The 72,089-nt window shown below is 45.5% G+C and overlaps 1 protein-coding gene and 1 long non-coding RNA gene across 2 annotated transcripts; one reads left to right on the plus strand and one right to left on the minus strand.

Annotated features, from left to right (window-relative positions):
* Positions 1-18,213: 18,213 nt before the first annotated feature.
* On the minus strand, positions 18,214-22,855 carry LOC115125584 (uncharacterized). Its single transcript, XR_003863000.2, has 3 exons — positions 22,761-22,855; positions 22,503-22,611; positions 18,214-21,012 (listed from the first exon to the last, which is right to left on the minus strand). It is a non-coding gene; the product is annotated as an uncharacterized LOC115125584 (long non-coding RNA).
* A 12,807-nt stretch (positions 22,856-35,662) lies between these two features.
* Positions 35,663-46,233, plus strand: LOC115125583 (zinc finger protein 501-like). Its single transcript, XM_029655099.2, has 2 exons — positions 35,663-36,294; positions 44,805-46,233. Exons 1-2 carry the CDS (start codon positions 35,907-35,909, stop codon positions 45,932-45,934), a joined length of 1,518 nt encoding a protein of 505 aa, XP_029510959.2. The 5' UTR covers positions 35,663-35,906; the 3' UTR covers positions 45,935-46,233.
* Positions 46,234-72,089: the final 25,856 nt, after the last annotated feature.

Below are 72,089 nucleotides of genomic sequence, written 5' to 3' on the forward strand. Positions count from 1 at the left end.
CTGTCCTCAGATAAAGAGATCTGTGAAAGCCAGTCTACATATGAAGAGGTCCCAATGAAGAGCAGTGGTTCTCAGTCCTGGGGACTCAAAGAGGGGCATATTGTTGTTTTTGCATCAGCACTGCACAGCTCATTCAAATGATCAACTCATTATCAAGCTTCAAGTGGTATTTCTGTATTCATTTGTGATGCCGTCATTGATATGATCCTGTTATTGTCACATGCTACACATGCACATACAGTGGGGCAAAACAGTATTTAGTCAGCCACCAATTGTGCAAGTTCTCCCACTTAAAAAGATGAGAGAGGCCTGTAATTCGCATCATAGATACACTTCAACTATGAGAGACAAAATGAGAAAAAAAATCCAGAAAATCACATTGTAAGATTTTTTATGAATTTATTTGCAAATTATGGTGGAAAATAAGTATTTGGTCAATAACAAAAGTTTATCTCAATACTTTGTTATATACCCTTTGTTGGCAATGACAGAGGTCAAACGTTTTCTGTAAGTCTTCACAAGGTTTTCACACACTGTTGCTGATATTTTGGCCCATTTCTCCATGCAGATCTCCTCTAGAGCAGTGATGTTTTGGGGATGTTGCTGGGCAACACAGACTTTCAACTCCCTCCAAAGATCTTCTATGGGGTTGAGATCTGGAGACTGGATAGGCCACTCCAGGACCTTGAAATGCTTCTTACGAAGCCACTCCTTCGTTGCCCGGGCGGTGAGTTTGGGATCATTGTCATGCTGAAAGACCCAGCCACGTTTCATCTTCAATACCATTGCTGATGGAAGGAGGTTTTCACTCAAAATCTCACGATACATGGACCCATTCATTCTTTCCTTTACACGGATCAGCCCCAAAGCATGATGTTTCCACCCCCATGCTTCACAGTAGGTATGGTGTTCTTTAGATGCAACTCAGCATTCTTTGTCCTCCAAACACGCTGAGTTGAGTTTTTACCAAAAAGTTATATTTTGGTTTCATCTGACCAAATTACATTCTCCCAATCTTCTTCTGGATCATCCAAATACTCTCTAGCAAACTTCAGATGGGCCTGGACATGTACTGGCTTAAGCAGGGGGACACGTCTGGCACTGCAGGATTTGAGTCCTTGGCGGTGTAGTGTGTTACTGATGGTAGGCTTTGTTACTTTGGTCCCAGCTCTCTGCAGGTCATTCACTAGGTCCCCCCATGTGGTTCTGGGATTTTTGCTCACCGTTCTTGTGATCATTTTGACCCCACGGGGTGAGATCTTGCGTGGAGCCCCAGATCAAGGGAGATTATCAGTGGTCTTGTATGTCTTCCATTTCCTAATAATTGCTCCCACAGTTGCTTTCTTCAAACCAAGCTGCTTACCTATTGCAGATTCGGTCTTCCCAGCCTGGTGCAGATCTACAATTTTGTTTCTGGTGTCCTTTGACAGCTCTTTGGTCTTGGCCATAGTGGAGTTTGTAGTGTGACTGTTTGAGGTTGTGGACAGGTGTCTTTTATACTTATAACAAGTTCAAACAGGTGCCATTAATACAGGTAACGAGTGGAGGACAGAGGAGCCTCTTAAATAAGAAGTTACAGGTCTGTGAGAGACAGAAATCTTGCTTGTTTGTAGGTGACCAAATACTTATTTTCTACCATAATTTGCAAAACAATTCATTAAAAATCCTACAATGTGATTTTCAGGATTTTTTTTTCTCATTCTCATTTTGTCTGTCACAGTTGAAGTGTACCTATGATGAAAATTACAGGCCTCTCTCATCTTTTTAAGTGGGAGAACTTGCACAATTGGTGGCTGACTAAATACTTTTTTGCCCCACTGTATGTATGCCCATGCATCTATCAATCTAATGTTATCATGATTTGCTATCAGGGATATTATACTTTAGTAATCCATAATAACCTGGTAATGTAACAGTCTAGTAATTACATTGTCTTCCATATTCCTACAGATACCTTGTAACTGGAGATTCCTACAGTTACCGTGTAGGGCACTGCAAGGTCGGGTGACCAGGGTCATCTGGGACTGCCTCCTGGAGGAATTCAGGTGTGTGAAGGCTACCGGTGTCCTGCGTAACTTCATGAAGATGGACTCGAGGACCAGGAGGGGACCTGCAGCTCACCGCCAAGTGCCAGAGAAGTCTGCTGCTCTGCAGGATTGTTCAGTCATTTTTAATCAATGTTCATAAAATTATCCAATTATCTTTATCTGGTCTTAAATAAAACAGACAGAATTCCAAGCTCACAGTTGATCAGATCCAAGTTTATTTGCGAGAGCTCTGCCGTGCATACACAAATACGTTCCTTTTATAACATTCTAACCTATGCACATACATACACACAAACATAGGGATTTTCTCACGAGTCTCACAACAGTTTATAACCACTCAGCTGACAGTTCCAGTCTCCCCCAGATACTAGAGCTCTGGAGGGGCTCTCCCTGTCCTATCTTATCTCTCCAGAGTTACAGCCAGGTCGGTTCAAACATAGGTTAATGCTCCTCTTCATTCTCTTTCTACACTCGCATATATTCCTTTCTTCCTAGATCTATGCTACATAACCCCTTCCTAATGAACAAACATTATTTAACACTACTAGAAATACAGGGTAGAATTCTGTTAGTTATAATTCTACGTTAACTGTATACATTATTTAGTCATTATTCATTAAAAACAAGGATGTTTCAAGGATGGGGATGGGGTCCATCAACGCAGCAAGAGAGGCAATCCGTGTGCAAGAGATCTTCACCTCCTACTTCTTCAAAGAGGGTGCTGTTCCCTGGCAACACCATAGACTACACTATGCACAACCAAAGTCTCTTTTAAGAGCCATTCTCATTGCAATAAGAGTATTCTCTGCAAGGTGCCCTACACGGTCATCTGGGACTGCCTCCTGGAGGATTTCAGGTGTGTGAAGGCTACCTGTGTCCTGCGTAACTTCATGAAGATGGACTTGAGGACCAGGAGGGGACCTGCAGCTCACCGCCAAGTGCCAGAGGAGAAGTCTGCTGCTCTGCAGGATTGTTCACTAATTTTGTAATCAATGTTCATAAATTCCAATTATCCTTATCTGTCTGATTGATACCCAGAGGTTGTAAAGTTCTGGTCTTAAATAAAGCAGACATAATTCCCAGCTCACAATTGATCAGATCCAAGTTTATTTGCGAGAGCTCTGCCATGCATACACAAATACGTTCCTTTTATAACATTCTAACATACGCACATACATACACACCAACATAGGGATTTTCGCATGAGTCTCACCACAGTTTATAACCACTCAGCTGACAAGTTCCAGTCTCCCCCAGATACTAGAGCTCAGGAGGGGCTCTCCCTGTCATATCTTATCTCTCCAGAGTTACAGCCAGGTCGGTTCAAACATAGGTTTTAATTTTTTACATTTTTAAATATTATGTTTATTATTTTACAATAAAAAATCCAATAAAAAAGACAGCAATACTAACAATGACATTCATTGTACTGTTGAATGGGATGGCCACTTTAGAGGACTGTAACGCGTTCTTCGTTTGTAGAAAGAGAGTCGGACCGAAATGCAGCGTGTAGGTTACTCATGACTTTAATGAAAGAATGCGTACATGAAATAACTCAATAACATACAAAGCAAAACAACAAACGGAACGTGAAACTAATTACAGCCTATCTGGTGACTACAACACAGAGACAGGACAAACACCCACGAAATACAAAGCGAAAGTCAGGCTGTCTAAATACGGTTCTCAATCAGAGACAACGACAAGCACCTGATTCTGATTGAGAACCGCCTCAGGCAGCCAAGCATAACTAGACACACCCCTAAACAGCCGCGATCCCAACTATACAAACCCCAATACGAAAACAACATATAAACCCATGTCACACCCTGGCCTACCCAAACATATAACAAAAACACAAAATACAATGACCAAGGCGTGACAGAACCCCCCCCCTAAGGTGCGGACTCCCCTCAAGAGCATAGGGAGGGTCCGGGTGGGCGTCTGTCCATGGTGGTGGTTCTGGCTCGGGACGTGGACCCCACTCCATGAATGTCCTAGTTCCTCCCCTTCGCGTCCTGGGATAATCCACCTTCTCCGCCGACCATGGCCTAATAGTCCTCACCCTGATCCCCACATAACTGAGGGGCAGCTCGGGACAGAGGGGCGGTCGGGACCTGGGGCTCGGGACAGAGGGGCGGCTCGGGACAGAGGGGCGTCTCGGGACAGAGGGGCGTCTCGGGACAGAGGGGCGTCTCGGGACAGAGGGGCATCTCGGGACTGAGGGGCAGCCCGGGACTGAGGGGCAGCCCGGGACTGAGGGGAAGCCCAGTACTGAGAGGACGCCCAGTACTGAGAGGACGCCCAGTACTGAGAGGACGCCCAGTACTGAGATGAAGCTCAGACAGGTAGTAGGCTCCGGTAACTCCTGGCTGGCTGGCGGATCTAGCTGCTCTATGCAGACTGACAGCTCTGACTGCTCCATGCAGGCTGACAGCTCTCTGCAGACTGGCACTTCTGGCGGATCCTGGCAGACTGGCACTTCTGGCGGATCCTGGCAGACTGGCGGATCCTGGCAGACTGGCAGACTGACGATGCTGGGCAGACTGGCGACGCTGGACAGACTGGCGACGCTGGACAGACTGGCGACGCTGGGCAGGCTGGCGACGCTGGGCAGACTGGCGACTCTGGGCAGACTGACAGATCTGGAAGAGACTGGTTGTCTGGCAGATCTGGAAGAGACTGGTTGTCTGGCAGATCTGGAAGAGACTGGTTGTCTGGCAGATCTGGAAGATCATGGCTGACTGGCACTTCTGGCGGATCCTGGCAGACTGGCGGCGCTGTGCAGACTGGCGACGCTGGGCAGACTGGCGACGCTGGGCAGACTGGCGACGCTGGGCAGACTGGCGACGCTGGGCATACTGGGAGCACTGGCGGCGCTGGACAGACTGGCGGTGCTGGGCAGACGGGTGACTCCGGCAGCGCAGGAGAGGAGAAAGGCTCTGGCTGCGCTAAACAGGCGGGAGACTCCGGCAGCGCAGGAGAGGAGACAGGCTCTGGCTGCGCTGAACAGGCGGGAGACTCCAACAGCGTAGGAGGGAAGGAAGGCTCTGGCTGTGCTGAACAGGCGAGGCCACTGAAGGCCTGGTGCGTGGTGCTGGAACTGGAGCTACAGGATCGAGGACACGCACAGGAAACCTGGTGCGGGGAGCTGCTACCGGATTTTTAAATAAACTAATTAAACTAAAACATAAACCACAAACAAAACCTCAGGACTGGTGTGTGGAGGTGGCTCTGGATAGACCGGACCTTGCAGGCGCACTGGAGCTCTTGAGCACCGAGCCTGCCCAAGCTTACCTGGCTCGATGCCCACTATAGCCCGGCCAATAGGAAGAGCTGGTATGTGTTGCAGCTGACTCTGCACCCGCACTGGAAACACCGTGCGCTCCATAGCATAACACGGTGCCTGCCCGGTCTCTCTAGCCCAACGGTGAGCACAGGGAGTATGCGCAGGTTTTCTACCTGGCATAACTATTCTCCCTTCTAGCCCCCCAATACATTTTGGGGTGACTTTCCCACGTTTCCAACCCCGCTGTGCTGCTTCCTCATACCTGCGCCTCTCCGCTTTAGCTGCTTCTATTTCCTCCTTGGGAAGGCGATATTCTCCCCGCTGCACCCAGGGTCCTTTACCGTCTAATTCCTCCTCCCATGTCCAAATCTCCAAATGGTGCAGTCTCTCCCACTGCAATTGTTCTTCCCGATTAACAACAGGGAGAGTAGGCTCAGGTCTGACTCTGACTCAGCCACTCTCTCTGCGCTTTCCCCGTTATTTTCCGTTTTCGCTCTGTATAGCCGTGCTTTCCTTCTCGAATCCATACGTCTATAGCCCTCCTCGCATTGCTGTAGGGAATCCCAGGCGGGCTCCTGCACTCGCTCTGGGTCGTCCGCCCACCTGTCGATTTCTTCCCATGTAGTATACTCCATACTTCTGCTGTCCATAACGTCGTCCTTTAGCTCCTGCCAGCTCACACGTTTCTGTAACGGCGTTCTTCGTTTGTAGAAAGAGAGTCGGACCGAAATGCAGCGTGTAGGTTACTCATGACTTTAATGAAAGAATGCGTACATGAAATAACTCAATAACATACAAAGCAAAACAACAAACGGAACGTGAAACTAATTACAGCCTTTTAAAAAAAAAAATTAAAAATAAAAATAGTTTATTATCTTCAATACCATTCATTCTTTACAACTCATAATTGACATACATACACAAATAATGGTATTTTAAATAAACTAATTAAACTAAAACATAAACCACAAACAAAACCTCAGGCCCCGCGCCATCTTCCGAAAAACTTGACTGAAGACTTTGCATGGTTCAGAACTGCTCCCGACGCTCGGGTGAAATCCCCAAAGATGGCAAGGGACCTTGTCAGGCACGAGTCCTTGCACAACAGCAAGGAAGTGTCGTCGGCGTACTGCGTCATCTTAACACGCAGCCCACCACTTCCAGGGATCAGCAAACCTTCCACCCCTGTGTCTGCCCTAATGGCAGCCCCCAGAGGCTCCATGTACAGAACGAAGAGGAGAGCCGAGAGTGGGCACCCCTGCCTGACCCCAGACGAGAGGTCAAAAACATCACCCAAGTGACTATTTACACTAACTCGGCACCCCGCTCCGACATATAATGTACGAATCCATCCTATAAACTTCTCCCCAAATCCTAATCGACCTAACACTCTGAATAAAAAGGATCTATTCACGCGATCGAAAGCTTTCGCCTGATCTAGCGCTGCTACCATTAAAGGCAGACCTCTATCTTCAACCCAAGCGATGGAGTCCCTGATTAACTGTAGGTTCCATCTAATAGAGCGGCCCTCTACCCCGCACGTCTGATCCTCATGAACGACGTAGGGAAGGGCTGTGCGCAACCGGTCTGCTAAAACCTTTGCAAGTAGCTTGTAATCTACACACAGCATGGTCAACGGCCGCCAGTTGCCAAGGTCTGTTACTTCCCCTTCTTATATAAAAGTGACAGCACACCAACAGCCATTGATCCCCCGGGACCCCGTCTCAAGGATGGCCTTCAAGACTTCGAGGACCACTGGTCCAAGTATACCCCAAAACTTGAGATAAAACTCAGCCGGCAGCCCATCTATCCCAGGCACCTTCCCTTTTCCCATCCTCCTAAGAGCGCTCTCAACCTCTTCTAGTGAGATCTGGGCCTCCATCACTTCTCTAATGTCCTCCGGCAACCGCCTGGACAAGTGTTCTAAAAACACATTTCCCTGCTCTACATCTATTTCCCTTTCCTTAAATAAACCTTGGAAATGATCAGTTGTCACCCTGACCATATCCTCTGGTTCTCTAACTATACTACCATTTTCTTCCCTAACACCATGCATTACCTTCCTACTCTGTCTTGCCCTAACCAACTTAAAGAACATAGCAGAACAAGTCTCATTATGTTCTAGAAAGCCACTATGCGCTCGCTCAAGGAAAGCTCGAGTCTTCCGCTCCTGCAACTCCCTGAGCTGCGCCTTTAGGGTTGCGGATCTCTCCCAGTCAAACGACCCGCCGAGGTTGCCTGCCTCGTATTCGAGTTCAATTAACCTCTGGATACGATCCACCTCCCTCCTCTCCTCCCTTTTTTTTTCCTCTTGCAATACCCTATTATAAAAGCCCTAATCCTCACCTTAACTAATTCCCACCACTCTAACACCCCCTCGCACATGGACCGGAGGCCCTCAAGCCTCCAAAAGAAACCATAAAACCCGTCAACAAAAGCCTGCTCCTCCAGCACATCCCGATCTAGCTTCCAGTACCCTCTACCAAAGAGGCAGACTGGCGACCCCACCTGCAGGAGCACCCCGTCGTGATCCGAAAAGAAAACAGGCAACAGCCGCCCAGACAACTTACCCAAAGACCTGGGTACAAAAATATAGTCGAGCCTCCGCTCAACCCCCTGGAGTTACGCCATGTAGGACCGTCCATTTTTCGGAGTAGTGTGCAGACCACCATCTACCAGACCATGGCAAGCCATTAGCCTGGCAATGGCGCCCGCACTGCTATCCCCCTCTTCCTAAATCTGTATTAAAATCCCCCTATCACTAATTTCCTATTTGTGACACACAGGGGCGTCAGACAGTCCACCATCTCCCTTCTGTCTGCCACCACCTGTGGCCCATACACCACCACTAATCTAAATTTACAATCCCTTATCGTGACATCCACCCCTATAACCCTCCCCTGCATTACCACAAAGAATCCTCCACTTTTACCTCCCTGTGCCCACACAAAATCCCTACCCCCGATGAGTGCACCCCCAACACCCCAAACCGACTCCCCTTGTCCCACTCCCTCTTAAACCTAATAACATCCCCCCATCCCTCAGGTGAACCTCCTGTAAAAAACAAAAATCAAACCCCACACCCTCCAAATAACTAAAAACCGCCCTCCTCTTAACAAAATCCCTTAAACCCCTTACATTTAAACTAACAAAAGTAAAATTAGACTCCATGAAAAATAAATACATGTAATACACTCAAATTCTAAACCCAGACAGAAAAAAACATAAAACAGGAGACTCACCCGATGCTCCCCTGCTCCATATCTACCGGTGAGAACACCATCCGTAATCCCGACATCCCCCCCTCTTCCTCCATCACACCCTCCCAGGATGCAGGAATAGTGTTTGGCTGGAGTGCCCTGCACCCTGGGTCTACCCCCACAATCCTCCCCTCCCCAGTGTTGCAGCTGGTTTGGAAAAAATTGGGGAGGCTGAGTCCCCAAACAAAAACTCCCCACCTCCTCTTGTACCCAGTCCTGAGTCTTGTTATGTGTGTCCCCACCCAACAGAAGTTGAGGGCCTGGGGAAACCAGCAGCAACCCAGAGGTTTCTCCCGCCCCCATCACTCTCTTGGCCATCCCTTCCCCCTCACTGTCGGCCAATCGCCCCTCCTCTTCATACTCTTCTTTGGTGATGGCGGCAGTGAAGAGATACCACCCTCCCCCTGCCAGCTCCTCCACCATACCCCTCATCTCTTCCACCATGGCACTTTCCCCCAGTCCACTTTCTCTTCCACCGTCTCCTTCTCCACCACTCCTCCCTCGCTTTCTTCTCTCTCATGCTCCTCCACTCGGTTGCCTTCTTCCGCCGCTTTTTCTGGTTCTCCTACTCCCGTGCCTTCCGTTTCCTTCTCTCTTCCATCCGCCGCTTCTGGCTCCTCCTCCTTCCTTGTGGCCTTCCCCTCTGGACCTGATCTCTGGTCATGAGGCGTGCTTCCTTCCCCTCCTCTTCTTCCCCATCCCCCGCTCCTGCTCCCCCAGCAGCAGACGCATTTGACCTCTGACGGGCCGGGCACCCCTCCACAGGTGTGCTGACGAGCCACACCCATGGCACGTCTTAGGCTTGTCACAATCCCTCGCCTCGTGATCCTCAGATGCACAAAATCTGCATTTTCTTGCACTGCATGAGGCGAATATGTGACCATAGGCCATACAGCGTCTGCAAAATGGGGGCTGACGTGCATAATACAACGTCCCCTGTCAGCCCCTAGGAGAACATAGCAGGAGGATGGAGGTAGCCACCATGTCCCCTTGGGTCCTCTCTGAGGAGGGCCTGGAAGCCTCTCCTCCCATTCCAAAACCCAAGGGAGTCTTTGAGGTGCCTTGCTGAGGAGACGTTATCCATGTATCTCCCCAGAAAAGCCCTCACCTCTTCGTCCTTAACGTAAGGGTTGTAAATGTTTACAGTTACAACCCTAAAGTTATTCTTCGCCAGGCTTGTTATTTCGTAGTGGCACATCGGCCTCTCACCTCCCACTGCTCTTGCCCTTCTCAGGATATCATCGTGTTTTTCCTCTGTATATAGTGCAACGTCGTATGCTCCCTCCAACGAGTTGCCTTGGAAACAAAACACGTCCTTCACCGTCAGCTTTAGAATCCCCATCAATATTATCCTTCCAAAGGATTCCCGTCCTAAAGGCTCAAACTCCTTTTCCTTCCACGCAAACCGAATCGTGTTGGCCAGCCCAATCCCAGGGACCGACCGTGTTGATGTATTTAGCACCATCTCCGCAAGGAGAATGGCGCTCGTTCTCTTCTCTTCCAAAACAATTGAAAAGAAAAAAAAAACAAGTGACTGAGCCTATCTGCTGACTATAACACAGAGACAGGAACAATCACCCACGAAATACAAAGCGAAAGTCAGGCTGTCTAAATACGGTTCTCAATCAGAGACAACGACAAGCACCTGACTCTGATTGAGAACCGCCTCAGGCAGCCAAGCATAACTAGACACACCCCTAAACAGCCGCGATCCCAACTATACAAACCCCAATACGAAAACAACATATAAACCCATGTCACACCCTGGCCTACCCAAACATATAACAAAAACACAAAATACAATGACCAAGGCGTGACAAGGACAGAACATAACTTAACTCACACATACACAAAATAAAACAAAATCCTATTATGTGGTACATGTATTAGAAGACAGCATATGGTCATTACAAGCAGTGTAGTTAAGCCAAAAATAAATATTGAGTGGAGTACAGCACAGAGTAGCAGCAGATCGTCAACCCAGTTATGAAGCGGGACTAGACCATTTATCCAGTATCGGCTGCCATATTTTGTAAAACATTGAACTTCTATTTTCACCAACATAGGGATTTTCTCACGAGTCTCACCACAGTTTATAACCACTCAACTGACAGTTCCAGTCTCCCCCAGATACTAGAGCTTTGGAGGGGCTCTCCCTGTCCTCTCTCCAGAGTTACAGCCAGGTCAGTTCAAACATAGGTTAATGCTCCTCTTCATTCTCTTTCTACACCCACATACATTCCTTTCTTCCTCGATCTATGCTACATAACCCCTTCCTAATGAACAAACATTATTTAACACTACTAGAAATACAGGGTAGAATTCTGTTAGTTATAATTCTACGTTAACTGTATACATTATTTAGTCATTATTCATAAAAAAATCCCATAACAAGGATGTTTCAAGGATGGGGTCCAACAACGCAGCAAGAGAGGCAATCCGTGTGCAGGAGATCTTCACCTCCTACTTCTTCAAAGAGGGTGCTGTTCCCTGGCAACACCATAGACTACACTATGCACAACCAAAGGCTCTTTTAAGAGCCACTCACATTGCAATAAGAGTATTATTCCATTTACTTAGCTATGTCAACTGCAGTTATTCAATTCACAGTTTCTCTCCCTTTGATTTCTACTTCTCATGTGAGGGTACTGTTTCGGTAAGGGTGTGATGTCTGTGCAAAAACAAAACAGGCTATTTTAAATCACCCATATTGAAAAAAATGTAGAACAATTAGACACCCTATAACCTACACACTCATGAATCAATCTCATTGATGGATTTTGTTGTGCTGTAAACAGGCTCAGGTGTATAACTGTGGCTCCTTCCACCTTCCAATAGTAAGACACTTCATTATTTCTATAACTACGCTATATTGTTTGTCCTTGTGGGTCCGTTCATGTTTTTCAGCATAAGTACTCTGCAGCCACTTAGTGTGGTGTGGACACCAGGTGAGGCCACACACAGAATCCTGTTGAACACTGTGGCTTTAACTACCTTATTTTCTCAATAACAGTCTCTCTCCTTCACTTCATCCCTCTCTCCCCTTCTCCCTAAATCCTGTAGGTTATATCAGCTGTGTCGGTGAACCCCTCCTGCATCTGAACTGGCTACATAGAGGGCACAGCATGATCAGAGGTGAAAGGTCACTTGGTCAGGTCAACAGCAAGAATTATTAGAGAAGCTTTACACTGAAATACAGATAGAGATGCAGTAGTCCCAGAGTTACTGATCCCAGATCAGTTTATATTATACAGGAAGTATTATTAAGTATGATGCAGTAGTCCCAGAGTTAATGATCCAAGGTCAATTTTGCATTTCACCTCCTGATTGATGACTATCAATGTTAGAATAAAAAAGAAAAACACTAGGCTTAAACATGTTCTCTCTCTCCATCTGTCTCTTGTCTGCAGATATGTTTTGATGTGAGAGGATGCCAACCCCCAGTCCCATCATTGCCACCTCACCCGCTTTTAAGATGACCTTTGGGCTGACGAGAGACACTATTATGTAATTGTGATGAACTGAGAGAATATTTAGGTAGCACTGTGATTCATGAATCATGTGCTGCCTTCCCTGCTCCTATGTGCTTACCTCTTTCCCTTTCCGTCTTTAACACCTCTCTCACCACCTCTTTCTTCCTGTTTTTATAATGCACAACAGATGTGCATTGATGTACACATTGGATAATGAGCTTTTCAATAAAGCGTTTCACGTTCTCTATTGGTTGAAATGAAGTGTAATGTGATGAAAAACTCCACCTATCCTGTGTTTATCAGATCAATGCAGATGAAGGGCATTAGACATTGAGATGAACCGGTATTAGAGTATTTACATGATGCATAGGAAGTGTAGTGTACTGTTTTTTAACATTATATTTCTGGATATTTCTGGATATATGAATTAACTAGTTAACTCCTGTTGTAATGGCAGTTGGCGGTGGAAGAAGGTGAGGACCAATGCGCAGCGTGGTAAGTGTCCATATTTTTAATAACGTAAGAGAACACTGAACAAAAACAACGAAGTGAACTAACGAAACCGAAACAGTTCTGTCTGGTGCAGATACAAACAACAAGAAAACAATCACCCACGAAACACAGGTGGGAAAGGGCTACCTAAGTATGATTCTCAATAAGAGACAACTAACGACACCTGCCTATGATTGAGAACCATACCAGGCCAAACTCAAAACACAACATAGAAAAACGAACATAGACAACCCACACAACTCACGCCCTGACCATATTAAAACAAAGACATAACAAAAGAACTAAGGTCAGAACGTGACAGTACCCCCCCCCCCCCCCAAAGGTGCGGACTTCAGCAAAACCTGAACCTTTAGGGGAGGGTCTGGGTGGGTGGGTGTCTGTTCGCGGTGGCAGCTCTGGCGTGGGACGTGGACCCCACTCCACCATAGTCTTCTCCGCCTCTTAACCCGTCTCCGTGGCGCCTTTCGAGCGGCGACCCTCGCCGCCAACCTCGGACTGGGGACCCTAGCAACGGGTCCTGAATGGAAGGGAGATTCCGGCAGCACCGGACAGGTGGGAGACTCCGGCAGCTCCGGAGTGACGGGCGATTCCGGCAGCTCCGGAGTAACCGACGGCTCCGGCAGCTCCTGACTGACCTGCGGCTCCGGCAGCTCCTGACTGACCGGCGGCTCTGGCAGCTCCTGACTGACCGGTGGCTCTGGCAGCTCCTGACTGACGGGGTCCCTTGTCGTCCAGAATCTCCTCCCATGTCCATGAGTCCCGAGATTTCTGCTGCTGCCCGATACCACGCTGCTTGGTCCTTTGGCGGTGGGTGATTCTGTAGCGGCCGTTGGCGGTGGAAGAAGGTGAGGACCACTGCGCAGCGTGGTAAGTGTCCATATCTTTAATAACGTAATAGAACACTGAACAAATACAACGAAGAGAACGAACAAAACCGAAACAGTTCTGTCTGGTGCAGATACAAAAAACAAACAGAAAACAATCATCCACGAAACACATGTGGGAAAAGGCTACTTAAGTATGATTCTCAATCAGAAACAACTAACGAAACCTGCCTCTGATTGAAAACCATACCAGGCCAAACTCAAAACACAACATAGAAAAACGAACATAGACAACCCACCCAACTCACACCCTGATCATACTAAAACTAAGACATAACAAAAGAACTAAGGTCAGAACGTGACACCTGTTTCTAGTGTATTAGCTCCCATGTGTAACCATTGGTGTCCCAGGACCAAGATTGGTAAACCCTGTTGAAATGTATAATTGTAATACATACATGCAGACACAGAGTCATTCAAAGACTGGAATTTGATATGACTGAAAAATAATCTCAAAGACATTCATACCTAAACTGCACCTTTATTTGCCAAGGCAGAGTACATGATCAGTGAATATATTAAATACAATGTGGGGATCTCGTATGCATAGTAATAACTACATGTAAATACGACTTGCATCCACGGCACAACATGATATTATATTCTACTCAATCCATAGGCTTCATTAATGTCATTCAGGCTGTTTTGAAGTTTATACAACTGGCTATGATAGCTGAGGTTCATAGCTAGGTTCTGAACTAATATGTATACCAAACGTTTGGGTCCATACACAGATCAGCTAGATAGCTAGCTACACATCCATAGGCATACAGGGATTTTTGTAATCCACTGCACAATAAGCAAGAACATAGCTAGCTACGTTATTTCATCTATCTGCATGGCAAATATCAGCAAGGAAAGCTTACAAAATTGTACATTCAATTTGCAGTAAATTCTTCAGCTAGCTAGATTCTATACATCCACTGTTTCACAAAACGACAGCCTGGTTTGCTGGTTGTTTCAGGAGTCACATCACCCATAAAGCTAGCCCAGGTAGCTTGCTAATGTTAGCTAGACAGCTAGCTGGCTAAATCACGATTTTCATAAATGAACTTTGATTAAAAAAAATGCATAATCGTTTGTCTCTACATTAACTAACATTCCTGTCAACTATACATGTTTTTGCATGATTAGTTATGACGTAATAATCCTTTACATTTTAGTATTTCTGTCCACCATCTTTGATCCAGTTCAGTTCTGTGTTGGGGTACCCCTCTCTCCTAGTATTTTTGTCCGCCATCTTTGATCCAGTTCAGTTCTGTGTATGGGTACCCCATCTCTCCTAGTATTTCTGTCTGTCATCTTTGATCCAGTTCAGTTCTGTGTAGGGGTACCCCTCTCTCCTAGTATTTTTGTCCGCCATCTTTGATCCAGTTCAGTTCTGTGTAAGGGTACCCCTCTCTCCTAGTATTTCTATCCGCCATCTTTGCTGAAGAAAGTCTAACAGTCACTAGTGCAGCAGCAGCCTCCCCCGTTCCTAGTGCCGGCACGATAGGAAGTTTAAGATTTGATGGAACGGTTGACGAAATAAAGAAATCGAATAAAAAATATGGACGGATATTGATTTATTTAGTGGGGGCTAATGAATATTTTAGGCCTAGCGACATCAACGACTCATACTCTTTAACTTTATGTCTGAAAATTAAATATACATTTTACTCAACTCCGTTACAAACTCCAGTCAGCAGATGGCGGTCTGCGACTTCAAGGTAATGCTGTTAGTGTGACGAATAATCTAGTGGACGGAACGCTTCTTTCAACAGCAGCAACAGTTAGTCAGCCACCTCGGTAGCTTGCTAGACAAAATAGCCAAACCAATAAAGCTCTTTAGACGCTTTTGTGTTTATTAGCCACTGTGTTTTAAACCTTCTTATGTCGTCTAATTAGTTATCCGATTTAATTTAATATTTACGTTGTTGTTGTTATTATTCAGCTAGCGGACTGGTTAAGTTAGCATTAGCATAGCTAACATCCCCGACCATGCGGTCACTAAGCTACTCTCCTCCTAATGAAGAGGATATCACAGTAAAACAAGAAGTAGAGTGTGAGGCTGTTACTGTGAAAGAAGAGGAAGACGCATTCAGAGTGAAAGAAGAGGAGGATGTTACAGCAAAAGGAGAGGATGATGCAGTTTATGGATTGAAAGAGGAGGGGGAGATGACTGTTACATCGGAAAGGGAGGAGGAAGAAGAGGAGGAAACTGGATAACTGGGCCCGGTTTCCCAAACGCATCTTAAGGCATCCAATGGTTCTAACGATGAATTTATCCATAAGATGGTTTTGAGAAACCGTTCCCTGATTAACACTAGTAAGTACTGTCTTAAAAACAGAGACATAAACTCTGCAGTTGTTCGACTGATGTTTGGTGTTAAAGAGGAAATCTGCTATTGCTACATCCATATTGTGACTTAAATTATTTATTTATAGCCATTGATTATTGAAGAATATAACACATGCTTCATGAGCTTAGTTCAACTGTTGTACCCCATCAGCTCCCCAAATAAGCTTTTTTTACCCTAATGTTTAGAAACAATGTAAATCAACACTGTAAAGCCTCAACATGGTTAAAACTATAATGTTGATATCATGGTTGCTCAGTCCTTGCATCCATAGGTCTGTCTGTCTGTAGTTACATTTCTCCAACCCCACAATCATCTTATTACCAAAACAGTGGTGGAATGACATATTTGTTATTGTCTGAACTGCAGATTGCTGGGTTGTGTGTTTTTTTTAAACAGCAACAAAATGCCTGCCCAGAGACTCTGGTTTGGTAAACGGCTGAGGGATGGGGGAAGGAGAAGTGTAACCACTCTCAAATTCATAGAGAACACTATTGGAGAAACCGTAACCCAACACCTAGCGACCTCGTCAAGAAGTTCAGACATCTTCGCGTAACAGTTATAAGGTGTAGGCTTGACAGTCGCTGGACCCAGCTTTGAGTTCAGTTCAGGGCTAACCCCCGAATTCACAACACGATGAATTCAAGGACTGGCCATACATGAGGTCATAATGATAGTTTAACCAGGTTTCTAGGAGATATAGTATATTCTAGAATTCATCCATGATGTCAATGATAGTTTAACCACGTTTCTCGGCTATATAGTATATTCTAGAATATATCCATGATGTCATAATGATAGTTTAACCAGTTTTCTAGGATATATAGTATATGTGTCAGGAGGGCTCTTGGTCACTGGCAACCGGACAGTGCAGAGTATCTTTTGAGTCCACAAAACCCCCAGATTACTCTCCTCTGACTCGGCCCTGCTTAAGCCGCCAAGGTGCCTTCCTTACAAAGGAATTCGCGCTCAGAGTATAGGTAACAGGCATAATTAAAAAACTTGACTTCAAATCTGTGTGTGGGTCGCTCACCTTTTTCTTTAAAAAAAACTCAGTTCGAGATGTGGTATCCACTCGGCTCGCTTCCTCTTAGATCAAAGGTTGGTCCATCTGCTTCGTTCCCGAAGTGTGGTTCTCCCGGAGATCCCAAGTTTTAGGAGATCCCTCGTGCACGATTTATTTACCTAGATCGTAGGAACGGTCACCGAGTGAAGATTCACATCCCATCCTCGGCTTGTATGGAGGCCGCACCAATGCTTTGACATTGCGGTATGTAGTGCAACCCGACGAGACAATAGGATATGTAGATTTTACATCCCTTTATCCTTGTGTAATGAGTTCCTCATGCTATCCTATGGGGCATCCAGAAATTATTCATCGCGATTTTGACTTACCTCAAAACTTTTTGGTCTGATCAAAGCAACTGTCGACCCTTCTAGGGGTTTGTTTATACCAGTGTTGCCTTACAGGGGCCCTCAGGGAAAACTTTTTTTCCCCCTTTGTCGCACCTGCAGTGAAAACAAACAGCAAACCCCATGTGATCACTCAGCTCAAGAAAGAGCCCTGACAGGGGTTTGGGTCACAGTTGAATTCTCTAAGGATTTAGAGATGGGGTATCGTGTGGCCAAAATCTTTGAAGTGTGGAACTTTTCCAGGAAATCAGACATTCTTTTTAAAGAGTACATCAAGACCTTCTTGAGATGCAAGTAAATGGCTTCAGGCTATCCTGCATCGGTCACAGATCAAAAGAGCAAAGACAGGTACATTCAAGACTATCACGACAGAGAAGGCATACTTCTTGACCCTGACAGAATAGAGGTCAACAAAACCAAACGAAGTGTCAAAATTGTACTTGAACTCACTTTGGGGGAAATTATCGCAGAGATGTAATATGCTAACATCGTCGATTATTAAAGACCCAGAATAATTTTTGGAATTTGTTTTTTCGGATCAATACGAAATTTCACATTTTTCATTCTTGAGTCAAGACATTGCCCTGGTGCAATGGCGACGTAACAAGAAGTGGGTTCTACCTCTGGGTAATCGACCTATGGCCGACTTGAACTCGAAGAGGGTGACCATATCACAGAATGGTCCTCCTGTGGTCCCGAAAGCTATGCTTTTAGGACTAAAGTCAATCACGTGGTGTTGAAAGCCAAAGGCGTGACTCAAAACTATGAAAATGCCCCGCGTGTAAACTTGGAATCAATCACACGCTTGGTCAAGGGGTTCATAAATGACAGGAATAGTGACTTGGAGATTTTGAGCTCCTACAAAAAAATGGTTAGGGATAAAAAGGGCTTCCATCTAAGGAATGCCCCACTTACTAAAAGATTCAGGGTAGTGTCGTGGAAATGTTCCTCTATTTACCAAATCATGAGCGCAAACCACACACACAAGTCAGAGTTAGTTATCAAAGTACATCTTTAATTATATGAGCTCTATCACAATCCTGTGACTCTCAGGTAATTCAGTGTCTCTCAGTGAATTCTCTGAGAGCCCCCTCTGCATTGCAACTGCGATCCTTTAATAGCAAAGAACACACTTAGTCAGACAGCATAGACATAATAAATCGTTCAGCTTTGTCTCCTTACTCAAACCCCAGAACCATAAACCAATCCTCCATATCAACAGGCATATATCAAATTGTCATTTAGATACAACCAACTCTAAATACAACCAATCCTATCTTGACAAGATCACAGAGACACACTGACTGGCACACAGACATTGTGGAGCCAAGAGATACACGCTTGATGACACTTTGACCTCTCCCCTCTCTGTGGCTCATGCAACTTAGTTTTGACATAGAACAGATACTGCAACCCTGCCACAGTATTATACAAAAATAACATTCTTGATGAGAAGTAACTTACAAACATATGATGAATATAAAACATCTTACCTATGTTACCAACAAATTCTGATTATTTCCACACCATGGTAGTCTATGAAAAGAGACTGCTTTTGCCTGACGGGACCACATTGCCCTTTGGCTACTGACTTATGCTACAAGCCGCAGTGTGTCTTAAAGCTTAAGATATGACTGCTATAGAAGGTTTTGACCCCCGGTTGCAACTACCATTTTCGGCCTTAATCGCAGGGCCGTCTAATAGTGGTAAAACGTATTTTGTAAAAAGTATTTTAGAGAATTCTGAACATGTGTTATCTCAAAAGCCTGATAATGTTGTGTGGGGTTATTCTTGTTATCAACCTCTGTATGATGAATTGTTGAAGACAATAAAAATCTAGTTTTTTGAAGGAATACCTGAATCCGTCTGATGATGAACTTCTCCCTCCTCATAAAAACAATCTGCTGCTTTTGGACGATATGCTATTTGCAGGTAGCGAACATCCTGAAATTGCTCAAGCTTTTACCCAATATACACATCATAGAAACCTGTCCGTGCTTTACTTGGTGTAGAATGTCTTTCACCAAGGTAAAAATAGCCGCACCATCAGTTTGAACGCCAATTACATGGTTTTGTTCAAAAATCCTAGAGACAAACTACAAATTAACACTCTAGCTCAGCAGATGTACCCGGGAAGGAAATCCTACTTTATGAAGAGCTATGAGGACGCTACCAAAGCACCATTTTCTTATTTAGGTTGCACGATTTACCTGGCAAGGTAAAAATCTGTCGTTCTGCCCCTGAACTAGGTAGTTAACCCATTGTTCCTAGGTCGTCATTGAAAATGAGAATTTGTTCTTAACTGACTTGCCGAGTAAAATAAAGTTTAAAAAAAAAAATGTCGCTTAAGCATTACTAAACTTCTTTTGGATCAAGTAAACCTCACGTAGCAAATATGCCATTCATTTTGTTGTTGAACAAATTTGACACTTTCCACATTGGAAAAATAGTAAGTAGTTGCAAAGTTAGCTAATGCAAATGCAAATGTTGTCCGTGATGAGATCTGAACATGCAACCTTTGCACTAAGAAAGTTGCTGGCTATGGGGAATCAATTTTAAGTCGAACTTGATTGTGCAAGTTGTTTGTGATCATTGTTTCCACTTGGATAAAACCTACTCTAGCCTGCTGCCACGACCTAGAGAGTTTACAACCTACTGTAGCCTACTGGCATGACCTTGGGAGTTACAACCTACTGTAACCTACTGTAACCTACAGGCATGACCTAGAGAGATACAACCTACCATAACCTACTGTAACCTACTGGCATGGCCTAGAGAGATACAACCTACTGTAGCCTACTGGCATGATCTAGAGAGATACAACCTACTGTAACCTACTGGCATGATCTAGAGATACCACCTACTGTAGCCTACTGGCATATCCTCGAGAGCTAAAGTTTTAAAATTCCTGGATTTTAAATGAATATTTCCCATAATAATTATAATTTGCATCTTACATCCACATGTGGGATCCCTCTCCTTTGTCACCCTCTCTACACCAATAACAGACAACTACTGTGGGACTCCCAATCATACAGCCTGGATACAGCCTGGATTCGAACCAGGGACTGTAGTGATGCCTCTTGCACTGAGGTGCAGTGGCTTAGACCGCTGCATCCTTGTGTGTGTGAACTATTTAACTGTACTAGAATGCTTTAAAGGCGACTACATTTTTAAATATTGGTTATCGGTATCGTTTTTTGGGGCAAGGAAAATATTGGATATCGGTATTGGCCAAAAATGTAATATCGGTCTCAGGATAGTAGCTTGATGGCCTCTAATGTTCATTTTAGCGCCCCGAGACAAAACCGCACACCCAAGCAAAGTGCAAGTCTCTGGGCTTTCAGCCTCAGGAGATGGAACTGGGTCTTGTAGGCCGGACTCATCAAACTAATATTTGAAAATATATATATATTTTAAATTCAAAATTCACTAAAACTTTGCTAAATATTCACTAAATTCTTATACACTTTAAGAATACTGCTGGAGCAAACGGAAAACACATTGAGTTTTTACAGAAATGTTTGATGATTGACTTGGTGACCACTGTTTTTCACACTGGCTTTTATTTTAATGAACTCCCCCAAACAAGACCAAATCTGAACCAATCATAGACTTATATGTTTCACAAGTTTGGCCACACAGTACAGCACAGTAGACAACTAAGTAACTAGATAATCTGTTTGTCTTTGACAGGAGAGAGACCAGACTCTCCCTCTGACAACGGGAAGAGTCCTTCAGGGCAATCAGACCCAGAGACGCCCAAAGCAAAAGGAGGACATCACTGCTCCCACTGTGGAAAGAGTTTTACCAAGTTAGGGAACCTGAATAGGCATGAGAGGACACACACAGGAGAAAAACCTTTCCAATGCTCCCAGTGTGGAAAGAGTTTTAACGAACTAGGGTACCTATTAATACACAAGAGAATACACTCTGGAGAGAAGCCTTACCACTGTTCCAAATGTGGAATGACTTTTACCTGGTTAGGGAGCCTGAAAACACACAAGAGAATACACACGGGAGAAAATCCTTTCCTATGTTCCCACTGTGGAAAGAATTTTACCCAGTTAGGGAACCTAAATCGGCACAAGAGGACACACACAGGAGAGAAGCCTTATCACTGTTCCCAGTGTGGAAAGAGTTTTAGGGGTTTAGTGAGCCTGAAACAGCATGAGAGGACACACACAGGAAAAAAGCCTTACCAATGCACCATATGTGGAAAGAGATTTACCCAGTTAAAGTCCATGAAATTACATGGAGGAATGCATACAGGAGAGAAACCTTATCAATGTTCCCAGTGTGGAAAGAATTTTAGGGGTTTGGTGAACCTGAAACAGCATGAGAGGACACACCCACAAGAAAAGCACTACCAATGCTCCCTGTGTGGAAAGAGTTTTACCAAGTTAGGGGGTCTGACGAGGCATGAGAGGACACACACAGGAGGGGATAAGACCTACCACTGCTCCCAGTGTGGAAAGAGATTTAAATTAATTAATAGACTAGAGTCCTGTCCAGGGGAAGTACTTGTACATCAAGCTGCCTCATAATACAGAAACAGCTACAAGCCAAGGCTACTTACTTCCTTATATAATCATTTACATTTAGCAATATCCAAATCATATCATGAACAACATCAGAGGGTTTACACTTGTACACAATTAATCAAAGCTCATAATGAAAACGAAATACACATTTTAAAATATTTAATTTGATTTTAGACATGATCAAGATGAAGAAAAAAAAACAGGCCTATTTTTTTGGTCATGTTTTCATTTAAACAATATGATTTTAATGTGTCAAACAAAAACACAAATTCTCAGTCAAAAACACAAGTCAGAACACAGTCTCTCTATTCTCTCATGTGATTTCAGGTCCTCTGACTGGGAAAATATCTTTCCACATTGAGAGCAGTGGTATGTCTTCTCCTCCTGTGTATGCATTCTTTCATGCTTATTCAGATGCCTTAACAGGTTAATAAATCCTTTTATGGAAGCGCTTCCTATATAGGAATTGAAATTTCTGAAATTTCAAGTGCACCACGCATAGTTTATGATAAAAATCAAAATGTCATCAAAATTGACATCCAATATACCAAATTAAAGCTACACTCGTTGTGAATCTTATTCACCAAGTCAGATTTGTAAAATGCTTTTCGGGGAAAGCATGAGACGCTATTATCTGTACCATGCAACCTCACAGAAATGCAGCATTACAAAAAACGACAGATTTTTCGTTAGCGCTCGCAAACGAAAAGGCTGAAATAAAATATAAAACATTCCTTACCTTTGACGAGCTTCATTCTTGGCACTCCTAGATGTCCCATAAACATCATTTAGGGTCTTTTTTCGATTAAATCGGTCCATATATAGCCTAGATATCGAGCTAGGAATACCTTGGGAATGGAGGAAAAAATTAGCATTTTATAACGTAACGTCATTTTTTAAAATGCCAAAAGTCGACGATAAACTTTCACAAAACACTTCGAAATACGTTTGTAATGCTACTTTAGGTATTATTACACGTTAATAAGCGATAAAATACCTCATGAGACCGTGTGGAATCGTTAGCTGGTCCGTTGAGAAATACATGGCTGAAAATGGTCGCTCGAAAATCTGGGCGGTGGCAGTAGGAAAGTAGTTCTCTTGTTTGGGTTAGACCAAGAATCAATTGCGAAACTAATGACGTAACTGTAGACAGCATGGGGAAGCTGTAGCCAATGAGAACGCGGCTCTATTTAATTCTGTTATCTGTAAACAATTGCCTGCAGGCGCGGAAGAATATATTTTTACACTTTCAGTGAACAGATTTTCATGACCTATTCGACCGAAACGCACGTTCTGTAAATGCCACAGGCGTGATTTAAACACTTTTGGAAAGGTCTGACTGTTTCCTTTGCACACAAACTAACCAAATGAACGTACCATATTCCTGGCATGAATAGCAGGGCGCTGAAATGTTGCGCGATTTTTTTTTTTAAGACTGCGAAAATTCGCTTGCTCCATAACAATTAAGTTATTACATATATTAATTTAATTTAGCTATTCTTCACTCCAACCTTGAATTAGATTTGATATTTGATTTGGATATTGTTAAATTACTTTGATTGGATACAGCTGCAGCCAAATATATTGGCACCCTTGCACTTAGAAATAATTCCCTATTTCTTCTCAAATCAGTTGAAATTCATGGTGGTCTAGTACCACTACTATACTATGATGGTCTCCACACCTTGTTATTGTACTAGCTCCACTACTATACTATGATGGTCTCCACACCTTGTTATTGTACTTGCTCCACTACTATACTATGATGGTCTCCACACCTTGTTATTGCACTAGCTCCACTACTAGTGCCACTACTATACTATGATGGTCTCCACACCTTGTTATTGTACTAGCTCCACTACTAGTGCCACTACCCTACTATGATGGTCTCCACACCTTGTTATTGAACTAGTACCACTACTATACTATGATGGTCTCCACACCTTGTTATTGTACTAGCTCCACTACTAGTACCACTACCCTACTATGATGGTCACCACACCTTGTTATTGTACTAGTACCACTACTATACTATGATGGTCACCACACCTTGTTATTGTACTAGTACCACTAACCTACTATGATGGTCTCCACACCTTGTTATTGTACTAATACCACTACTATACTATGATGGTCTCCACACCTTGTTATTGTACTAGCTCCACTACTAGTACCACTACCCTAATATGATGGTCTCCACACCTTGTAATCAAATGTATTTTTATAAAACAACTTTTTACATCAGCCGATGTTACAAAGTGATATACAGGAACTCAGTCTAAAAACCCCAAACAGCAATGCAGATTTAGAAGCACGGTGGCTCCCCAATTAAGGTTCAACCGGCCGCCTGTAGTTGAGAGGTAGTTCTGTAGTTGTGTACAGCCAGACTGGAAGTGTTCATGCAGATTGTTGGTAGAGAGGTACTTCTGTAGTTGTGTACAGCCAGACTGGAAGGATTCATGTAGATTGTTGGTAGAGAGGTAGTTCTGTAGTATCTAGTCAGACTGGAAGGGTTCATGCACATTTTCTCGAGGTTGGTTTGATGGAGGCCGTTTTAAGGGAATTAGGCACAGTGCCTGAATTAAGAAAGTGATTTATGATTGTATGAGTCCTGTGGGAAAACGGTCCAAGGGGCAGGTAGTTGACCTCATATTATGGACCATTTCAGAGACAGATGTTGGGGTTGTCAATGAGAATGTGGTGAAACTGCAGCTGGGAGGCTCAGTGAGAAGCACAGAGACAGGTCTGAATCAAGGGGTAGATTGTACAGTGAAACTGCAGCTGGGAGGCTCCGTGTAAAGCAGAGAGACAGGTCTGAATCAAGGGGTAGATTGTACAGTGAAACTGCAGCTGGGAGGCTCTGTGTAAAGCAGAGAGACAGGTCTGAATCAAGGGGTAGATTGTACAGTGAAGTAAATGCTCTTTATTTTGGATTTGGGGATTTGAAAAATGGTACTTTATTCAATGGAGTGGGTAAAGAATGAGTTATTGAGTGGTTGAACTAATTTCTTTACTACAGAAAATATAAGTATGGGGTTCCCGTCACCATTTGCAATGAGATTGGTAAAGTATAACTTGTGTGCAGTGTTCAGTGCCTCTTTGTATGCAGTCTGGTGATATACCAGGGCCTGGGAATGCAGTTAGGTTTGTATACAGTCTGATGATATACTAGGCCTAGGGCCTGAGGATGCACAGTTAGTTTTGTTTTCCTCTAGCTATTCTCCAGTTTGTTCCCAGCAGCTTTCATAGAACGGAGATAACTTTTAAACGAGGCTGCAGAGCGTTTGTTTGACTGAATGAATATGACAATGCCTTAAATGTAAAGATGTTAGATGTAAAGTATAAATTCTCATTCATTACAAATCTTCACTAATCAATCAACACATGCTTTCCTTTGTACGTATCACTATAATATTATTTAATTAAATATATTTTAAAAATACCCCTTTTTGTCAAGAAATTAAATAAACATTTCCTTTACCCACTCCAGTCAGCTGATGACGATCCTGCCAGTGTGACGTATAATCTAGTGGACGAGACGCTCCTTCAATAACAACAGCAAGTCAGAAACCTCGGGACCTTGCTAGGCGACATGGCCTAAACATTCAAGGTTTTTAGACTGTTTCAGTGCATATTTCCCTATGTGTTTTAGACATACTTCTGTTTTATAGCTATTTGCCCCATTTATTTTAATATTTACGTTGTTAGTCAGGCAGATGTCTTAAATTTGCATCGCGCTAGGCTAGTCGCTAAACTTCTCCCCTCCTGTTAAAAAGAAGAGGTGGTCTGCTGGACGTAGAAAGAAGCTCTGGAGTTGAACATTGTCGTGAAAGAGGAGAAGGAAGAGGAGGATGTCACAGTAAATCAACAAGTAGAGGGTGAGTGACTTGTGTCATGCACAAAGTAGATGTCCTAACCGACTTTCCAAAACTATAGTTTGATAACAAGAAATGTGTTTTAATGACTCCAACCTAAGTGTATGTAAACTTCCGACTTCAACTGATGTATTGTTACACCATGTAGGAGCAGTATAGACCTAGTCTGTTCATTATATACATCTACATGATGTATTGTTACACCTTGTAGGAGCAGTGCAGACCTAGTCTGTTCATTAAATACATCTACATCATGTATTGTTACACCTTGTAGGAGCAGTATAGACCTACAGTAGCTAGCTACTTATTTAGATTTAGTATGACTTAATGAAACTGCCTTATGTGCTGTACTAAACTTTTTGTATTCACACTAATCAATAATCACATTGCTGTCTGTGTATGTCTCACTATAATAGTATTATTTAATGAAATACATGTAAAATAATCTTTGTCTGAAAATAAAATGTGATCCTCAACTGCGTTTCCCCTCCAGTCAGCAGACGGCGATGTGCGTCTTTCAGGCGACGCTGCCAGCGTGACGTATAATCTAGTGGACGGTTCTTCAGAAACAGCTGGTCAACCACCTTGGTTGCTTGCTAGCCAACATAGCCGAAAGATTCAAGCTATTTAGACGCTTTCGGTGTATATTAGCTATTGTGTTTTAGACACACTTCTGTCGTATCTACTTGTTAACCTAATATTACGTTATTTTGTATTAGTCAGCAAAAGTAGCTGGCTGGTTAAGTTAGCACTAGCCTAGTTGCTAATGATAGCTAGCTAGCTAACATCCCCGAACATGAGCTCCCTAAACTACTCCCCTCCTGTTGAAGAAGACGAGGTCTGCTGGATGGACAAAGAGGGTTTGTGGCAGAACATTGTTGTGAAAGAGGAGAAGGAAGAGGAGGATGTTACAGTAAAACAAGTAGAATGTGTGGCTGTTACAGTGAAAGAAGAAGAGAAAGACGTTCAGAGTGAAAGAGAAGGATGTTACAGTAAAAGAAGAGGAGGATACCGTTTTTGGAGTGAAAGAGGAGGAGGAGGGGGGGGGGACTGTCACATTGGAGAAGGAGATGGGAGATCTGACTAACACCAGTAAGTACCGCCTTAAATTGTTTTTCTAACATTGGGTATTCGGGGTTGGCTCGATATGGCTAGAATCAGACGACGTAGAGATCAAGCTACCCCTTGTTTTCTCCGTTCCGAAAAAGTGACTTAACATATATATTTGAGAAGGGTCTATCTGCTGATCGCAGTCTGGGGGGCACGGCATGTTGTGATTTTTGTGTAATGATGTTTTACCCCTCAATAGTGCCATGCGAGAGTTGGGTTGGCTACACCAAAGATTATGGATATACTGACAAGATGACTCTCCGCCCAAACAAGGGGAGTTTTTGTCCACAAAGCGGCAATGCTGGTTCTCTAGCTCCCTCCTACCCCTTTCTTTGGATTGGTGGATACTTCTTATTATTGGAATCTATTTTTTTATATATTCAATGAGGGTTGTTGACATCAACCGCCTGTATTCAATGGAGAGAAATGCTAAGCTACTAGCCTCATGACATGAATATGCACAACCATCTCGAGACAACTCCTATAGTGTTTTTATTAGAAAAAAACATTCTAAACAGTCCACCTGGTAGAGGTTCATATCTGACAGAGATTAAAATCTCTGTTAGAGACTTAGAAAGAGGGGGAGTCTAAAGCTGCAACAACTAGGCTTGTTTCTTTTGGCTTCTGGACAACGAAATAAAGTTGATATGAAAACCAATAGCACAGGAGGTAAATGACATAGTGGTGGGTCCAATAGAACAGGAGAGAAATGACATAGTGGTGGGTCCAATAGAACAGGAGAGATTGTATAGTGGTGGGTCCAATAGAACAGGATGGAAATTATATAGTGGTGGGTCCAATAGAACAGGAGGGAAATGACATAGTGGTGGGTCCAATAGAACAGGAGATAAATGGCATAGTGGTGTGTACAATACAGAGGTAAATGAAAATAAATTTGCCCAAATGAGGAATCTGGGATAATTAGCTTCTTTAAAAAAAATTGCTGTGTATGGTTTCAAATCACAAGCTTGTAGGCTTATGCATATTTGGGTAGTGCGTGTGGCAATAGACCTCGCTGATTATTGAGTTGCGGCTGTCAGTGAAAAGCATCTCAAATAGGTGTGAAGATAATGTCTCTTGAGTATAATTTAAAATGTTGAGACGAGGAGAAGGGGAGGGTTGTGTGGTGAAGATATAGGTGAGTCTCTCTTCAGAATGTCCTCCCCTCCGCTGGCTTCCACCAATTCTTGCTCCTTCGTTGTTTCATTGTGTGAATTGATTGCCCTTAGATTGAGTTTATTATATCAATTCCCCTTTACAAATGTCACCAGTAGTAAATGTACCGTTACTTCCTGTCATTTGGTTAGATTAATTTCTGTTAATACATGTATTAATTACAGTAATTTACCGTTGTCATTCTCGGAGTGGAAACGTCGTCTGTTCAAAACCTGCTACAGTTTTATTCAGTTAGGGAGCCTGAAGGAGCATGAGTGGGCAAACACAGGAGAATAGCCTTACCACTGCTCCCAGTGTAAAAACAGCTTTTCAAGAGTAGAGGGGAGAGGGGGGCTAAAAGCTCATGAGGACACACAGGAGAAAAGCCTTTCCAATGTTCCCAGTGTGGAAAGAGTTTTACCTGGTTGAGCCTGAAGGAGCATAAGAGGACACACACAATAAATAAAAAAGTCCAACCACTGCTCTCTCTGTGTGGAAGGACATTTTCCCAGTCAGAGAACCTGAAATCACATGAGAGAAAAGAAAGGCTATATTTTGACTTATATTTTTGACTGAGAATGTGTTTTTGTTTTGTGCCACATGAAATCATATTGTTTATACCTGTCTATATAAGGTTCCACAGTTGGCAATGCATGCAAGAGCAAATTCCAAGCCATGAGGTTGAAGAAATTGTCTGTGGAGCTCAGAGACGGGATTGAGTCAAGGCACAGCTCTGGGGAAGGTTACCAAAAAATGTCTGCAGCATTGAAGGTCCCCAAGAACACAGTGGCTGCCATCATTCTTAAATGGAAGAAGTTTGGAACCACCAAGCTTCTTCCTAGAGCTGGCCGCCTGGCCAAACTGAGCAATCGGGGGAGAAGGACCTTGGTCAGGGAGGTGACCAAGAACCCGATGTTCACTCTGACAGAGCTCCAGAGTTCCACTGTGGTTATGGGAGAACCTTCCAGAAGGACAACCATCTCTCTGCAGCACTTCACCAATCAGGCCTTTATGGTAGAGAGGCCAGGCGGAAGCCACTCCTCAGTAAAAGGCACATGACAGACCAGATTCTCTGGTCTGATGAAACCCAGATTGAACTCTTTGGCCTGACTGCCAACCGGCTCGCCTGGCGTAAAGCGTGAGTGGTGGCAGCATCATGCTGCGGGGATATTTTTTAGCGGCAGGGACTGGGAGACTAGTCAGGATTGAGGGAAAGATGAACAGAGTGCAGAGAGATCCTTGATAAAAAGCTGCTACAGAGAGCTTAGGACCTCAGACCGGGGTGAAGGTTCACCTACCAAAAGGACAACTTCGGAAGAAGTCTCTGAATAACCTTGAGTGGCCCAGCCAGAGCCCGCACTTGAACCCGATCAGAGACCTGAAAATAGCTGTGCAGCGACGCTCTCCATCCAACCTGACAGAGCATGAGAGGATCTGCAGAGAAGAATGGGAGAAACTCCCCAAATACAGGTGTGCCAAGCTTGTAGCGTCATACCCAAGAAGACTCTAGGCTGTAATCGCTGCCAAAGGTGTTTCAACGGAGTACAAAGTAAGCGATCTGAATAACAAAATGTGGAAAAAGTGAAGGGGTTTGAATACTTTCCGAATGCACTGTGTTGTTCACCATGTAGGAGCAGTATACACCTAGTGTGTTCATTATATACATCTACATGATGTATTGTTACACCATGTAGGAGCAGTATACACCTAGTGTGTTCATTATATACATCTACATGATGTATTGTTACACCATTTAGGAGCAGTCTAGACCTGGTCTGTCCATTTTATATACACTACCATTCAAAAGTTTGGGGTCACTTAAAAACGTCCTTGTTTTTTAAAGAAAAGCACGTTTTTTGTCCATTAAAATAACATCAAATTGATCCGAAATACAGTGTAGACATCATTAATGTTGTAAATGACTATTGTAGCTGGAAAAACAGCAGACTTTTTAAATTGAATATCTACAGGTGAAGTTGGAAGTTTACATACACTTAGGTTGGAGTCATTAAAACTCATTTTTCAACCACTCCACAAATGTCTTGTTAACAAACTATAGTGTTGGCAAGTCGGTTAGGACATCTACTTGGTGCATGAAACAAGTAATTTTTCCAACAATTGTTTACAGGAATATTATTTCACTTATAATTCACAGTATCACAATTCCAGTGGGTCAAACGTTTACATACACTAAGTTGACTGTGCCTTTAAACAGCTTGGAAAATCCCAGAAAATTGTCATGGCTTTAGAAGCTTCTGATTGACATCATTTGAGTACTTTGTAGGTGTACCTGTGGATGTATTTCAATGCCTACCTTCAAACTCAGTGCCTCTCTGCTTGACATCAAAGGAAATCAGTCAAGACCTCAGAAAAAAAAGTGTAGACCTTCACAAGTCTGGTTCATCCTTGGGAGCAGTTACCAAACGCCTGAAGGTACCACGTTCATCTGTACAAACAATAGTACGCAAGTAAAAACACCACGGGACCACGAAGCCGTCATACCACTCAGGATGGAGATGTGTTCTGTCTCCTAGAGATTAACGTACTTTGGTGTGAAAAGAGCAAATCAATCCCAGAACAACAGCAAAGGACCATGTGAAGATGCTGGGTACAAAAGTATCTATATCTACAGTAAAACAAGTCCTATATCGACATAACTTGAAAGGCCGCTCAGAAAAGAAGAAGCCACTGCTCCATAACCGCCATAAAAAAGCCAGACTACGGTTTGCAACTGCACATGGGGACAAAGATCGTACTTTTTGGAGAAATGTCCTCTGGTCTGATGAAACAAAAATAGAACTGTTTGGCCATAATGACCATCGTTATGTTTGGAGAAGCCAAGGGGAGATGAAGAACAGCATCCTAACCTTGAAGTACGGGGGTGGCATCATCATGTTGTGTGGGTGCTTTGCTGCAGGAGGGACTGGTGCACTTCACAAAATAGATAGGACCATGAGGAAGGAAAATTATATGGATATATTGAAGCATCATCTCAAGACATCAGTCAGTTACAGGCTGGTCGCAAATGGGTCTTCCAAATGGACAATGACCCCAAGCATACTTCCATAAGATGAGGCAAAATGGCTTAAGGACGACAAAGTCAAGGTATTGGAGTGGCCATCACAAAGCCCTGACCTCAATCCTATAGAAAATTTGTGGGCGAGTGCGAGCAAGGAGGCCGACAACCTGACTCAGTTACACCAGCTCTGTCAGGAGGAATGGGCCAAAATTCACCCAACTTATTGTGGGAAGCTTGTGGAAGGCTACCCAAAACGTTTGACCCAAGTTAAACAATTTAAAGGCAATGCTACCAAATACTAATTGAGTGTATATAAACTTCTGACCCACTGGGAATGTGATGAAAGAAATACAAGCTGAAATATAATTCTCTCTACTATTATTCTGACATTTCACATTCTTAAAATAAAGTGGTGATCCTAAGACAGGGAATTTTTACTAGAATTAAATGTCGGGGATTGTGAAATACTGAGTTTAAATGTATTTGGCTCGGGTGTATGTAAACTGTATATCCACCTTCATGATTCACTGGACCCTATGATCACTTGGTGAGGCCCATTATCAGCAACTATCACTCCTGTGTTCTAATGGCACGTTGTGTTAGCTAATCCAAGTTGATCATTTTAAAAGGCTAATCGATCAGTTCAAAACCCTTTTGCAATTATGTTAGCAACTGTTATGTTAGAAAACTGTTGTGCTGATGTAACAAAGCTTTTGTAAACAGTGAGTGGGCCTTGTTCTTTATCAAAGCTTTTGTAAACAGTGGGTTTTTTTCATGCAGCAATTCAACCATGAAGGCCTGATTCACACAGTCTCTGAACAGTTGATGTTGAGATGTCTGTTACTTGAACTCTGTGATGCATTTATTTGGGCTGCAATCTGAGGTGCAGTTACCTCTGCTGCAGAAGATACGTTCATTAGAGTTAACTCTGGGTCTTCCTTTCCGGTGGCAATCCTCATGAGAGCTACCCATACCTTGTCACAACACAACTGATTGGCTCAAACGCATCAAGAAGGAAAGAAATTCCACAAATTAACATTTAACAAGGCACACCTGTTCATTTAAATTAATTCCAGGTGACTACCTCATGAAGCTGGTTGAGATAATGCCAAGAGTGTGCAAAGCTGTCAAGGCAAAGGGTGACTGCTTTGAAGAGTCTCAAATATAAAATATATTTAGAATTGATTAACCCTTTTTTGGTTACTATATGATTCCATATGTGTTATTTAATTGTTTTGATGTCTTAACTATTATTCTACAATGTAGAAAATAGTAGAAATAAAGGAAAAACCCTTGAATGAGTAGGTGTGTCCAAACTTTTGACTGGTACTGTATGTAAATGTGATACTTCAGTTGTTGTTTTTGTTACATTTGAAACATTTATAAAAACCTGTTTTTGCTTTGTCGTTATGGGGTATTGTGTTGTTATTATGGGGTATTGTGTTGTTATTATGGGGTATTGTGTGTAGATTGAGGGGAAAATATTGATTTAATCCATTTTAGAATAACGGAACAAAATGTGGAAAAAGTGAAGGGGTCTGAATACTTTCCAAATGCACTGTGTGTATATATAGGGGCAGTACTTAGTGACATCACTTCCTGAAACAGGAGGTACAAATACATAACATAGGTTCAATATGTCAACATTCAATGTATTCAAATATATGACCAAGTTGGAAGTGCAAACGCCAGCCTAGACACAATCCTCGAGGTTCACTGATGATCAACCTCCTCCTTCACATCTGACTCCTGATGATCAACCTCCTCCTTCACATCTGACTCCTGATGATCAACCTCCTCCTTCACATCTGACTCCTGATGATCAACCTCCTCCTTCACATCTGACTCCTGATGATCAACCTCCTTCACATCTGGCTCCTGATGATCAACCTCTTCCTTCACATCTGACTCCAGTGATCAATCCAGAGCGTCTTCTTTTTTGGGGAATCGCGATGGGACTACGTCATCAAATAGGCCGTCATGACCACCGCCCACAAGTTAATTGTCGTTCAGGTTATCAATGGGAAGAGCATTAGCAAGATCTCCTGTCTGGTAACTTGTCTCATTTAATGGATTTACATTGGCAGGTGAACATGGAGAAACCCCATTAAAAAAACTTAGTCAATCTCAAACTGCAGAAACACTGTTGGAATTCCTTGTCAAAGTCTGTGGCCTGTGATGTTGGGACAAATGATAGTCCCTTATTATACAAGAGACCATATTCTACAGCACAACGGCAGAGTCATGTCTTCAGTGTAAAACTAACAATGACTCAATAATCCTTTTGGGAATGTTATGATGTCATAAAGTTATGGGCGGAGTTAGAAAGTTGGCTGTCAGAAGTACAATTATACAATGTAAAATTACTTTTAATCTGTCTGTCTGTCTGCATATTTCAAGACATGGCATTTGAGGGTGCAGTGAGATGCCCCAGAGTTGGATGATACTTTTCTCATCAATCATCTTAAAAATGATACGTAATTAAAACCTGGAAATCAACCAATCCTCTGTTGTTAATTCAATAGAAAGGTAAAATGCTTTATTATCTGAAAGTTGAAAGTGACAAAGAGAAATAAAATGGTGCTGATGCGGGCACTGGAGATGGGGGTGTGTTCTAGTGGGTCTGGGCAGGTGTGATGCAGTTAATGGAGATGGAGGTGTGTTCTAGTGGGTCTGGGCAGGTGTGATGTAGTTAATGGAGATGGAGGTGTGTTCTAGTGGGTCTGGGCAGTTGTGATGTAGTTAATGGAGATGGAGGTGTGTTCTAGTGGGTCTGGGCAGGTGTGAGGTAGTTAATGTTTGTATGATGTCCTCCTTTGTATGTGTATGTTTTGTATTGTTTATAAAATATCAATAATTCAAAGTTACACCTCACTGTTCTATTTTTGGAGTTATTACATTAAACCAATCAGATTTCAGAAGAATGCCAAAGTCAGGTGTGAAGTAATATGGAGGACCAGCCTATTCCCTATGATGTAAACTACAACAGAAATAACTTAAAATGTATAACTTCATATTAAACCAATCGTTTTCAGTCATGACTTGAGTGATTAAAGTAAACCACAGTTTTAGAAATACATAACACCATCTAACCATATATCAAAGACTGTTAGCTATATGCAGTTATCTTAGCCAGCCAGCCAACGTTAGCTATTTATCCAACTAGCTATTAGCCTAACCAGCACGGTTATGGTAAGTGAGCTGGAGCCCAACTAAAACATAACTGCAGATCAAAAGAGAAGAGACATACAGAATGATGGCAGGGAAAAACACATGGAAATTGGAATTCACTTGAAAATTCACCTCACTGGTTAGAGAACAACCTGCAGAAGACAGTTAGCTACATTTTAAATGTAGGGGTCGTTAAACAAAGGAACACAAAACTTATGCCATTTGTTTGAGAGGAGGGAGACTAATGGAGCCCAACTACCAGAGTTAGAACCCAACTAAAACATGACTGCAGATCAAAAGAGAAAGAATGATGGACGAAATGAAGCTTCAGACGTCATTGATCACTGCTGATAAAAGTGACATACTGCTTTGAAGTATACTGCTTAGCGATTTCGGCGCATGCCTCGTAGCTCCTATATTAAATGTAACACGCGTGCTACGGGTGAGTGTTGTTATCGTAACCAGTGAGCTGAATAACATCCATATCGAAATGTTGACAAAACAAAAATGACTATCAAAATATATCAAATTAACCTGAAAAAATACTCAATACTCAATGCGAATAAGTATAATACACCTAAACTAACAAAACCGGGCTAATAAACTGTCTGGTGTTCATGATATTATAAAACGTGTACTTTATACATTTTTCATAAATTACCTGCATTTATGAGACACACAGTGTGGATGAATGATCAGTAGTCGACAGGATAAAAATAGCACTCCTAAAGAAGCATTTTCCAGTTAGCTACCAACTTGAAAGAGGGAAATAACATATAAAGAGAGGCTTATTTGACGCCAAACCAACAACAGTAGTTACTAGAACATAAATTGCTAATGTATGATGTAATGTCAACTTTATACATTTCTATCCCTGGACCACTCAATTTTCAAATTCTCCATAAACCTGCTGTGGATTACCCAGAATCCCATACCATTATCACTGAGTGTAATGCAAACACAACGAGCAGCGCAGCGGTCTAAGGCACTGCATCTCAGTACTAGTGGCGTCACTACTGACCCTAGTTCAAATCCAGGCTGTATCATAACAAGCCGTGATTTGGCGTCGCATAGGGCACCGCACAATTGGCCCAGCATCGTCTGGGTTAGGGTTTGGCCGGGGTAGGCCGTTAATGTAAATAAGAATTTGTTCTTATCTTACCTGCCTAGTCAAATAAAGGTTAAATATATTTAGAAATATATAACTTCATTACACCGTTACACTGGCATACAAACCGAGGAGCACAGAGTTGATCATACATATTGACGTTAAGAAATAGTGCATTGTGGGTAGTTTAGAAGATTTCCCGAAATAAATTAATAAATATGTAATAACGCAAAAACATAATTGTTTGTACTTATAGGTAACCATAAAGTGACTACAACTAGCTTACTACGTTTTTAACCACACTGTACTGTTACACTGGTGAGTAAAACCTTCCTACCCTTTAACTTTTTCTGAACATTATACAGTAATATACATTTTAGTCAACTGCGTTACCCACTCCAGTCAGCAGATGGCAGTGTAGGAATTTAAGGCAGTGCTGTTAGTGAGACGTATAATCTAGTGTACGGAACGCTTCTTTCAACAGCAGCAACAGTAAGTCAGCCACCTCGGTAGCTTGCTAGACAAACTAGCCGAAACAATAAAGCTCTTTAGGCGCGTTAGTGTTTATTGGCCACTGTGTTTTAAACCCACTTCTGTCGTCTAGTTAGTTTTCCGATTTAATTTCATATTTACGGTGTTGTTGTTATTTTTCAGCTAGCGGGCTGGTTAAGTTAGCAATAGCCGAGCTAGCTAATATCCCCGACCATGAGTTCACTAAGCTACTCTCCTTCTGCTAAAGAAGAGGCGGTCTGCTGGACGGAGAAAGAATCTCTCGTTAAAGAGGAGAAGGAAGAGGAGGATATCACAGTAAAACAAGAAATAGAGGGTGAGGCTGTTACAGTGAAAGAAGAAGAGAAAGACGCTTTCAGAGTGAAAGAAGAGGAGGATGTTACAGTAAAAGAGGAAGAAAAGTATTTCAGAGTGAAGGAGGAGGAGGATGCATTTTTTGGAGTGAAAGAGGAAGAGGGGGAGAGGGGGACTGTCACATTGAAAAAGGAAGAAGAGGAGGAAGCTGGATATCTGGGCCCGGTTTCCCAAGGGCATCTTAAGGCATCCAGTGGCTCTAACGATGAACGTTCCCTGGTTAACACGAGTAAGTACTGTCTTAAAAGCAGAGGCACAAGCTCTACAGTTGTTGAACTTATGTGTGGTGTTAAAGGGGAAATATGCAATTGCTACATCGATATTTAAATGTTTTATTATTTATTTATAGGCATTAATTATTGAAGAATATAACACATGCCTCATGAGCTTAGTTCAACTGTTGTACCCCATCAGAACCCCAAATAAGAAATAAGAAATGTAAATCAACACTGTATAGCCGGTTAAAACTATAATGTTGATATCATGGATGTTCAGTCCTTGCATCCATAGGGCTGTCTATGAATTTGAGAGTAGTTACATTTCTCCAGCCCCATCCATCATCTTATTAGCAAAACAGTGGTGGAATTACAGCTTTGTTATTGTTTGAACTGCAGATTGGTTGATTGATTGTTGTGTGGCTTTTTTTAAAGGGACAACCTAGTTTTTTAACAGAAACAAAATGGCAGCCCAGAGACCTGAGCTGTGTTAGAATACTTATTCTAACCATACTATGTGATGCTTATTGGTCAAAGTATGGATATAGTTAGTTTGCCAAAAGTTCCCGGATGTCATACTACATACTATGCCAAAATACGAAGTATACATGCAGAGGACTCTATTTCAGTGTTTTTAGGGCCCAAAATGCATTTCTTCAGGAAATGGGCGTGGCTTCAACTATTTTCAGATTTGAAGAAAATGGCGGAAAATATGCAGCTGAAGTTCAACGAGAGAGTGGATACAAATGAACTGCTTTAAATAATTATGCCTAATGTTAAGAAAATGTTGAGCAATGTAATGACTTTTCAAATAAGTTATGTTACACATTGTTAGCTACACTATCCTTACAAACCGCATAGCATATCTTTATAGCCATATGTACCAGTATGTCAGCTTGCTACATAATGTTAGTTGGCTACTAATACATCAAACTTGCCAGTATATTAACTATATTCTAACTAACTAGCCAACGTTTATTGACTTGATTATTCACGTCATTCTTAGCCAAGGGGTCGTGTGCATTCTCAATGGACATTGTTCATTCGGGGTCGAATGAACAATGAATGAACAACTCCGATTTCAGAGCACTCTCGTCTGAGTGTACCAGAGTGCAGAATAATTAATTTACTCGGACATGGAGAGGTTGAAAATATCAGTGAAGACACTTGCCGGTTGGTCAGCGCATGCTCGCAGTACACATCCTGGTAATCCGTCTGGCCCTGCGGCCTTGTGAATGTTGACCTGTTTAAAAGTCTTACTCACATTGGCTGCGTAGAGTGATCACACAGTCTTCCGGAACAGCTGGTGCTCTTATGCATGTTTCAGTGTTTTTTGCTGTAGTTTAGCTCTTCTGTCACTGGGAATCTATCGGTTGTGCTTCCCTTTGTAGTCTGTAATGGTACATGTCTGCCACACCCAAAGAGTGTCAGAGCCTTTGTAGTACGATTTGATCTTAGTCCTGTATTGACACTTTGCCTGTTTGATGGTTCGTCAGCGGGCATAGTGGGATTTCTTAAAAGCTTCCGGGTTAGAGTCCCGCTCCTTGAAAGTGGTAGCTCTAGCCTTTAGCTCAGTGTGGATGTTGCCTGTAATCCTTGGCTTCTGGTTGGGGTATGTACTAGAGGTCGACCGATGATGATTTTTCAACGCCGATACCGATTATTGGAGGACCAAAAAGGCAGATGCCGATTTAAAAAATAATACAAATTAAATATATATATATTTGTAAATGTATTTGTAATAATGCCAATTACAACAATACTGAATTAACACTTATTTTAACTTAATATAATACATCAATAAAATCAATTTAGCCTCAAGTAAATAATGAAACATGTTCAATTTGGTTTAAATAATGCAAAAACAAAGTGTTGAAAGAAAGTAAAAGTGGAATAGGTGCTAACGTTTCAGTTCCTTGCTCAGAACATGAGAACATATGAAAGCTGGTGATTCCTTTTAACATGAGTCTTCAATATTCCCAGGTAAGAAGTTGTGGGTTGTAGTTATTATAGGAATTATACGACTATTTCCCTCTATACCATTTGTATTTCATTACCCTTTGACTATTGGATGTTCTTATAGGCACTTTAGTATTGCCAGTGTAACAGTATAGCTTCCGCCCCTCTCCTCACCCCTACCTGGGCTCGAACCAGCAACACAACGACAACAGCCACCATTGAAGCAGCGTTACCCATGCAGAGCAAGGGGAACAACTACTAGAAGGCTCAGAGCGAGTGACGTTTGAAACACTATTAGCGAGCACTAACTAGCTAGCCATTTCACTTCGGGTTACACCAGCCTCATCTCGGGAGTTGATAGGCTTGAAGTAAAAAACAGAGCAATGCTTGACGCACAACGAAGAGCTGCTGGCAAAACGCATGAAAGTGCTGTTTGAATGAATGTTTACGCGCCTGCTTCTGCCTACCACCGTTCAGTCAGATACTTGTATGCTTGTATGCTCAGTCAGATTATATGCACCACAGGACACGCTAGATAATATCTAGTAATATCATCAACCATGTGTAGTTAACTAGTGATTATGATTGGTTGTTTTTGATAAGATAAGTTTAATGCTAGCTAGCAACTTACCTTGGCTAACTGCATTCGCGTAACAGTCTCCTTGTGGAGTGTAATGAGAGAGAGGCAGGTCGTTATTGCGTTGGACGAGTTAACTGTACGGTTACAAGATTGGATATCCCGAGCCGACAAGGTGAAATCTGTCGTTGTGCCCCTGAACAAAGCAGTTAACCCACCTTTCCTAGGCCGTCATTGAAAATAAGAATGTGTTCTTAACTGACTTGCCTAGATAAATAAAGGTATAAAAAATAAATGTAAAAAAATTGGCAAATCAGGGCCCAAAAATACCGATTTCCGATTATGAAAACTTGAAATCGTCCCTGATTAATCAGCCATTACGATTAATCGGTCGACCTCTAGTATGTACGTACGGTCACTGTTGGGACGACGTCCTCAATGCACTTATTGATAAAGCCAATGACTGATGTGGTGTACTCCTCAATGCCATCGGAGGAATCCCAGAACATCTTCCAGTCTGTGCTAGCAAAATAGTCCTGTATCTTAGCATCTGCTTCATCTGACCACTTTTTTATTGATCTAGTCACGGGTGCTTCCTGCTTTAATTTTTGCTTGTAAGCAGAAATCAGGAGGATAGAATTATGGTCAGATTTGCCAAATGGATGGTGAGGGAGAGCTTTGTATGCGTCTCTGTGTGTGGAGTAAAGGTGGTCTAGAGTTGTTTTCCCTCTGGTTGCACATTTAACATGCTGCTAGAAATTTGGTTTGGCGGATTTAAGTTTCCCTGCATTAAAGTCCCCGGTTATTAGGAACACTGCCTCTTGGTGAGCGTTGTCCTGTTTGTTTATGGCGGAATACAGCTCATTCAATGTGGTCTTAGTGCCAGCCTCAGTCTGTGGTGGTATGTAAACAGCTACGAAAAATGCAGATAAACTTGTAGCTCCCTTCAGTAACCACGAGCACAACCGTTCCTTGATTTTAACCGGCGGCTTTATTCTGTAGTTTTAGTCAGAATTATCACCTTCCGTGAGAACTATCAAGTAAATGAAAAATACAGTTAAGCACACTCTTACATCCTTATCTTATGAGTGACTTATTAGCTTGGTATAACTCTGAAGTGCTTACATACATAACAGTTTAACCGGCGTTATAACGGGTTCAGATTAAACACACGAATAAAGGAAAAAATACCTCATTGGCTGCTTATTACAGAAGGGAGGAAATCAAACTTCACACTTATTATTCCTGGCATGAATTCACACTTCATCCTAACATACACTCTTCAACCTTTATGAACTACACCCGATGACATGAAAACTTAACTAACGCAGTGCAGGATTGCCTTCCTTCCAAAAGTGTGTTGCACGTTTGCTAGCAGAATGGAGGGAAGTGGGGGTTTATTCGATCGCCTACAAATTTCCAGAAGGCAGCCTGCCCTTCGGCCCCTATTTCTCCGCCTTCTCTTCACGCAATTAACGGGGATCTGGCCTGTTCCCAGGAAATCAGTATATCGTTCACATCGGGCTCGTCGGACTCGTTAATGGAAAAAAAGGATTCTGCCAGTACGTAGTGAGTAATCGCAGTTCTGATGTCCTGAAGTTAATTTCGGCCATAAGTTCCAAACAATGCAAAGAAACTATTTAAAAAAAACACAATTGGTTGGAAATAAGGAAAACGTCAGCCTTGCTCTTCTTCTTAAAGACAGTTATGCCGTGCTCCATGTTGGATCCAACCTCCATAAACAAATTTATGTTTATAATGTGTTATTGTCTACTTGATTTACAGTAGCGTCTTGTTAGTCAGTTTGGACACAGAGATACTTAGCTCATAATGTGTAGAGAACTGTTCCTTGATGTTTAAGCTATTGTACAACAGACAGAGCTATTTTCCTTTATTCAGGACATTTAGAATGACAACATATTACAGAGTATCCTAGTGGGATTATTCACAAAATTATCTGGTGATCAGGTTATGAAATGTCATGACAAAGACATTTTATTTTCCTTGTTTCATTCACCTGAAATATTAAATGATTTATAGTCCTACGTCTATGTTGTTAGGTTATGGGTCCTACAGTAGGTCTATGTTGTTGTTAGGTGAAGTTATGGGTCCTACAGTAGGTTTATTTTGTTGTTAAGTGAAGTTATGGGTCAATTTGGCATACACAAAGTGTACAAACACTCATTGTCAGGCTGATGGAAAAGCTAGCCAAAGAGCATTTTACTTGTTGAAGTATAAAGCAGTTGATTTGCGCCAATAACACAAACATTATATTAAGCAGGAGATTCAAACAAGCCTTACAATTAGAATCCAAAGTTGTAGTATTCAGAACACATTGTTTAAAAAAAAAACGAAAACCGGTTTCCGCATTAGCGTTGTCGGGTAGGTACCTTGTCCCTGTTTGGATTATTGGTGAAATCAGCAGTCAGACTATCTTCTTTAAGTTAATCAATCAAAACTTTATTTAATGTAATTGCAGACAGAAGTTGACAACAGGAACATAACGTATGTTTCCCAGTAAGTTCTGCACCCCACCTAAGGGCACAGCTGATTTTATACATGTGATCACTCCCTGGTGGTCTGATCACCTACGTCAATGTATGTGTCTACCAATAAGCTGAGGTTACCTTATAAGGTAACCTGGTACAGTAGCCTCTCTGAATTTCTTAGGATTGTCCACTGTCACACAAGATCAAAATGTCAAAACCAGACAGTGGTTACTTCTCTTTATTTAGTTTCGGTCTGACTCAGACCCAGCCTGCAAGCACACTCTCACAACAGCCAGGGCTTAACCACAAAGACTAATATAGATGCTTGTGCAACGTATAGTGGCAGTTTTTAGACACATAGCAACAGTATCTTATTATAAGGCCTGCAGCAAAACATATGGATCTTAAAGTCCCCTTAATCAATAATGGGGAGGGTCTTCCACCCCTACATTCCCCCCTCTGAGACTAATAAGTCTCACAGGTTCAATCATTATATTCTCCTCTGAAATCAAACAGAGTTGGCAAAACCCCAGGATCCATTTGATCCCAGGGATGGCCTGCTAAAGGGAGAAACCACACCTGAGGTTCCTGGAATGGTGGTGGGGTGAGTCTTTCTATATTGCCATTCCTCCTGAGTCCTGGGAAGAACGTCATGAGTTGGATAGACAATGGGATTAAGAGAAACCAGAACGATTTGCATCAGCTTCCACCAACACCATCACTCCAGCATGTTCAAGAGCAGTTACAGTCATTATCTTACAAATACAAACAGTAGCCAAAATCACCAATCCCACTACAAGTACAGGAGTAAACAATGAAAACAAAGTTAACATAACTTTCCCCATTACAGTTCCAAATTTAACATTTAAACCAGTCACCAATTTTGAAAGACAGATTTTTCAGATTGAGAGAGTTTTCTAAGATCAGTAATCTTATCCATTATCGCAGTCATATTCTCAGAGGAGTCAGGGAGGAGCATAACACAATTATCAGGACCAATAACACCTGGTACGTTACAGTGTCCTCCTTCCTTTGCCAAAAGATAATCTAAAGCCAACTCATGGCGGCTGACGACAGCTTTCAGATTTTGGACATCTAATGAGAGTTGGCTAAATCCTGGGATCGTTAAACTCATATAGGCCAGTAAAGAATTGGTTAAATTGTTTACCCACTTTCCCCGGACAGCCACACCCCGGGAGGACATGACCATAGGCTTCCTGATTGTCTGGGATGAGTCTTTTGGCACGCTTCAGTACCCCAGAGTTGGTTTTACCTGTTTTATTGAAAAGATCGGAGACCGGAATTCTTAACATGTACATTTCTGTTCTCCTCAAATAACCAACACCCCCCCCATCCAGGAGGTAAAGTGAGGTACCCCCTGTCACTGCATACGCACATCCATCCAAAGGGTGCTCCCATGCCTTCCTCCATCCAGGAGAAGTTTACACCTGTCACCTGTTGCATTACCCGTGTTCCCCTTCCCCTGTAATCCTATGTATGTCACTGCTTTCACCCATGTATTATTCTCCACATCCCCGTCCACAAAGGGAACGAGTCGGATTTGGAGAGCAATAAATACCCTACATGCGTGTTTCCATGGTTGCGGTTTTCTTGTTTCACAATCATAGTGTGTGTATGATGGTGTCCTCGACATCTGATGACTCTTTGGATTCTGTGGCTGAAACCTCTGTTGGTTCTTTGGCCTTTGGTCTTCCCTGTTTCTCCTTTGGCTCCTCCTCATCGGTGGATCTCAGCCTCTTATTGCCATGGTCACCTGGAAGGGTCCAATCCATCTTTGCTGGTTCCATTTTCTCGTATGGACTCGTAGTTTCACCTAGTCTCCAACGTTTATGGGAAACTCGTCAGGGTCTTTACCTGGGGGAACCTTGTTTGCTTTGCTAGTGTGAGAGTGGTGAAAACTTACAACAGAGGTCAGTTCCTTCATGTACTCAAGATGGTCACACTGTGTCTCAGTTATTTCTATCTGTCGGTCAGTCATAGGTCTCACCCCTGGAGTGTTCATTGGTCATCTTGTTAATATCTCATAAGGTGTACACCCAATACCTTTGTTACGGCTGCTGCGCAAATTCATGAGGACAATAGGCAAGCATTCCACCCAGATCATTTTTGTGGAATGTCAGGCTTTTGCAAACCCCCCTTTGATCATTTAATGAACCCTCTCTCTAATCCCGTTACTCCACGGGTGATAGATGGACACAAACATCTGGTCAACACCCATCATTTGGGCAACCACATCTCCTATGAGATGGGTCCCATTGTCTGCAGACAACCTCGCAGGCACTCCCAACCGGAGTATAATTTCCCTGACTAGCAATTTTGCAACACTTTGCATCGCAGTTGGTGGAGGGAAATGCTTCCACCCACCCGGTGAACCTGTCAATTATCACCAGGCAGTATCGCTTTCTTTTTTTTTGCTCTACCATGTCTATGTAATCCATAGCAAGGTGGGCAAGAGGTCATTTTGGAGTGGGGAACTTCCCTGGTTGCAGTGGAGTTCCCTTGTCTATGTAATATAACAAACATGTCGTGCAACAATAAATTAACTTTATATATATATATTTTTTTCACATGCTGATTTTGGCAAAACCATTGGACTGAAATCTTCTCCACCATATCCCCCTTTGACGAATGGCTCACACCATGAGCTAATCAGCAAACAGTAGAGATCATGATTGATGTTAAACAGGGCATGCCAGACAAAATATGTAGCCATAAGCCAGACCTATTAGTAAACCCTCTTTCAAACCACACTAGCATATGCTGAGTCTGAGTAGACAGTAAGGGCCTTCCCCCAATTCACAAGCTGAAAAGCACATACCCTGCAGGCACCAGGTTCATGGGTGTGACTGATGTGACTGTGGGGGAGCTGCAGGCTGTGGTTGTGGTGAGCCTGTAGAAACAACTTTGAGCAGCCATCATGTTCTGAGTAAAACCACCACTTCCGGTCTCCATCTGTGCGAGCTGGGCCTTCTTCAGTGCAGCGTCGTGTCCTCCTTTTCCTGCTCTCTGAATAGGTCACCCATGGATGGTGGCACATTTGCTTCTGTAGTAGTTTGTGTTTTCTACAGGTGGCCATATGTCTAGGATCTTCCAGTCTGTTCCTTTTTGTGGAGTGAGTTGGGGTGGCGAGGGAAAACTCGCTCCAGGAACTGTGCTTTCTTTTCTCATCCAATTCTATTGTTCTCATGCTGCTTGTTGCTGCTGTTGTCTTCCACCTCCTCCATTGGAGTCCCCTTGAGGATAATTGTGGTAGCATCTCCATTTTCTTCTGTCAGAGGGTAGATCTCTGTATAGTCACCCAGGGGTCCTCTGGGTTGATTTTCATACGGCGGCAAATAGTTGTCAAATAATTTAACAGATGTCAATTGTTGTACAACTTCATGGCCCTGCTCTGGGCATCACCTTATACCTCAAATAAACAGTATATTTCTGCTGTTGTGGGCCTTTAACCATCTGTCTGACTTTGTTGTTCACACAGGAGAGAGATGTGACTATCGTGGATCCTCTGGGGAGCCTCAACAACATCATGATGCTGATGAGGCAGAGGAGAGTCTCTCCACATCAGAACACCTCAAGAAACACCAGTGGAGACCCACAGGAAAGAAATCTCACTGCTGCTCTGACTGTGGGAAAAGCTTTTCAACATCACAGATTTTGAAGCTGCACCAGAGAACACACCCAGGAGAGAAATCTCATAGCTGTGATCAATGTGGGAAGAGTTTTACTACATCTAGCAATCTGACTATACACCAGAGAACACACACAGGAGAGAAATCATGTAGTTGTAATCAATGTGGGAAGAGTTACTTAAGGTTAAATTCACTAAAAGTACATATGAGAATTCACACTGGAGAGAAACCTTACAGCTGTGATCAATGTGGAAAGAGTTTTGTTCAATCTAGTGATCTGACAGTACACAAGAGAACACACACAGGAGAGAAACCTTTTAGCTGTGATCAATGTGGGAAGACTTTTATTGCATCTAGCAATCTGACTATACACCAGCGGACACACACAGGAGAGAAGCCTTATAGCTGTAATCAATGTGGGAAGAGTTTTATTACATCTAGCCAGCTGACTTCACACCAGCGAGTACACACAGGAGAGAAACTTTACCACTGTTCAAATTGTGGGAAAAGCTTCTCAACATCACAGACTTTGAAGCTGCACCAGAAAACACACACAGGAGAGAAACCTTACAGCTGTGATCAGTGTGGGAAGAGTTTTATTACATCTGGCAATCTGACTATACACCAGAGAGTACACACAGGAGAGAAACCGTATAGCTGTAATCAATGTGGGAAGAGTTTTAATACATCTAGTCATCTGACTACACACCAGAGAGTACACACAGGAGACAAACCGTATAGCTGTGATGAATGTGAGAAGAGTTATACTGCATCTAGCCATCTGACCAGACACCAGCGAGTACACACAGGAGAGAAACCTTATAGCTGTGATCAATGTGGGAAGAGTTTTACTGCATCTAGTGATCTGACGGTACACCAGAGAACACACACAGGAGAGAAGCCTTATAGCTGTGATCAGTGTGAAAAGAGATACTCTCGTAAAAGATCTCTGATCAAACATCAGAAAATACATACATGAAGGAGATATTTCATGATATCAATGAAATAACAATGTAGAATGTTTTTAACATTGTATTAGGAGTATTTTAAGGAATTTCACACTGTAGAACCCTAAACGTTTGCCCCATTCAATTGATTTCAGCATGATATGTATATTAGCCTCGGGAAAAATCCTGGCTCTGAATTGAAAGAGTGATTTAATAAAAAGTGACTAACACAAAAAGAGCTGTGTTACACTTACCATGTTGGTGACCCACTTGAATCAAAATGTAACACTTTAAATTGCAAATTGTCCTCTAACCAGGGATGTACACATTATTCCCAGATTCTGTGTGGTTTTTGAGCTGTTAGTTTTAACAGGACGTGCAACCTCATCTCCCTCCTCTCGCACAATGGATTTCAACACGATATCGATGAATGATGACAAATAAGTGTTGTGTACCTTTGTTTAGAGACGCCTAAATGTAAATGCATCACTCACAAATTTAGCTGATTGTCATGTTTTATTATTCCATGCCTCACCATTAAGTGAATTATTGCCAAATCATATTTACAATTCATGTAACATTTAGTAATCATAATTATTTATGCAACCAACTCGGGTATAATTATATTGACATTGTTGCCCTGCTTTTAGAATATCAGGGTTCATTCTCAGATGTGCTAACCCAAATGTACTAGAGTATGACATTGGGGACTGGGCCCCGATCCAACAACATACCTATCGAGTGAACCCTGAAAAGAGAGAAGCTCAGCAGTGAGGTGGAAAGTTACTACGGACATTGCAGGAGTTTCCTTTTGAAATCAGACATGTCCGTAGTAAGGACAACTTGGTTGCTGATTATCTCAAGGGTGGGCAGTCAAAAAGATTTGCGTTTAGCCAGTGCGTTACCATGTTGGAGATTATTTTTGTTTGGGCTCTTTTCAAGGGGATGAGTTCTAGAAGCAAAAAATTACAGAAATATATATATATTTAGTTAGGTTTTTCCATTTAAGTTTTGAATACTTTAGCACCTATAGCTCATTAGCACGTCTAGCTCGTTAGCACGTAGGACGCACTGATTGGTGTCACCTCGTTAGTCAGTATGTTTCACACCTGTGCTGGCTTGTCCATCTCGTTAGTGGGAAGGTGTTTCACCTGAGCTGGTCCAGGTTCTATTTAAGAGTGTCTGGCCCAGTGCTCCAGTTGTCTTGATAGATGTGGAGAGTCAACACCTTTTGTTTGCTCCACCTTTTTGGTCAAAGATGTTTTCATTTCAGGTTGAAGCTTCTTTCTGAAGAGAGCTTATTTTTTTAAATGAATCAATACAAGCAAACAAGATCGGTTCCGGGGATTGGTATGGCAAATACCTTACGATTTGCCTGGACTGAAAAGGAGATGGAACCGTGGAGTAGAGAGACATTTGGAAGGACCATTTTGATGGGATGCCTCAGGATAGAGGTGAAGGAAGTGCTCTGCCTTCAAGGGAACCCGAATGAGAAGGCTTTCGATGTGACGTTTCACAAAGAAGAAAAACATGACGAAGTAATGAAGATGGCAAAGGAAGGGAAAGAAAAGGGACCCCTGTGCCATTATGCGGTGACCAGCCTGGCGAAGAACAACTTCAGGGTGGTCACCGTAACCATGTACAATCCGCATGTGAAGGATGAAGAGGTGAGGGCCTTTCTGGGGAGATATATGGACAATGTCTCCTCAGCGAGGTACCTCAGGGACTCCCTGGGTTTCTGGAATGGAAAGAGAGGTTTCCAGGCGTTACTCAGGGAGTCCCGAAGAGTGTGGATGGCTACCTCCATCCTCCGGCAATGTTCTCCTGGGGGCTGACAGGGGAACCCTATACTATGCACGTCAGCCCCGTTCTGCAGGCGTTGTATGGCCTACGGCCATACCCTGGCCTCGTGCAGTAACAAGAAATGTCGGTTTTGTGGGTCGGAAGAGCACGAGGCCAGGGAGTGTGACGAGCCCAAGGCTTGCCACGGGTGTGGCTCAAGAGCACACCTGTGGCGTGATTGCCCGGCTCGTCACAGGTCATACGCGTCTGCAGCTGGGGGAGCGGGGGATGGGGGAGGAAAGAGAGGACGCATGCGGATTGTACGGATGGCACAGGGGAAAGGACGGAGAAGGACGAAGAAGGGAAGAATGAAGAGGCGAAAAGAAAGAGGAGAGAAGATGGACCGAAGGAAAAAGAAGGAGAGAAGAAAAAGAAGGCGGAAGAACGGGAAGGAGCAGAGAAGAGGGAGAAGGGGACAGTGGTGCGAGAAGGAGTGGAAGAGGTGATGGGGGACGGAGGGAGGTGTGGAGGTGGGAGGGAGGGGGTGGGAGGGGAGATGGGGGGAAGGAGTGGGGGACAGCCTGCCAGGCTTCCTCGAGGACGAGACAAGGGAATTGATGGGGGGTTAGCGGGGATGGGACGTTGTGTCTCCCGCTACCTCCTACACCAAAGAAGAAGGGGAAGAAGAGGGGAAGTTTGGCAGGTAGTGAGAGGGAGGGGGTGTGGAGGGGAGGGGGGCTAAGAGAGTGGCGGGGGAGGGGAGGGTAATTTGTCCTCCCTGTTTGCCTCAGCCCCTTGCATTTTAGTGGATGACTCCAGTGAGGGGTCGGTGGGCTGTTTGCTAGAAGGATCCCAACTCCTCTTTGAGGAGATGGGGTCCCCTACATGCAGCCCCGAGGCAAACAGGGAGGGGGATGGTGGGTGGGGAGGGAGGACCCAACACACTGCCTGGGTCATGGGTTGGGATGGAGGACGGGGGGCGTCAGGAGTGGAGAGGGCGTCCCCGCCGGTGGAGATGGACCAGGGGAGCATTGGGTGAGTCTCCTGTTTTTCTTTGGTTTTTGGGGTTTTATTTGTTGTTAATAATTAAATGAATAGTTCTGTTTCTTTTTTAGTCTAAATGTTAGGGGATAAGGAATAATGTTAAAAGGAGGGCGGTTTTTTGTTATTTAGAGGGTGTGGGGTTTGATTTCTGTTTTTACAGGAGGTTCACCTGAGGGATGGTGGGGATGTGTGTAGATTTAAGAGGGAGTGGGATAAGGGGAATCTTTTTGGGGCATAGGAGGGGTGCACTCAACAGGAGTAGGGATTTTGTGTGGGCATAGAGAGGTTAAAATAGAGAACACTTTTGTAATAATGCAGGGTAGAGTTTTGGGGATAGATGTTAAGTTTAGAGAAGCTAGATATAGGTTAATTGGGGTGTATGGGCCACAGGTGGCGGCAGACAGGAGGAGATGGTGGACTGTCTGGCGCCCCTGTGTGTTACAAACAGGCACTTGGTGATAGGAGGAGACTTTAATATAGATTTAGGGGTAGGCGGTGATAGCAGTGCAGGTGCCATCTCTGGGCTAATGGCTTGCCATGGTCTGGTTGATGGTGGCCTGCACACTACTCCGGCAATGGTCGGTCCTACATGGCGCAACTCCAGGGGGGTTGCGCGGAGGCTCGACTACATTTTTGTATCCAGGTCTTTGGGTCAGTTGTCTGGGCGGCTGTTGCCTGTTTTCTTCACGGATCACGACGGGGTGTTCCTGCAGGTGGGGTCGCCAGTCTGCCTCTTCGGTAGGGGGTACTGGAAGTTAGATCGGGATATACTGGAGGAGCAGGCTTTTGTTGACGCATTTTTTTGTTTCTTTCGGAGGCTTGACGGCCTCCGGTCTATGTGCGAGGGGTGTTAGAGTGGTGGGATTTAGTTAAGGGGAGGATAAGGGCTTTTATAATAGGATATTGTAGAAGGAAAAAAAGGGAGGAAAGGAGGGAGGTGGATCGTATCCAAAGGTTAATTGAACTCGAGTACGAGGCAGGCAACCTCGGCGGGTCGATTGACTGGGAGAGATTCGCAGCCCTAAAGGCGCAGCTCAGGGAGCTGCAGGAGCAGAAGGCTCGAGCTTTCCTGGAGCGTGCGCATAGTGGCTTTCTAGAACATAATGAGACTTGTTCCGCTATGTTCTTTAAGTCGGTTAGGGCCAGGCAGAGTAGGAAGGTAATGCATGGAGTTAGGGAAGAAAATGGTAGTATAGTAAGTAAACCAGAGGAAATGGTCAGGGTGACAACTGATCATTTCCAAGGTTTATTTAAGGAAAGGGAAATAGATGTAGAGCAGGGAAATGTGTTTTAGAACACTTGTCCCGGCGGTTGCCAGAGGACATTAGAGACGTGATGGAGGCCCAGATCTCACTAGAAGAGGTTGAGAGCGCTCTTAGGAGGATGGGAAAAGGGAAGGTGCCTGGGATGGATGGGCTGCCGGCTGAGTTTTACCTCAAGTTTTGGGGTATACTTGGACCAGTGGTTCTCGAAGTCTTGAAGGCCATCCTTGAGACGGGGGTCCCGGGGGATCAATGGCTGTTGGTGTGCTGTCACTTCTTTATAAGAAGGGGGAAGCAACTGACCTTGGCAACTGGCGGCCATTGACCATGCTGTGCGTAGATTACAAGATTCTTGCAAAGGTTTTAGCAGACCGGTTGCGCACAGCCCTTCCCTACGTCGTCCACGAGGATCAGACGTGCGGGGTAGAGGGCCGCTCTATAAGATGGAACCTACAGTTGATCAGGGATTCCATCGCTTGGGTCGAAGATAGAGGGCTGCCTTTAATGGTAGCAGCGCTAGATCAGGCGAAAGCTTTTGATCGCGTGAATAGATCTTTTCTATTCAGGGTGTTAGGTAGATTAGGATTTGGGGAGAAGTTTATAGGATGGATCCGTACTTTATATGTCGGAGCGGGGTGTCGAGTTAGTGTAAATAGTCACTTAGGTGACGTTTTGACCTCTCGTCTGGGGTCAGGCAGGGATGCCCACTCTCGGCTCTCCTCTTCATACTGTACATGGAGCCTCTGGGGGCTGCCATTAGGGCAGACACAGGGGTGGAAGGCTTGTTGATCCCTGGAAGTGGTGGGCTGCGTGTTAAGATGACGCAGTACGCCGACGACACTTCCTTGCTGTTGTGCAAGGACTCGTGCCTGACAAGGTCCCTTGCCATCTTTGGGGATTTTACCCGAGCGTCGGGAGCAGTTCTGAACCATGCAAAGTCTTCCGTCAAGTTTTTCGGAAGATGGCGCGGTAGAACGGATGTGCCTGGGGGGTTATCTCTCTGTGTAGGGGCCCAGAGGATTCTCGGGGTTCATTTTGAGACCTCCGGCTCAGCGACGCTAAACTGGAACATGCGTATCGCAGTGGTACAGAGGAAGCTAGCAATGTGGAAGGCTAGGTATTTGTCTTTTATGGGCAAAGTCCTGGTCCTAAAGGTGGATGTGTTGCCGTCTCTTTTGTATTTGGCATACATCTACCCATTGCCGGCTTGTCTGAGGAGGCCTCTAGTGAGGCTTGTGTTTCAGTTTATGTGGAGTGGCAGGTGCGAGTGGGTCGCCAGGGCACGCATGATCTGTCCCATCGGGGAGGGAGGTACCACATTTCCCCCTCAAGCTGGACTCAATTTTTGTTTCTTTCTTGTTAGCGGAGCTTGCTCAGCCAGTGATACACCCGTCCGGTTACCTCCTGCGGGTGTTCTTCTCGTACCAGGCGAGCGTAATGGTGTGGTCTAACGCGGGTCCTCGGGCGGAACAGCTGCCGTGGCACTTTGGCCATGCGGCCAAGTGGCTGCGTGCGCACCCGAGGTTGAAGTTGCCCGAGTAGGTTTAGACCACAGGCACCTGTACGAGGAGGTCAGGCAGGCAGGGAGTCCTGCGCCTGTAGCGGGCATCTCGTCAGTGGTCTGGGAGGGAGTGCAGGCGCGGGGCCTGGACAACGGGCTCAAGGACCTGAATTGGTTGAGCCTTCATAAGCGCTTGCCGGTACGTTCCATCTTGTACCGGTATAGTTTGGTGCAATCCCCACCTGTCCAAGATCCTCTTGTGGCAGGGAGGAGACTGTGCGCCATGTCTTTTGGGACTGTGCCTTTGCCGGACTAGTCTGGGCTAGGGCACGGGTGATGCTAGGTGTGGTTAGGAGTGATTTTGTTTTGACATGGGCTAGGCTAGAGAGAGGCGTAGGGAGAGCAAAGGGAACGGATAGGGACAGGTTTCTGCTCTGGCTTCTCATGAGTCTCTTTAAAAGGGACTGTGGGAAGCCAGGAAGAATTTTGTCAAGACAGGGAGAGATTGGGGGTGGAAGGGATAGTGAGAAGGGTGGAAGGTGATTTGAGGGGAGGATGAAGAGGGAGGAGAGGAAGTGGGGGAAGCATGCGGCACGGGAGAGGTGGAAAGGGGGTTTAGGGCTGGGAGTGTTAGAGTGAGTTTGGTAAGGGGATAGATTAGGGAAGGGGAGATAGGGAAAGGGTTAGGTATTGGTTAGGTATGACGGGGAGGGACGATGCTCCCCTGAGGTTTGTTTTTGTTTGGTGTTTGGTGATTTGGTTTTGTAAATATAAGTAAGTAATTAAGAATGAATGAGAGATATGATTTTGTAAAGTGTGAATGGTATTGATTGTAAATAAATTATTTTAACCACCTTTTTGGTCAAAGATGTTTTCATTTCAGGTTGAAGCTTCTTTCTGAAGAGAGCTTATTTTTTTAAATGAATCAATACAAGCAAACAAGATCGGTTCCGGGGATTGGTATGGCAAATACCTTACGATTTGCCTGGACTGAAAAGGAGATGGAACCGTGGAGTAGAGAGACATTTGGAAGGACCATTTTGATGGGATGCCTCAGGATAGAGGTGAAGGAAGTGCTCTGCCTTCAAGGGAACCCGAATGAGAAGGCTTTCGATGTGACGTTTCACAAAGAAGAAAAACATGACGAAGTAATGAAGATGGCAAAGGAAGCGGAGAAAACGGGACCCCTGTGCCATTATGCGGTGACCAGCCTGGCGAAGAACAACTTCAGGGTGGTCACCGTAACCATGTACAATCCGCATGTGAAGGATGAAGAGGTGAGGGCCTTTCTGGGGAGATATATGGACAATGTCTCCTCAGCGAGGTACCTCAGGGACTCCCTGGGTTTCTGGAACGGAAAGAGAGGTTTCCAGGCGTTACTCAGGGAGTCCCCGAAGAGTGTGGATGGCTACCTCCATCCTCCGGCAATGTTCTCCCTGGGGGCTGACAGGGGAACCCTATACTATGCACGTCAGCCCCGTTCTGCAGGCGTTGTATGGCCTACGGCCATACCCTGGCCTCGTGCAGTAACAAGAAATGTCGGTTTTGTGGGTCGGAAGAGCACGAGGCCAGGAGTGTGACGAGCCCAAGGCTTGCCACGGGTGTGGCTCAAGAGCACACCTGTGGCGTGATTGCCCGGCTCGTCACAGGTCATACGCGTCTGCAGCTGGGGGAGCGGGGGATGGGGGAGGAAAGAGAGGACGCATGCGGATTGTACGGATGGCACAGGGGAAAGGACGGAGAAGGACGAAGAAGGGAAGAATGAAGAGGCGAAAAGAAAGAGGAGAGAAGATGGACCGAAGGAAAAAAGAAGGAGAGAAGAAAAAGAAGGCGGAAGAACGGGAAGGAGCAGAGAAGAGGGAGAAGGGGACAGTGGTGCGAGAAGGAGTGGAAGAGGTGACAGTGACTGGGGACGGAGGGAGGTGTGGAGGTGGGAGGGGAGGGGGTGGGAGGGGAGATGGGGGAAGGAGTGGGGGACAGCCTGCCAGGCTTCCTCGAGGACGAGACAAGGGAATTGATGGGGGGTTAGCGGGGATGGGACGTTGTGTCTCCCCGCTACCTCCTACACCAAAGAAGAAGGGGAAGAAGAGGGGAAGTTTGGCAGGTAGTGAGAGGGAGGGGGTGTGGAGGGGAGGGGGCTAAGAGAGTGGCGGGGGAGGGGGAGGGTAATTTGTCCTCCCTGTTTGCCTCAGCCCCTTGCATTTTAGTGGATGACTCCAGTGAGGGGTCGGTGGGCTGTTTGCTAGAAGGATCCCAACTCCTCTTTGAGGAGATGGGGTCCCCTACATGCAGCCCCGAGGCAAACAGGGAGGGGGGGATGGTGGGTGGGGAGGGAGGACCCAACACACTGCCTGGGTCATGGGTTGGGATGGAGGACGGGGGGGCGTCAGGAGTGGAGAGGACGTCCCCGCCGGTGGAGATGGACCAGGGGAGCATTGGGTGAGTCTCCTGTTTTTCTTTGGTTTTTGGGGTTTTATTTGTTGTTAATAATTAAATGAATAGTTCTGTTTCTTTTTTAGTCTAAATGTTAGGGGGATAAGGAATAATGTTAAAAGGAGGGCGGTTTTTGTTATTTAGAGGGTGTGGGGTTTGATTTCTGTTTTTTACAGGAGGTTCACCTGAGGGATGGTGGGGATGTGTGTAGATTTAAGAGGGAGTGGGATAAGGGGGAATCTTTTTGGGGCATAGGAGGGGTGCACTCAACAGGAGTAGGGATTTTGTGTGGGCATAGAGAGGTTAAAATAGAGAACACTTTTGTAATAATGCAGGGTAGAGTTTTGGGGATAGATGTTAAGTTTAGAGAAGCTAGATATAGGTTAATTGGGGTGTATGGGCCACAGGTGGCGGCAGACAGGAGGGAGATGGTGGACTGTCTGGCGCCCCTGTGTGTTACAAACAGGCACTTGGTGATAGGAGGAGACTTTAATATAGATTTAGGGGTAGGCGGTGATAGCAGTGCAGGTGCCATCTCTGGGCTAATGGCTTGCCATGGTCTGGTTGATGGTGGCCTGCACACTACTCCGGCAATGGTCGGTCCTACATGGCGCAACTCCAGGGGGGTTGCGCGGAGGCTCGACTACATTTTTGTATCCAGGTCTTTGGGTCAGTTGTCTGGGCGGCTGTTGCCTGTTTTCTTCACGGATCACGACGGGGTGTTCCTGCAGGTGGGGTCGCCAGTCTGCCTCTTCGGTAGGGGGTACTGGAAGTTAGATCGGGATATACTGGAGGAGCAGGCTTTCGTTGACGCATTTTTGTTTCTTTCGGAGGCTTGACGGCCTCCGGTCTATGTGCGAGGGGTGTTAGAGTGGTGGGATTTAGTTAAGGGGAGGATAAGGGCTTTTATAATAGGATATTGTAGAAGGAAAAAAAGGGAGGAAAGGAGGGAGGTGGATCGTATCCAAAGGTTAATTGAACTCGAGTACGAGGCAGGCAACCTCGGCGGGTCGATTGACTGGGAGAGATTCGCAGCCCTAAAGGCGCAGCTCAGGGAGCTGCAGGAGCAGAAGGCTCGAGCTTTCCTGGAGCGTGCGCATAGTGGCTTTCTAGAACATAATGAGACTTGTTCCGCGATGTTCTTTAAGTCGGTTAGGGCCAGGCAGAGTAGGAAGGTAATGCATGGAGTTAGGGAAGAAAATGGTAGTATAGTAAGTAAACCAGAGGAAATGGTCAGGGTGACAACTGATCATTTCAAGGTTTATTTAAGGAAAGGGAAATAGATGTAGAGCAGGGAAATGTGTTTTAGAACACTTGTCCCGGCGGTTGCCAGAGGACATTAGAGACGTGATGGAGGCCCAGATCTCACTAGAAGAGGTTGAGAGCGCTCTTAGGAGGATGGGAAAAGGGAAGGTGCCTGGGATGGATGGGCTGCCGGCTGAGTTTTACCTCAAGTTTTGGGGTATACTTGGACCAGTGGTTCTCGAAGTCTTGAAGGCCATCCTTGAGACGGGGTCCCGGGGGATCAATGGCTGTTGGTGTGCTGTCACTTCTTTATAAGAAGGGGGAAGCAACTGACCTTGGCAACTGGCGGCCATTGACCATGCTGTGCGTAGATTACAAGATTCTTGCAAAGGTTTTAGCAGACCGGTTGCGCACAGCCCTTCCCTACGTCGTCCACGAGGATCAGACGTGCGGGGTAGAGGGCCGCTCTATAAGATGGAACCTACAGTTGATCAGGGATTCCATCGCTTGGGTCGAAGATAGAGGGCTGCCTTTAATGGTAGCAGCGCTAGATCAGGCGAAAGCTTTTGATCGCGTGAATAGATCTTTTCTATTCAGGGTGTTAGGTAGATTAGGATTTGGGGAGAAGTTTATAGGATGGATCCGTACTTTATATGTCGGAGCGGGGTGTCGAGTTAGTGTAAATAGTCACTTAGGTGACGTTTTTGACCTCTCGTCTGGGGTCAGGCAGGGATGCCCACTCTCGGCTCTCCTCTTCATACTGTACATGGAGCCTCTGGGGGCTGCCATTAGGGCAGACACAGGGGTGGAAGGCTTGTTGATCCCTGGAAGTGGTGGGCTGCGTGTTAAGATGACGCAGTACGCCGACGACACTTCCTTGCTGTTGTGCAAGGACTCGTGCCTGACAAGGTCCCTTGCCATCTTTGGGGATTTTACCCGAGCGTCGGGAGCAGTTCTGAACCATGCAAAGTCTTCCGTCAAGTTTTTCGGAAGATGGCGCGGTAGAACGGATGTGCCTGGGGGGTTATCTCTCTGTGTAGGGGCCCAGAGGATTCTCGGGGTTCATTTTGAGACCTCCGGCTCAGCGACGCTAAACTGGAACATGCGTATCGCAGTGGTACAGAGGAAGCTAGCAATGTGGAAGGCTAGGTATTTGTCTTTTATGGGCAAAGTCCTGGTCCTAAAGGTGGATGTGTTGCCGTCTCTTTTGTATTTGGCATACATCTACCCATTGCCGGCTTGTCTGAGGAGGCCTCTAGTGAGGCTTGTGTTTCAGTTTATGTGGAGTGGCAGGTGCGAGTGGGTCGCCAGGGCACGCATGATCTGTCCCATCGGGGAGGGAGGTAGGGGGGTACCACATTTCCCCCTCAAGCTGGACTCAATTTTTGTTTCTTTCTTGTTAGCGGAGCTTGCTCAGCCAGTGATACACCCGTCCGGTTACCTCCTGCGGGTGTTCTTCTCGTACCAGGCGAGAAGCGTAATGGTGTGGTCTAACGCGGGTCCTCGGGCGGAACAGCTGCCGTGGCACTTTGGCCATGCGGCCAAGTGGCTGCGTGCGCACCCCGAGGTTGAAGTTGCCCGAGTAGGTTTAGACCACAGGCACCTGTACGAGGAGGTCAGGCAGGCAGGGAGTCCTGCGCCTGTAGTAGCGGGCATCTCGTCAGTGGTCTGGGAGGGAGTGCAGGCGCGGGGCCTGGACAACGGGCTCAAGGACCTGAATTGGTTGAGCCTTCATAAGCGCTTGCCGGTACGTTCCATCTTGTACCGGTATAGTTTGGTGCAATCCCCCACCTGTCCAAGATCCTCTTGTGGCAGGGAGGAGACTGTGCGCCATGTCTTTTGGGACTGTGCCTTTGCCGGACTAGTCTGGGCTAGGGCACGGGTGATGCTAGGTGTGGTTAGGAGTGATTTTGTTTTGACATGGGCTAGGCTAGAGAGAGGCGTAGGGAGAGCAAAGGGAACGGATAGGGACAGGTTTCTGCTCTGGCTTCTCATGAGTCTCTTTAAAAAGGGACTGTGGGAAGCCAGGAAGAATTTTGTCAAGACAGGGAGAGATTGGGGGGTGGAAGGGATAGTGAGAAGGGTGGAAGGTGATTTGAGGGGGAGGATGAAGAGGGAGGAGAGGAAGTGGGGGAAGCATGCGGCACGGGAGAGGTGGAAAGGGGGTTTAGGGCTGGGAGTGTTAGAGTGAGTTTGGTAAGGGGATAGATTAGGGAAGGGGAGATAGGGAAAGGGTTAGGTATTGGTTAGGTATGACGGGGAGGGACGATGCTCCCCTGAGGTTTGTTTTTGTTTGGTGTTTGGTGATTTGGTTTTGTAAATAAAAGTAAGTAATTAAGAATGAATGATAGATATGATTTTGTAAAGTGTGAATGGTATTGATTGTAAATAAATTATTTTAACCACCTTTTTGGTCAAAGATGTTTTCATTTCAGGTTGAAGCTTCTTTCTGAAGAGAGCTTATTTTTTTAAATGAATCAATACAAGCAAACAAGATCGGTTCCGGGGATTGGTATGGCAAATACCTTACGATTTGCCTGGACTGAAAAGGAGATGGAACCGTGGAGTAGAGAGACATTTGGAAGGACCATTTTGATGGGATGCCTCAGGATAGAGGTGAAGGAAGTGCTCTGCCTTCAAGGGAACCCGAATGAGAAGGCTTTCGATGTGACGTTTCACAAAGAAGAAAAACATGACGAAGTAATGAAGATGGCAAAGGAAGCGGAGAAAACGGGACCCCTGTGCCATTATGCGGTGACCAGCCTGGCGAAGAACAACTTCAGGGTGGTCACCGTAACCATGTACAATCCGCATGTGAAGGATGAAGAGGTGAGGGCCTTTCTGGGGAGATATATGGACAATGTCTCCTCAGCGAGGTACCTCAGGGACTCCCTGGGTTTCTGGAACGGAAAGAGAGGTTTCCAGGCGTTACTCAGGGAGTCCCCGAAGAGTGTGGATGGCTACCTCCATCCTCCGGCAATGTTCTCCCTGGGGGCTGACAGGGGAACCCTATACTATGCACGTCAGCCCCGTTCTGCAGGCGTTGTATGGCCTACGGCCATACCCTGGCCTCGTGCAGTAACAAGAAATGTCGGTTTTGTGGGTCGGAAGAGCACGAGGCCAGGGAGTGTGACGAGCCCAAGGCTTGCCACGGGTGTGGCTCAAGAGCACACCTGTGGCGTGATTGCCCGGCTCGTCACAGGTCATACGCGTCTGCAGCTGGGGGGGGAGCGGGGGATGGGGGAGGAAAGAGAGGACGCATGCGGATTGTACGGATGGCACAGGGGAAAGGACGGAGAAGGACGAAGAAGGGAAGAATGAAGAGGCGAAAAGAAAGAGGAGAGAAGATGGACCGAAGGAAAAAGAAGGAGAGAAGAAAAAGAAGGGCGGAAGAACGGGAAGGAGCAGAGAAGAGGGAGAAGGGGACAGTGGTGCGAGAAGGAGTGGAAGAGGTGACAGTGACGGGACGGAGGGAGGTGTGGAGGTGGGAGGGGAGGGGGTGGGAGGGGGAGATGGGGGAAGGAGTGGGGGACAGCCTGCCAGGCTTCCTCGAGGACGAGACAAGGGAATTGATGGGGGTTAGCGGGGATGGGACGTTGTGTCTCCCCGCTACCTCCTACACCAAAGAAGAAGGGGAAGAAGAGGGGAAGTTTGGCAGGTAGTGAGAGGGAGGGGGTGTGGAGGGGAGGGGGGGCTAAGAGAGTGGCGGGGAGGGGAGGGTAATTTGTCCTCCCTGTTTGCCTCAGCCCCTTGCATTTTAGTGGATGACTCCAGTGAGGGGTCGGTGGGCTGTTTGCTAGAAGGATCCCAACTCCTCTTTGAGGAGATGGGGTCCCCTACATGCAGCCCCGAGGCAAACAGGGAGGGGGATGGTGGGTGGGGAGGGAGGACCCAACACACTGCCTGGGTCATGGGTTGGGATGGAGGACGGGGGGGCGTCAGGAGTGGAGAGGACGTCCCCGCCGGTGGAGATGGACCAGGGGAGCATTGGGTGAGTCTCCTGTTTTTTCTTTGGTTTTTGGGGTTTTATTTGTTGTTAATAATTAAATGAATAGTTCTGTTTCTTTTTTTAGTCTAAATGTTAGGGGGATAAGGAATAATGTTAAAAGGAGGGCGTTTTTTTTGTTATTTAGAGGGTGTGGGGTTTGATTTCTGTTTTTTACAGGAGGTTCACCTGAGGGATGGTGGGGATGTGTGTAGATTTAAGAGGGAGTGGGATAAGGGGGAATCTTTTTGGGGCATAGGAGGGGTGCACTCAACAGGAGTAGGGATTTTGTGTGGGCATAGAGAGGTTAAAATAGAGAACACTTTTGTAATAATGCAGGGTAGAGTTTTGGGGATAGATGTTAAGTTTAGAGAAGCTAGATATAGGTTAATTGGGGTGTATGGGCCACAGGTGGCGGCAGACAGGAGGGAGATGGTGGACTGTCTGGCGCCCCTGTGTGTTACAAACAGGCACTTGGTGATAGGAGGAGACTTTAATATAGATTTAGGGGTAGGCGGTGATAGCAGTGCAGGTGCCATCTCTGGGCTAATGGCTTGCCATGGTCTGGTTGATGGTGGCCTGCACACTACTCCGGCAATGGTCGGTCCTACATGGCGCAACTCCAGGGGGTTGCGCGGAGGCTCGACTACATTTTTGTATCCAGGTCTTTGGGTCAGTTGTCTGGGCGGCTGTTGCCTGTTTTCTTCACGGATCACGACGGGGTGTTCCTGCAGGTGGGGTCGCCAGTCTGCCTCTTCGGTAGGGGGTACTGGAAGTTAGATCGGGATATACTGGAGGAGCAGGCTTTCGTTGACGCATTTTTTGTTTCTTTCGGAGGCTTGACGGCCTCCGGTCTATGTGCGAGGGGTGTTAGAGTGGTGGGATTTAGTTAAGGGGAGGATAAGGGCTTTTATAATAGGATATTGTAGAAGGAAAAAAAGGGAGGAAAGGAGGGAGGTGGATCGTATCCAAAGGTTAATTGAACTCGAGTACGAGGCAGGCAACCTCGGCGGGTCGATTGACTGGGAGAGATTCGCAGCCCTAAAGGCGCAGCTCAGGGAGCTGCAGGAGCAGAAGGCTCGAGCTTTCCTGGAGCGTGCGCATAGTGGCTTTCTAGAACATAATGAGACTTGTTCCGCGATGTTCTTTAAGTCGGTTAGGGCCAGGCAGAGTAGGAAGGTAATGCATGGAGTTAGGGAAGAAAATGGTAGTATAGTAAGTAAACCAGAGGAAATGGTCAGGGTGACAACTGATCATTTCCAAGGTTTATTTAAGGAAAGGGAAATAGATGTAGAGCAGGGAAATGTGTTTTTAGAACACTTGTCCCGGCGGTTGCCAGAGGACATTAGAGACGTGATGGAGGCCCAGATCTCACTAGAAGAGGTTGAGAGCGCTCTTAGGAGGATGGGAAAAGGGAAGGTGCCTGGGATGGATGGGCTGCCGGCTGAGTTTTACCTCAAGTTTTGGGGTATACTTGGACCAGTGGTTCTCGAAGTCTTGAAGGCCATCCTTGAGACGGGGTCCCGGGGGATCAATGGCTGTTGGTGTGCTGTCACTTCTTTATAAGAAGGGGGAAGCAACTGACCTTGGCAACTGGCGGCCATTGACCATGCTGTGCGTAGATTACAAGATTCTTGCAAAGGTTTTAGCAGACCGGTTGCGCACAGCCCTTCCCTACGTCTCCACGAGGATCAGACGTGCGGGGTAGAGGGCCGCTCTATAAGATGGAACCTACAGTTGATCAGGGATTCCATCGCTTGGGTCGAAGATAGAGGGCTGCCTTTAATGGTAGCAGCGCTAGATCAGGCGAAAGCTTTTGATCGCGTGAATAGATCTTTTCTATTCAGGGTGTTAGGTAGATTAGGATTTGGGGAGAAGTTTATAGGATGGATCCGTACTTTATATGTCGGAGCGGGGTGTCGAGTTAGTGTAAATAGTCACTTAGGTGACGTTTTTGACCTCTCGTCTGGGGTCAGGCAGGGATGCCCACTCTCGGCTCTCCTCTTCATACTGTACATGGAGCCTCTGGGGGCTGCCATTAGGGCAGACACAGGGGTGGAAGGCTTGTTGATCCCTGGAAGTGGTGGGCTGCGTGTTAAGATGACGCAGTACGCCGACGACACTTCCTTGCTGTTGTGCAAGGACTCGTGCCTGACAAGGTCCCTTGCCATCTTTGGGGATTTTACCCGAGCGTCGGGAGCAGTTCTGAACCATGCAAAGTCTTCCGTCAAGTTTTTCGGAAGATGGCGCGGTAGAACGGATGTGCCTGGGGGGTTATCTCTCTGTGTAGGGGCCCAGAGGATTCTCGGGGTTCATTTTGAGACCTCCGGCTCAGCGACGCTAAACTGGAACATGCGTATCGCAGTGGTACAGAGGAAGCTAGCAATGTGGAAGGCTAGGTATTTGTCTTTTATGGGCAAAGTCCTGGTCCTAAAGGTGGATGTGTTGCCGTCTCTTTTGTATTTGGCATACATCTACCCATTGCCGGCTTGTCTGAGGAGGCCTCTAGTGAGGCTTGTGTTTCAGTTTATGTGGAGTGGCAGGTGCGAGTGGGTCGCCAGGGCACGCATGATCTGTCCCATCGGGGAGGGAGGTAGGGGGGTACCACATTTCCCCCTCAAGCTGGACTCAATTTTTGTTTCTTTCTTGTTAGCGGAGCTTGCTCAGCCAGTGATACACCCGTCCGGTTACCTCCTGCGGGTGTTCTTCTCGTACCAGGCGAGAAGCGTAATGGTGTGGTCTAACGCGGGTCCTCGGGCGGAACAGCTGCCGTGGCACCCCGAGGTTGAAGTTGCCCGAGTAGGTTTAGACCACAGGCACCTGTACGAGGAGGTCAGGCAGGCAGGGAGTCCTGCGCCTGTAGCGGGCATCTCGTCAGTGGTCTGGGAGGGAGTGCAGGCGCGGGGCCTGGACAACGGGCTCAAGGACCTGAATTGGTTGAGCCTTCATAAGCGCTTGCCGGTACGTTCCATCTTGTACCGGTATAGTTTGGTGCAATCCCCCACCTGTCCAAGATCCTCTTGTGGCAGGGAGGAGACTGTGCGCCATGTCTTTTGGGACTGTGCCTTTGCCGGACTAGTCTGGGCTAGGGCACGGGTGATGCTAGGTGTGGTTAGGAGTGATTTTGTTTTGACATGGGCTAGGCTAGAGAGAGGCGTAGGGAGAGCAAAGGGAACGGATAGGGACAGGTTTCTGCTCTGGCTTCTCATGAGTCTCTTTAAAAGGGACTGTGGGAAGCCAGGAAGAATTTTGTCAAGACAGGGAGAGATTGGGGGTGGAAGGGATAGTGAGAAGGGTGGAAGGTGATTTGAGGGGAGGATGAAGAGGGAGGAGAGGAAGTGGGGGAAGCATGCGGCACGGGAGAGGTGGAAAGGGGGTTTAGGGCTGGGAGTGTTAGAGTGAGTTTGGTAAGGGGATAGATTAGGGAAGGGGAGATAGGGAAAGGGTTAGGTATTGGTTAGGTATGACGGGGAGGGACGATGCTCCCCTGAGGTTTGTTTTTGTTTGGTGTTTGGTGATTTGGTTTTGTAAATAAAAGTAAGTAATTAAGAATGAATGATAGATATGATTTTGTAAAGTGTGAATGATATTGATTGTAAATAAATTATTTTAACCACCTTTTTTTGATTTGTTTTACATAGCAAACCAATCCGGGGATCATCTCCCGGCAGCTTCCTGTTTATAAGTTTGAGGTGGTGGGATTTTCGTCCGTGAGGAGATGGCGCAAAGTACATCTGGACCAAGTCGGTTCCGGGGATTGGACTGGCCAACACGGTGCGCTTTTCTTGGACTGGAAAAGAGATGGAGCCTTGGGGAGAGAAACCTTTGGGAGGAACATCCTAATGGGGCACCTAAAATTGAAGGTTAAAGATGTTCTCTGCCTTCAGGGGAACCCAATGGAGAAGGGGTTTGATGTAACCCTATATTTGGAAGAAAAACACAATGAGATTATGAAGACGGTGACGGAAGGGAAAGAAGAAGGTCCCCTGTGCCATTACACGGTGACCAGCCTGGCAAGAAACAACTTCAGGGTGGTCACCGTAACCATGTACAATCCGCATGTGAAGGATGAAGAAGTGAGGGCCTTTCTGGGGAGGTACATGGACAATGTCTCCTCAGCGAGGTACCTCAGGGACTCCCTGGGTTTCTGGAATGGGAAGAGAGGCTTCCAGGCGTTACTCAGGAGTCCCGAAGAGTGTGGATGGCTACCTCCATCCTCCGGCAATGTTCTCCCTGGGGGCTGACAGGGGAACCCTATACTATGCACGTCAGCCCCCGTTCTGCAGGCGTTGTATGGCCTACGGCCATACCCTGGCCTCGTGCAGTAACAAGAAATGTCGGTTTTGTGGGTCGGAAGAGCACGAGGCCAGGGAGTGTGACGAGCCCAAGGCTTGCCACGGGTGTGGCTCAGAGCACACCTGTGGCGTGATTGCCCGGCTCGTCACAGGTCATACGCGTCTGCAGCTGGGGGAGCGGGGGATGGGGGAGGAAAGAAAGGACGCGTGCGGATTGTACGGATGGCACAGGGAAAGGAGGCAAGAGAAGAAGGGGAAGAATGAAGAAATGAAAAGAAAGAGGAGAAGAAGATGGAAGAAGGAAAAGAAGGAGAGAAGAAAAGAAGGCAGAAGAACGGGAAGGAGCAGAGAAGAGGGAGAAGGGGACAGTGGTGCGAGAAGGAGTGGAAGAGGGAACGGGGACAGTGACGGAGAAGGAGGGAGGTGGGAGGTGGGAGGGGAGGGGGAGATGGGGGAAGGGGGAGGAGGGGGGACAGCCTGCCAGGCTTCCTCGAGGTCGAACAAGAGGGATTTGGTGGAGGGTTAGCGGGGATGGGACGTTGTGTCTCCCCGCTACCTCCTTCACCAAAGAAGAAAGGGATGAAGAGGGGAGTTTGGCAGGAAGTGAGAGGGAGGGGGTGTGGAGGGGGAGGGGGGCTAAGAGAGTGGCGGGGGAGGGGAGGGTAATTTGTCCTCCCGGTTTGCCTCAGCCCCTTGCATTTTAGTGGATGACTCCAGTGAGGGGTCGGTGGGCTGTTTGCTAGAGGGATCCCAACTCCTGTTTGAGGAGATGGGGTCCCCTACATGCAGCCCCGAGGCAAACAGGGAGGGGGGGATGGTGGGTGGGGAGGGAGGACCCAACACACTGCCTGGGTCATGGGTTGGGATGGAGGACGGGGGGGCGTCAGGAGTGGAGAGGGCGTCCCCGCCGGTGGAGATGGACCAGGGGAGCATTGGGTGAGTCTCCTGTTTTTCTTTGGTTTTTGGGGTTTTATTTGTTGTTAATAATTAAATGAATAGTTCTGTTTCTTTTTTTAGTCTAAATGTTAGGGGGATAAGGAATAATGTTAAAAGGAGGGCGGTTTTTTGTTATTTAGAGGGTGTGGGGTTTGATTTCTGTTTTTTACAGGAGGTTCACCTGAGGGATGGTGGGGATGTGTGTAGATTTAAGAGGGAGTGGGATAAGGGGGAATCTTTTTGGGGCATAGGAGGGGTGCACTCAACAGGAGTAGGGATTTTGTGTGGGCATAGAGAGGTTAAAATAGAGAACACTTTTGTAATAATGCAGGGTAGAGTTTTGGGGATAGATGTTAAGTTTAGAGAAGCTAGATATAGGTTAATTGGGGTGTATGGGCCACAGGTGGCGGCAGACAGGAGGGAGATGGTGGACTGTCTGGCGCCCCTGTGTGTTACAAACAGGCACTTGGTGATAGGAGGAGACTTTAATATAGATTTAGGGGTAGGCGGTGATAGCAGTGCAGGTGCCATCTCTGGGCTAATGGCTTGCCATGGTCTGGTTGATGGTGGCCTGCACACTACTCCGGCAATGGTCGGTCCTACATGGCGCAACTCCAGGGGGGTTGCGCGGAGGCTCGACTACATTTTTGTATCCAGGTCTTTGGGTCAGTTGTCTGGGCGGCTGTTGCCTGTTTTCTTCACGGATCACGACGGGGTGTTCCTGCAGGTGGGGTCGCCAGTCTGCCTCTTCGGTAGGGGGTACTGGAAGTTAGATCGGGATATACTGGAGGAGCAGGCTTTCGTTGACGCATTTTTTGTTTCTTTCGGAGGCTTGACGGCCTCCGGTCCATGTGCGAGGGGTGTTAGAGTGGTGGGATTTAGTTAAGGGGAGGATAAGGGCTTTTATAATAGGATATTGTAGAAGGAAAAAAGGGAGGAAAGGAGGGAGGTGGATCGTATCCAAAGGTTAATTGAACTCGAGTACGAGGCAGGCAACCTCGGCGGGTCGATTGACTGGGAGAGATTCGCAGCCCTAAAGGCGCAGCTCAGGGAGCTGCAGGAGCAGAAGGCTCGAGCTTTCCTGGAGCGTGCGCATAGTGGCTTTCTAGAACATAATGAGACTTGTTCCGCTATGTTCTTTAAGTCGGTTAGGGCCAGGCAGAGTAGGAAGGTAATGCATGGAGTTAGGGAAGAAAATGGTAGTATAGTAAGTAAACCAGAGGAAATGGTCAGGGTGACAACTGATCATTTCAAGGTTTATTTAAGGAAAGGGAAATAGATGTAGAGCAGGGAAATGTGTTTTAGAACACTTGTCCCGGCGGTTGCCAGAGGACATTAGAGACGTGATGGAGGCCCAGATCTCACTAGAAGAGGTTGAGAGCGCTCTTAGGAGGATGGGAAAAGGGAAGGTGCCTGGGATGGATGGGCTGCCGGCTGAGTTTTACCTCAAGTTTTGGGGTATACTTGGACCAGTGGTTCTCGAAGTCTTGAAGGCCATCCTTGAGACGGGGTCCCGGGGGATCAATGGCTGTTGGTGTGCTGTCACTTCTTTATAAGAAGGGGGAAGCAACTGACCTTGGCAACTGGCGGCCATTGACCATGCTGTGCGTAGATTACAAGATTCTTGCAAAGGTTTTAGCAGACCGGTTGCGCACAGCCCTTCCCTACGTCGTCCACGAGGATCAGACGTGCGGGGTAGAGGGCCGCTCTATAAGATGGAACCTACAGTTGATCAGGGATTCCATCGCTTGGGTTGAAGATAGAGGGCTGCCTTTAATGGTAGCAGCGCTAGATCAGGCGAAAGCTTTTGATCGCGTGAATAGATCTTTTCTATTCAGGGTGTTAGGTAGATTAGGATTTGGGGAGAAGTTTATAGGATGGATCCGTACTTTATATGTCGGAGCGGGGTGTCGAGTTAGTGTAAATAGTCACTTAGGTGACGTTTTTGACCTCTCGTCTGGGGTCAGGCAGGGATGCCCACTCTCGGCTCTCCTCTTCATACTGTACATGGAGCCTCTGGGGGCTGCCATTAGGGCAGACACAGGGGTGGAAGGCTTGTTGATCCCTGGAAGTGGTGGGCTGCGTGTTAAGATGACGCAGTACGCCGACGACACTTCCTTGCTGTTGTGCAAGGACTCGTGCCTGACAAGGTCCCTTGCCATCTTTGGGGATTTCACCCGAGCGTCGGGAGCAGTTCTGAACCATGCAAAGTCTTCCGTCAAGTTTTTCGGAAGATGGCGCGGTAGAACGGATGTGCCTGGGGGGTTATCTCTCTGTGTAGGGGCCCAGAGGATTCTCGGGGTTCATTTTGAGACCTCCGGCTCAGCGACGCTAAACTGGAACATGCGTATCGCAGTGGTACAGAGGAAGCTAGCAATGTGGAAGGCTAGGTATTTGTCTTTTATGGGCAAAGTCCTGGTCCTAAAGGTGGATGTGTTGCCGTCTCTTTTGTATTTGGCATACATCTACCCATTGCCGGCTTGTCTGAGGAGGCCTCTAGTGAGGCTTGTGTTTCAGTTTATGTGGAGTGGCAGGTGCGAGTGGGTCGCCAGGGCACGCATGATCTGTCCCATCGGGGAGGGAGGTAGGGGGTACCACATTTCCCCCTCAAGCTGGACTCAATTTTTTATTTCTTTCTTGTTAGCGGAGCTTGCTCAGCCAGTGATACACCCGTCCGGTTACCTCCTGCGGGTGTTCTTCTCGTATCAGGCGAAAGCGTAATGGTGTGGTCTAACGCGGTCCTCGGGCGGAACAGCTGCCGTGGCACTTTGGCCATGCGGCCAAGTGGCTGCGTGCGCACCCGAGGTTGAAGTTGCCCGAGTAGGTTTAGACCACAGGCACCTGTACGAGGAGGTCAGGCAGGCAGGGAGTCCTGCGCCTGTAGCGGGCATCTCGTCAGTGGTCTGGGAGGGAGTGCAGGCGCGGGGCCTGGACAACAGGCTCAAGGACCTGAATTGGTTGAGCCTTCATAAGCGCTTGCCGGTACGTTCCATCTTGTACCGGTATAGTTTGGTGCAATCCCCCACCTGTCCAAGATCCTCTTGTGGCAGGGAGGAGACTGTGCGCCATGTCTTTTGGGACTGTGCCTTTGCCGGACTAGTCTGGGCTAGGGCACGGGTGATGCTAGGTGTGGTTAGGAGTGATTTTGTTTTGACATGGGCTAGGCTAGAGAGAGGCGTAGGGAGAGCAAAGGGAACGGATAGGGACAGGTTTCTGCTCTGGCTTCTCATGAGTCTCTTTAAAAAGGGACTGTGGGAAGCCAGGCAGAATTTAGTCAAGACAGGGAGAGATTGGGGGGTGGAAGGGATAGTGAGAAGGGTGGAAGGTGATTTGAGGGGGAGGATGAAGAGGGAGGAGAGGAAGTGGGGGAAGCATGCGGCACGGGAGAGGTGGAAAGGGGGTTTAGGGCTGGGAGTGTTAGAGTGAGTTTGGTAAGGGGATAGATTAGGGAAGGGGAGATAGGGAAAGGGTTAGGTATTGGTTAGGTATGACGGGGAGGGACGATGCTCCCCTGAGGTTTGTTTTTGTTTGGTGTTTGGTGATTTGGTTTTGTAAATATAAGTAATTAAGAATGAATGAGAGATATGATTTTGTAAAGTGTGAATGGTATTGATTGTAAATAAATTATTTTAACCACCTTTTTGTTTTGCTTCCTGTCTTTAAGTTTGTTGTGGGTTTTTCTTTTATTTCCCTCTTCTTGTGCAGATTTGGTGGGTGTCTTTTACGTCCCAGTTGTTACGAGTCAACTTTCAGTGGACACCCCCATAGTGTCTTTCAGAGCCCCTCCTAAAAAACAAGCTTATATTTTGGTTGGATATTGCATCCAATATCATTTCCTTAGGGTGCTCATTAGTCTTTCAGTTGTTAGTCTTCTGATTTTTATCCTCATGTTTGTTGTGTACTAAATTTTTCTGTTTATTTTCCTGTGAAGTCAGTGTTGCATCCATGTCTGAAATGTGCTGTATAAATAAAGCTTGATTTTAACATATTGCAAAATACATGAACCCAATGACTGACCAATCAACAGACTCTTGCTAAACCAACTTATCCTTCTCCATCTTAGTATGAAAAACAGTATAAATTCAATATATCTTCCACTATGTCAAAGTAGTGCATGGAATGTAAGATTAGTATAAAAACAATTGCATCTAATTATGAATGGACAGGTATTCTCTGTTACACCGAGACAGCGTCCACCCTTCACCCCTAAAAAAAGAGTCCCCCATCAGCCAATGCAGTCGCATACACAGGATTTAAAGTACAAAGAGTGACCAACACAAACATGCTGACTGGATGTGTGTTTCGGGCAGCGGAGTTACCCAGGGGAATGGCTGGATGAGTGTTACAGACAGCGGCGTTACCCAGAGGAATGGCTGGATGAGTGTTTCAGACAGCGGGGTTACCCAGAGGAATGGCTGGATGAGTGTTTCAGACAGCGGGGTTACCCAGAGGAATGGCTGGATGAGTGTTTCAGACAGCGGGGTTACCCAGAGGAATGGCTGGATGAGTGTTTCAGACAGCGGGGTTACGCAGAGGAATGGCTGGATGAGCGTTTCAGACACCGGGGTTACCCAGAGGAATGGCTGGATGACTGTTTCAGACAGCGGGGTTACCCAGAGGAATGGCTGGATGAGTGTTTCAGACAGCGGGGGTTACCCAGAGGAATGTCTGGATGAGTGTTTCAGACAGCGGGGTTACCCAGAGGAATGGCTCGATGACGCAAGGGATCGGTATAAAAGTGGTGGGAAAAGTACCCAATTGTCATACTTGAGTAAAAGTAAAGATGCCTTAATAGAAAGTTGCTAAAGTGAAAGTCACCCAGTAAAATACTAATTCGGTAAAAGTATTTGGTTTTAAATATACTTAAGTATTTTACGTAAAAGTATATATCATTTCACATTCCTTATATTATGACATAATTTACAGACAGCCATGGGGTACACTCCAACATTCAGACATAATTTACAGACAGCCAGGGGAACATTCAGACATAATTTACAGACAGCCAGGGGAACATTCCAACATTCAGACATAATTTACAGACAGCCATGGGGTACACTCCAACATTCAGACATAATTTACAGACAGCCAGGGGAACATTCAGACATAATTTACAGACAGCCAGGGGAACATTCAGACATAATTTACAGACAGCCAGGGGAACACTCCAACATTCAGACATAATTTACAGACAGCCAGGGGAACATTCAGACATAATTTACAGACAGCCAGGGGAACATTCAGACATCATTTACAGACAGCCAGGGGAACATTCAGACATCATTTACAGACAGCCAGGGCTACACTCCAACATTCAGACATAATTTACAGACAGCCAGGGGAACACTCCAACATTCAGACATAATTTACAGACAGCCAGGGGTACACTCCAACATTCTGGCATGATTTACAAACAAAGCATTTATGTTTAGTGAGTCCACCAGACCAGAGGCAGTAGGGATAACCAGGGATGCTCTCTTGATAAGTGATAACCAGGGGTGTTCTCTTGGTAAGTCCATGAATTGGACCATTTTCCTGTCCTGCTAAGCGTTCAAAATGTAACAGGTACCTTGGGTAGTCAGGGAAAATGTTGGATTAAAAAACACAATATTATTTTAAGTAGGTGAACGTATGATCTCCACATGTGTGGTTCCCACCGTGAAACATGTAGGAGGTGGTGTGGGGGTGCTTTAATGGTAACACTGTCTGTGATTTATTTAGAATTCAAGGCACACTTAACCAGCATGGCTACCACAGCAGTCTGGAGCGATACACCATCCTATCTGGTTTGCCATGTTTTTCAACAGGACAACAATCCAAAACACACCTCCAGGCTGTGTAAGGGCTATTTTACCAAGAAGGGGAGTGATGGTGCTGCATCAGATGACCTGGCCTCCACAATCACCCACCCTCAACCCAATTGAGATGGTTTGGGATGAGTTGGACCGCAGAGTGAAGGAAAAGCAGCCAACAAGTACTCAGCATATGTGGGAACTCCTTCAAGACTGTTGGAAAAGCATTCCAGGTGAAGCTGGTTGAGAGAATGCCAAGCGTGTGCGAAGCTGTCATCAAGGCAAAGGGTGGCTAGAATATAACATATATTTTGATTTGTTTAACACTTTTTTGGTTACTTCAGGATTCCATGTGTGTTATTTCATAGTTTTGATGTCTTCACTATTATTCTACAATGTAGAAAATAGTAAAAATAAAGAAAAAACCTTAAATGAGCAGGTGTGTCCAAACTTTTGACTGGTACTGTGTACACTACAGTTCAAAAGTTTGGGGTCACATAGAAAAATGTCCTTGTGTTTGAAAGAAAAGCAGAGTGTCTCGTTTGAGAAACATAGGCCTCATATTACCCGCAAACACCAGTCTCATCGTCAACAGTGAAGAAGCGACTACAGTATGCTCTCGAAGGTGCAGCTGTAGGATTTTATGAGGATCTGGGGACCCATGCCAAATCTTTTCAGTCTCCTGAGGGGGAGAAGGTGTTGTCATGCCCTCTGCACGACTGTCTTGGTGTTTTTGGACCACGAACGTTTGTTGATGATGTGGACACCAAGGAACTTGAAACTGTCGATGTTAATGTGGGCCTGTTCGGCCCTCCTTTTCCTGTCATCCACGATCATCTCCTTTGTCTTGCTCAATTGTTGCCACCGTATCATGCTAAGGCAGTGGTGACTTCCTGAAGCATTGAGGCTTTCCAGGCATCGGCACACTGCTTTGAAGTTTACAGTTTAGCAATTTGCACTCATGCCTCGTAGCTCCAGTATCAAACGTAACAGCCCTACCGAAAAGTTGACAAAACAAAAAGGAGCAAGCAGGTATGATTTTCTCTTTTGTTTTGAGCCCACGGCAAGAAGGCACCAGAGCCTACTGTGCTAACGGGTTCCCACTAGATAACACAATCACACAGTTAATGAAAAGCATGTGGTGAAGCTTGAGCTAGATATCAACCTAGCGTGACCTTCCTAGATATCGAGCTAATTCCTAGTCAAATCTCCCTCAAGTCAGTGAGTCAACACAGGAAGGAGCAATGGATGGATAGTTAATTTATTTCCAAAGCTGCAATGATGGGACACACACAGTATGGATGAATGATCAGTAGTGACGGGATATAAATAGCGCTCCCACAGCAATTCTCCATAAATCTGCCGTATAATATACGAACAAAAAAACAATTGAAATGTCTATCAAAGATATTGTCCTATAGTGGATTTAACCATTCCTACTAATTCCTTCGTTAATTAATCCATTGTTTCCACGTGTCTCATATTCACTACATCATAATAAACTGTCATCCATTTTACTATCAAAATATATCAAATTAACCTGGAAAAACTACTCAATGTCCCCCTCAGGGGGTGAATAAGTATAATACACCTAAACTAACATAACCGGGCAAAAACTGGCTGGTGTTCATGAGTTTATAAAACGTGTACTTTATACATTTGTCATAAATTACCTGCATTGATGAGACACACAGTGTGGTCGACAGGGTAAAAATAGCACTCCTAAAGAAGATGCATTTTCCAGTTAGATACCAACTTGAAAGAGGGAACTTTAGCATAAAACCCACATGGAAATCTGAGATTCGGCAAGTAACATATAAAGAGAGGCTTATTTGACGCCAAACCAACAACAGTAGTTACTAGAACATAAATTGCTAATGTCAACTTTATACATTTCTATCCCAGGTCCAGT

The sequence above is a fragment of the Oncorhynchus nerka genome, linkage group LG2, assembly GCF_034236695.1.
Source record: "Oncorhynchus nerka isolate Pitt River linkage group LG2, Oner_Uvic_2.0, whole genome shotgun sequence".
NCBI lineage: Eukaryota > Metazoa > Chordata > Actinopteri > Salmoniformes > Salmonidae > Oncorhynchus > Oncorhynchus nerka.

What these genes read in the sequence shown, in the direction of transcription:
- LOC115125583 (XM_029655099.2), top strand. Translation starts at nt 35,907, where the DNA reads ATGAGTTCACTAAGCTACTCTCCTTCTGCTAAAGAAGAGGCGGTCTGC. An exon ending in ACGTTCCCTGGTTAACACGA is followed by an intron (nt 36,295 to 44,804) that starts GTAAGTACTGTC and finishes TTGTTCACACAG; the next exon opens with GAGAGAGATGTGACTATCGT.